Source organism: Humulus lupulus, chromosome 3 (genome assembly GCF_963169125.1).
Source record: "Humulus lupulus chromosome 3, drHumLupu1.1, whole genome shotgun sequence".
Classification (NCBI taxonomy): Eukaryota; Viridiplantae; Streptophyta; class Magnoliopsida; order Rosales; family Cannabaceae; genus Humulus; species Humulus lupulus.
Window position 1 is genome coordinate 64,310,098 of NC_084795.1, and position 72,089 is coordinate 64,382,186.

The 72,089-nt window shown below is 36.3% G+C and overlaps 1 protein-coding gene and 2 non-coding genes across 3 annotated transcripts; 1 reads left to right on the forward strand and 2 right to left on the reverse strand.

Annotated features, from left to right (window-relative positions):
• Window positions 1–4,503: 4,503 nt before the first annotated feature.
• Window positions 4,504–4,610, reverse strand: LOC133827856 (small nucleolar RNA R71). Its single transcript, XR_009890506.1, has one exon. It is a non-coding gene; the product is annotated as a small nucleolar RNA R71 (small nucleolar RNA).
• A 19,661-nt stretch (window positions 4,611–24,271) lies between these two features.
• LOC133824257 (uncharacterized) lies at window positions 24,272–24,640 on the reverse strand. Its single transcript, XM_062257126.1, has one exon. It carries the CDS (start codon window positions 24,638–24,640, stop codon window positions 24,272–24,274), a length of 369 nt encoding a protein of 122 aa, XP_062113110.1.
• A 10,999-nt stretch (window positions 24,641–35,639) lies between these two features.
• Window positions 35,640–35,747, forward strand: LOC133828354 (small nucleolar RNA R71). Its single transcript, XR_009890979.1, has one exon. It is a non-coding gene; the product is annotated as a small nucleolar RNA R71 (small nucleolar RNA).
• Window positions 35,748–72,089: the final 36,342 nt, after the last annotated feature.

Sequence of the window (72,089 nt, forward strand, 5' to 3'; positions counted from 1 at the left end):
TTGGGGCACTCCTGCCCTTGAAAGATTACTTAAGGGAGTTTACCGATTGGATCAGTATTGCTTCCTTTCAACTCTAATCGAGCTCTTACCGAGTTCTAGCGATGCTGAGGTCATTCTATAACGAGATGAAGTGCAAAGGGCCCTCGCCCTACGAGATTCTATATCTCTTTTTCTTGAAAATCAACCCTACACGGGCCAAAGGTGGGGACGAATTCTACAATCTTTCAAGCTGGCCTCGCGAGAAGCAGTTATTTGAGAACATCCTTAACCATCCTCCAAACTTCAAGACCCAGTTTTTCTGGAAAAATGGGCTTGAACTGTCCAAATTCTATTCATTCAAGCATATACGTAAGTCACAAATCCATAGTTTTCAAACTTAAACTTTAATTCTTTCCTTCAACTCGGATAGTTATATTTTGTGTTGTACAAACAATTTTGACCTCCCGAAGCCAACAAAGGAGATAATGGACTATCGAAATGAAATCTTGAAGCTTCCTTAGGGCCAGCGATCCCTCCATTATCTCATTCAGAATGATAGGCTCTGCCTATGTAGTCTTCTTGGTGAAGGCAAGTCTACGGATGATGTCGTGCCTCATTAATATGCTCGATGGGAAGACGTTCTACTTCCCCATCCTCTCGATCCTTCAAATAAAAAGAGGAAGAAGGGTTCAAGCTCAACCCAGGGGCAAACCCTCAGGGTTAGGCAATAAAACAATATTAGACATGTCTAATTGGTCTCCAACCCTCTTAGAACAGGATCCAAATGTTCTAGTCTCTTTTAATAACCCCCAGAACAACTTTATCACCTGGTCAGGGGTAGATTTTAAGGTTCATAGAGACGATAGTCAGTTGGCCAAATCTCAAACAATGTATAGCATTAATAATGTATGGGAAGGCTAAGAGTTTCAATATGGCTCGAATGATTGGCGAGACCTCTCTGAGTTATCCCCCACGTTACAAGATAAGGAATTAATCCCAACTGAGGTGCCCACTCAAGTTATCGAGATACCCTCAGATGACTTAGAAATTTCTTGGACTTCAAGTTCTTCCAGTTAGGTCACCCCACTTGCTAACTTTCAGTGATCAATTCTAACATGTTTATCCTTTTTTTTTTGTAGGCGACATGGATTCTAACTTGGACAACATCCTCGGGATGCACCCCAAGGCTCGTGGTATAAAGTGACACTGCGTGTCCTCGAAGAAGGATGTGCCTCTGATAACAAAATAGAGTTATTTTACCATATTTTATATGCTAATTGTTGATTAGTTCTTGTGTTTTTAATTGATTTGTTAAGTTTTTAAGTAATTTTGAATTTATTAGGTTTATTTTGATTTTACATATTTTTTGTGTGTTTTTATAGTTATTTTATTGTAAAATGTTGTAGTTAATTGTTTGAATTATTGTTGTTTAATTTTAGGTAAAAAAATGTTGTATTATTGAACTTAAATGTTAAATATAAATTAAATTATAATTAATATTTTCAAAGAATTAACTATATTTATTTTATAGTTGAAAATGTTTTATTATGATTTATTTTATGTTTATTTTGTAGGGAATTATGTTGTATCTTTTTTGTGTTTTAAAAATAAAGAGAAAGAAAGGAAAATGACATTTTTGAGAAAGGAAAACAATTACCTTCAAGCCTCCATCAGATGCCAGCAACCCAACGCTCTAGGCCCAACCCGAGGCCCACGAAGCAGCAGCTGCCCAGCCCATCTTCTCTTTCTTCAGCCGCTTGAGCCGCACCAGACCACGGGCCTGCCTTCCAGCTGCCCCATCCCAGGTCCACCTGGCCCCCTGTGCACTTCCTCGGCCCAGCTTCCTCTCCAGCCATCCTAGGCCCGCCTGGCGTCCTGCTTAGCTCCCCAGCCGTACACCACCCCAAGCCCAACCCGCCTGAACCACGACCTAGCTATTGCCACAGCCGCATGCCCAGCCACCAACAACCATCTTGAGCCCACAATGTACTTTTGTCCCCAATTTCCAAAAATGCCAACTTTTTACCCAATTTTTCCACATATTTCACAACAAAAATAATCATTACACCCTATAATTTACCTCTACATGCCATATTTACTTTGTTTAATTAATTTAAGTTGATTATTTTAATACTCCCATTTTGGCTATTAATATGGAATTTCAAGACTATTTTAGGGTGCTTAATTTTTGGTCACCATCTTCTTTTCTACCATTTTCTCTTCCATTTTGGGGTTTTTCAAGACCATTTTCAAGTATGTAGTTTGTTTATTTTGTAATTTCTATTCTAGTTATGTGCTTCTAATCTTTTTCATAAGATTATTAAGATCATGATGAAGTAACTTGTAACTAGATAATATTTATGTTGTATGTTGATTTCCCTTGTAATGCAACAAAATTTATGGATTTTTCTTCTTCATATATGTCTTTCATCTTTAATATCTCATATTTTTTATTGTTAGATAATATTGCACTTTCTTTTTTATTTTTGCAAAACATAATATTCTTTGTGTAAAATGTGTCATTAAATTGTACACATCCAATGCTTAGAACAAAATTATTATGTTTTGCCTTATAAATAATGTTATTTGAATTTTTGTTGTTTCATTAGGTTGATTCACATTAAATACTTTGAAATTATACTTTTTTGAAAAGTGAAGAAAAATCCTTTCTTTTAAAAATAATTTGTGCTTAAAATTATAAATCTATTTAGAAATGATAGTTTGACTTTTTTTAACTATCACTAAAATTTGGGAATCAATATACTAATAATTATTATTAAACTTACATTTTGTGGATTCTAGTATCTTAATAATCTTTCCTTTTAACACTTATTTTCAAAATTATTATTGGTTTATTTGTATTCTCTTAAATAGCTTTATTTTAAATCTTTTATTTTATGTACATGACATTAAATCTCATCAATCTTTGGAGCTAGGTTAGAATTTATTAATTTTGGTTTAAAATAGTTTTCTTTTTTATTTTAGACACCTTCTTTGGGTTCGATCTCGTGCTTACACGAGCACTATATTTCATGTACGATTCGTGCGCTTGCGAGTTATAAATTTTTAAAACATACCTGTTTTGGGTCCATCAAGTTTTTGGCGCCGTTGCCGGGGAGTTGCAAGAAAGGAAACAAAATTTATCTCAAGGTTAGTGAATTCTTCTACTAGTTATTTAATTTTTGTGCCTTAAGAAAAAAAAACTATATATACAAAAATATAAAAAATATATATATTTATATAAAAACTATAAAGAAAAAAGATAAAAAGAAAATTTGGGATGGTTCTACCACCCATATAAAAAAAAGCTTACTCATATATTTATATTTATTGTTTTTTTTAGTTGACGACACTTGTGCCTCCTATCAATCTATCTTTTTAATTTTTATAGGTTATGGCACTTGTGCCTCCTAATTTTGTTGTAATTTTTATTCCTTGTATTTCTTTGTTAGTTGACAGCACTTGTGCCTCCTAACCTTTGTTGTAACTTTCTTTATTTATCTTGTTGTAGTTTTTATTTTTGCAAGTTACTAGTTGATGACAATTTTGCCTCCTAGTCTTTTATCTTATGTTTTAGTTGATGGAACTTGTGACTCCTAATTTTTACCTTATTTTTGTTATAGTTGATGGCATGCTATGCCTCCCTATTCTTGCCTAATTTTTATAGTCTTATTTAATTTTACCTTATTTTTCTTTGTCTTTTATCATAATAGTGTGTAATTGTGAAAAAAAAATACTTGAAAAAAAAAGAGAAACCTAAATCTTGTCCTTTCACCATAAGGAATTTTTGCTTAAAGGAAATTTGAACAAAATTCCCAATCCGCCTCTACTAATTAACCTCGGGGAGTTGTTAATAGTGTGCGAGTAAGTGGAATCAAATAGGCCTGGGGACAAGTGAACCATAAAAATTATATTGTTGTGAAATCTCTAAAAAAATTCTAAGTATGCTCTGTGGTTGCGGTTTTTACTGATCTTCCACATCAGAAATTTTTTTATTTGAGATTATCTCTGTTGCTTTGTGAAAATTGTATGCATCATTGAGAATGTAACTCTAAAAATCGATTAGTAAAAAGACGTTTATCTTTGTTTCTAATTGAAAGTGTTAGTAAAAATTTGAGCATCATGGAACCAATTGCTAATCCTGTTGATGAAAATGTTGTGCCTAAAAAAACTTTGCTTGAATATTTTGCACCTATTTCATCTAATACTCCTTCATGTATTGTTCTTCCAACAACTTCTGCTACCCATTTTGAGCTTAAACCATCAATCATTCAATTGTTGCCATCTTTTTATGGGTTAGATAGAGAGGATCCTTACATGCATGTCAAAGATTTCTTAGAAATTTGCTCAACATTTAAATTTCAAAAAATTTCTGATGAGTCAGTCAAACTAAGATTGTTCCCTTTTTAATTAAAAGAAAAATCAAAAGCTTGGTTAAATTCCCTTCCCACGGGGTCTATAACTACATAGGATCAACTTTATAATAAAATTTTGCTGAAATTTTTTCCCATGTCTAAAACTGATAGTCTAAGGAGAGAAATCTCCGAGTTTTTTCAAAAAGATAATGAAGAGTTTTATGAATGTTTTGAAAGATTTAAAGATTTATTATTAAAATGTCCTCATCATTGTTTTGAAAAATGGAGACTTGTAAAATATTTTTATGATGGTTTGACTCCCTCTAATCATCAAATGATTCAATCTATGCATACCAGAAATTATTTAAAATTTCAAGGACAAGAGGCTTGGGATGCCCTTGAAGATTTATCTGTCAATTCACAACAATGGAATAATTTTAATCATAGGTATAGGTCAACTAATTCACCAAAAATAGGAGGAAGGTATGAAGTAAAAGATGAATTAGACTTAAGAACATCCTTAGACAAGTTAGCGTGAAAAGTAGAATCTTTAGCCATAAGCCAAACTATAAATTCTCCAATACAACCAAGAAAAGATGTTTGTTCTATATGTTCTAGTCCTTGCCATAATACCCAATCATGTCCTTCCTACCAAGAAGCCTTTTCTGAGGAGGCCAATGCTCTCCATGCTTATGGGAAACCAAATGATAGCCCATTTTCATCCACCTACAATCCAAATTGGAGAAACCATCCAAACTTTTCATGGAGACAAAACCAACCTCAAATGAATCAAGGGCACCAATACAACACGCAAAACCAAACTCATGCCCCACAAAATCAACCATATCCTCAACAAATGACACCTTCCTTAGAAGATACTTTACAACAATTTATGCAATCCACTCAAAAAATCTTACAAAATCAGTCTCAATCAATTACCAAACCCGAGACACAAGTAGGACAACTCGCCACTGCTTTAGCTGATAGAGAAAAAGGAACATTCCCTAGTCAACCTATCCCTAATCCAAAAGGTCAATATGACAAAGGAAAGTCTAGTCATAATGGAGAAGTAAAATTAATTTCAACTCTTAGGTTCGAAAAGAACATTGTCAAACTCGATTACATATCCGAGGTTGAAAAAGAAAAAGAAAAGGGTCAACCTTCTAGTTCTAATGGCAATGACTCTTCAAACAAGGAAACTCCAATCCATCCTTTCATTCCAAAAGCCCCATTCCCACAAAGATTACTTCCAATTAAAAAAGGCAGCCAATATAATGACATCTTAGAAGTTTTTAAACAAGTTAGTATCAATATCCCTTTCTTAGATGCCATTAAACAAATTCCGGCCTACTCTAAATTTTTAAAGGATCTTTGTACTATTAAAAGAAACACTATTGTTCCTAAAAAGACATTTTTAACTGAACAAGATAGTTCCATTATTCAATATAAGAGTCTCATTAAATATAAAGATCCTGGGTGTCCCACAATTTCATGCATTATTGGTGATCATTTTATTCACAAGCCTTTACTTGATTTGGGTGCTAGTGTGAATTTATTGCCTTATTCTATTTATAAGCAACTTGGTCTTGGTGAACTAAAACCTACTTCTATAACTCTTCAATTAGCCGATTGTTCTGTGAAAATTCGTAGAGGCATTATAAAGGATGTTTTGATCAAAGTTGATAAATTTTATTTTTCTGTTGATTTCATTGGTCTTGATACTCAACCTGTGGAAAATGTGCATGCTCAAATTCCTATCATTTTAGGTAGACCATTCTTAGCTACATCTAATGCAATCATTAACTGTCGTATTTGTATTTTGAAATTATCTTTTGGAAATATGACTGTTAAATTGAATGTTTTTAATATTGCTAAATTTGTTGAGTGTGAGGACGTGCATGAAGTTAACATGATAGATAGTATTTGTGAAAATGATGGAAATGACCTACTTGACTTTTGTGAAAAATACTTTGGTATGAACTTGCATGTTGATGATTCTAATGATGATGTGAATTCTTTGTTAGAGTCTATACCCTTAGATGAAACCAAAGTTGAACCTTTTTCACCCTTAGATCATGTTCAATCAATTTCCGAGTCTCCAAAGTTAGACCTTAAACCTTTGCCAGAAAATTTAAAATATGATTTTCTAGGAGAGTCTTAAACCTTACCTATTATCATAGCATCCGCCTTAGATAAAGAACAAGAAGATAAATTGTTAGATGTCCTTAGAAAACATAAAGAAGCTATAGGTTGGACCATTGGAGACATTAAAGGAATTAGCCCATCCATATGTATGCATAGAATCCATCTAGAAGAGAATGCTAAAACCTCTCGGGAATGTCAAAGAAGGCTAAATCCAAATATGAAAGAAATAGTTAGAAAAGAGGTCAAAAAATATCAGACATAGGTATTATTTACCCTATTTCTGATTGTCAATGGGTTAGTCCAGTTCAAGTTGTGCCTAAGAAGTCTGGGATCACAGTTGTTGAAAACGAGAAAAATGAATTAATCCCTACTAGAGTAGAAATGGGGTGGAGAGTATGCATAGACTATAGAAAGCTGAATAATGTTACCAGAAAAGACCATTTTCCATTACCCTTTATTGATCAAATGCTTGAACGTTTAGCTGACCATGCATATTATTGCTTTCTTGATGGGTATTCGGGATATAACCAAATCCCCATTGCCCCAGAAGATTAAGAAAAGACTACATTTACATGCCCTTTCGAGACTTTTGCCTATCGTCGCATGCCTTTTGGGTTATGCAATGCACCTGCGACTTTTCAAATGTGTATGATTTCAATTTCTTTTGACATGGTTGAAAGATTTCTTGAAGTGTTTATGGATGATTTTTTTGTATTTGGTTCTTGCTTTGATGAATGTTTGCACCATCTTTCACTTGTTTTAATTCGTTGCAAAGAGAAAAACCTTGTGCTTAACTGGGAAAAATGCCATTTTATGGTTAAAAAAGGAATTGTTTTAGGTCATGTAATCTCATCTGAGAGAATAGAAGTTGATAAAACTAAAATTGATCTTATTTCAAAACTTCCCCCACCTAAAATTGTGAAAGAAATTAGATCATTCCTAGGCCATTCCAGTTTCTATACACGATTTATAAAAGACTTTATCAAAATTTCTCGGCCTTTATGACATTTGCTTGGAAAAGAAAATGCTTTTGTCTTTAATAATGATTGCCATGTTGCCTTTGAAAAATTTGTTGACTACTGCACCTATTATTCGACCCCCTGATTGGAAAATACCTTTTGAAATAACGTGTGATGCTTCTGATTATGCTATAGGTGCTGTCTTAGGACAAAGACTTGAAAAAATACCTCATGTAATTTTAATGCTAGCAAAACTTTAAATAATGCTCAATTAAATTATTCTATAGCCGAAAAAGAATTGCTTGCTGTGTTTTTGCATTGGAGAAATTTAGATCTTATTTGTTAGAGTCTAAAATTATTGTTTATTATGATCATGCTGCATTAAAATATCTCTTATCGAAAAAAGATGCTAAGTCTCGTTTGATCCGTTGGATCTTGATTTTACAAGAATTCGACTTAGAAATACGTGATAAAAAGGGATCTGAAAATGTTGTTCGTGATCATTTATCTAGACTATTTGTTGAAACTATAAATGATTCCACTCCTATCACTGAAACTTTTCCTGATGAATAATTGATGCATGTTTCTTCCTTGCCTTGGTATGCTGATATAGTTAATTATTTGGTCACTACAGAAATACCATCTCATTGGTCTAAGCATGATAAATCTAAATTTTATTCTGAGGTGAAAATTTTTATTTGGGTTGATCCTTTCTTATTTGAATACTGCCCTAATCAAATAATTAGAACATGCATTCCAAATTGTGATCAATCTAAAATCATATCTTTTTGTCACGATCATGCATGTAGAGGGCATTTTAGTGGTAAGAAAACAACTGCTAAAGTTTTACAATGTGGTTTTTATTGGCCTACAATCTTTCATGATACATATGTTTATTGTAAAGCTTGTGAACGTTGCCAAAAATTAGGAAGTTTAACTAAAAGAAACATGATGCTTTTAAATCCTATTCTTATTATTCACATATTTGATGTTTGAGGCATTGATTTTATGGGACCATTTCCTAACTCTTTTGGTAATCTTTATATTCTGGTTGGAGTTGATTATATGTTTAAATGGGTTGAAGCTATTGCATGCCACACTAATGACCATAAAGTTGTGCTTCGGTTTTTGAAATAAAATATATTTTCCCGTTTTGGTTCACCACGCGTTATCATTAGTGATAACGGTACACACTTTTGTAATAAGTAATTTAAACATTTGATGAAACAATATGGCATTACGCATAAAGTCTCAACACCATATGACCCACAAACTAGTGGTCAAGTTGAAGTGTCTAATAGGGAAGTTAAGCACATTTTAGAAAAAACTGTGAATCCAACTAGGAAAGATTGGTCCTTAAGACTCACTGATGCATTATGGGCGTATTGTACCGCGTACAAAACGCCCATTGACATGTCACCGTACAAACTTGTGTATGGGAAGGCGTGCCACTTACCTGTTGAGTTAGAACATAGAGCCTTTTGGGCTATTAAGCAATTGAACTTTTCTTTAGACAAGGCAGGCGAGAAACAAAAACTTCAACTAAATGAACTAGACGAAATTAGGAATGATGCATAAAACTATTCAAAAAATTATAAGGATCGTATGAAATTTTACCAAGATAAAAATATTTTGAGAAAAGATTTTTCTCCATGTCAGAAAGTCCTTTTATACAACTCTCGTTTGCATTTATTCCCGGGAAAGTTATGCTCTAGGTGGTCCAGTCCTTATATTGTTCGAGTCGTTTTTCCACATGGGGCAATCGAAATTGAAAATCCTAACAATGGTAATATTTTTAAAGTTAATGGTAAAAAATTAAAACCATTTTTAGAATTAAAAACCAATAAAGTGGGTGAGATCCTCCTTGAGGACCCTGTTTACCATGCTCTTTGATTCCTATTTGATCTTGATAACTTGTGTTTTATTTGTTTTGTTTGTTTTATGTGTGATTTAATTTTTGTTTGTTGTATCTTCTACTCTCTTAGCGATGCACCATATCGAGGTACGACAATTCTAAACTCTAAACTCTTGTCAATTTTAATTTATATTTATATTTTGACACATTGAGGACAATGCTTAAATTAAGTTTGGGGGTAGTGAGTTTAATGGTTGTTTACCATTCATTATGTTAAATATGAGGGTCGAATTGTGTTAAGTTTATTTTTTAAAAAATATATATATTGTTGTCTTGTTATCTTGTTAAAAAAAATCAAAATTTTTCATTTTTCTTAAAATGCCAAAAATAAAAAATAAAAAATAAAAACAAAAAAAAAATTTGGTGATATTTTTCATTTTCAATGATAAAAATCTTGATTGAGTTTGAATTTAATTCTCTTCAAAATATGAATAATTTTTAAGCTTTGTTTTCAATTTTTGGGTCAATTTTGCTTGTAACCAAAATTACATTTTTCATAATAAGAACATTTTTACTTCTTATAAGTTTAAATGAAAAATAATTTTTGAAAACATCTTTAAGAAAAAAAAAAGCAAAATTGACAATTTAATTAATTACATAAGCTTAACTTTTATTCATAATAATTTTTCAGAATTATTTTCATTGTGCAATTTTTGAGAAAATCATTTTTATAGCACCAATAAAACAAAATTGTGTGTTTTACATTTTGGTTTGCTTGAGGACTAGCAAAACTTTAAGTTTGGGGGTGTGATAACTCTACAAAATAGAGTTATTTTACCATATTTTATGTGCTAATTGTTACTTAGTTCTTGAGTTTTTAATTGACTTGTTAAGTTCTTAAGTAATTTTGAATTTATTGAGTTTATTTTGATTTTACATAATTTTTTGTATGTTTTTATAGTTATTTTATTGTAAAATGTTGTAGCTAATTATTTGAATTATTGTTGTTTAATTTTAGGTAAAAAATGTTGTATTATTGAACTTAAATGTTAAATATAAATTAAGTTATAATTAATATTTTCAATGAATTAACTTGATTTATTTTATAGTTGAAAATATTTTATTATGATTTATTTTATGTTTATTTTGTAGGGAATTATGTTGTATCTTTTTTTGTGTTTGAAAAATAAAGAGAAAGAAAGGAAAATGACATTTTTGAGAAAGGAAAACAATTACCTTCAAGCCTCCCTTAGCTGCCAGCAAACCAACGCTCCATGCCCAACCCGAGGCCCACGAAGCAGCAGTTGCCCAGCCCAACTTCTCTTCCTTCAGCCGCTTGAGCCACACTAGACCAAGGGCCTGCCTTCCAGCTGCCCCATCCCAGGCCTGCCTGGCCCCCTATGCACTTCCTCAGCCCAACACGCCAGGCTCAACTTCCTTTCCAGCCATTCCAGGCCCGCCTGGCCTCCTGCTCATCTCCCCAGCCGTACACCACCCAAGGCCCAACCCGCCTGAACCACGGCCCAGCTACTTCCATAGCCGCTTGCCCAGCCACCAACAACCATCTTGAACCCACAATGTACTTTTGTCCCCTATGTCCAAAAATGCCAACTTTTTACCCAATTTTTCCACATACTTCACCACAAAAATCATTATTACATCCTATAATTTACCTTTACATGGCATATTTACTTTGTTTAATTAATTTAATCAATTTAATTAATTTAAGTTGATTATTTTAATGCTCTCATTTTGGCTATAAATATGGAATTTCAAGACCATTTTAGGGTGCTTAATTTTTGTTACCATATTCTTTTCTACCATTTTCTCTTCCATTTTGGGGTTTTCAAGCGTATTTTCAAGTATGTAGTTTATTTATTTTGTAATTTCTATTCTAGTTATGTGCTTCTAATATTTTTCATAAGATTATTAAGATCATGATGAAGCAACTTCTAACTAGATAATATTTATGTTGTATGTTGATTTCCCTTGTAATGCAACAAATTTTATGGATTTTTCTTCTTCATATATGTCTTTCATCTTTAATATCTCATATTTTGGATTGTTAGATAATATTGCACTTTGTTTTTCATTTTTGCAAAACATAATATTCTTTGTGTAAGATGTGTTATTAAATTGTACACATCCAATGCTTAGAACAAAAATATTATGTTTTGCCTTATAAATAATGTTATTTGATGTTTTGTTGTTTCATTATGTTGATTCACATTAAATACTTTGAAATTATACTATTTTGAAAAGTGAAGAAAAATCCTATCTTTTTAGAAATAATTTGTCCTTAAAATTATAAATCTATTCGGAAAATGATAGTTTGACTTATTTTATAACTATCACTAAACTTGGGAATCAATATACTAATATGTATTATTAAACTTACATTTTGTGGATTCTAGTATCTTAAGAATCTTTCCTTTTAACACTTATTTTCAAAATTATTATTGGTTTATTTGTATTATCTTAAATAGCTTTATTTTAAATCTTTTATTTTATGTTCATGACATTAAATCTCATAAATCTTTGGAGCTAGGTTAGAATGTATTAATTTTGGCTTAAAATAGTTTTCTTTTTTATTTTAGACAACTCCTTTGGGTTCGATCTCGTGCTTACACGAACACTATATTTCATATACGATTTGTGCGCTTGTGAGTTATAAATTTTAAAACATACCCGTTTTGGGTCCATTAGCCTAATTCCCCCAAGATCTCGAAAACAGTTCCTTCCTCGGAACTAGTTATTCCTCCAGCTCCAAAATCTAAGACCCTTTCCTTCAAAAGTTAAAGACTCCCCCACCTCCCCATCCTCCTCCCAGTAAGATCCCCTCTAAGGATAAAAGGAAGAAAGTTGCTGACCTTGGCACAACGAGGCCAACCGGTGCCCCCCAGGTGGTCTGCAAGTTTTTAGGCTCGACTCATGAGCGAGAATTCCTCATAGGTAATGAGGCTGGTGCCTTGGGAATCGACCTCTTTTCTGAGCTACTCTCCTATGCGGGTCAATCTTGCAGCATCCTTGACACTCCGGTATTGAGGTTTTTGAAGGGTGACAATGCCACGACCATTCCCGACCAGAGCCTCGAGCTCGAGTTCTCAGTGAGTGATCTTACCTCTTAACTATTTCATTAACTTGTCATGTTGTCTTTCTAACTCGTTGTTTTTATTTCAAGCCTTACTTGGTTTCTTGTACCAAGGGTCTCTCTTGTCACCCAAAGTGGTGATAAGTGAGAGGTTCACCTTCGAGCCTAAAGCAGCCCAAATCAGGGCCGAAGATGCTCTAAAGGAAGCCCACGACAAGCTAGCAGATTCCAAGGCTGAGGTTGGTCGTCTGAAGACCGACCTTAATGCCTGTAAAGCTTAACTTGACAACTGTTTATACAACTGTTTCGTCCCTTATTTCATATAAATAATTAAGGTAGTAGGGGCCAACACAATTTATAGCTTGTACGGCCAAGCTATTTTTTTTTATCTTAAGGTATAATTATTTTCCTAATCGTAGTTTTATGTTTTTAACATTCTGTCTTGAAATTTGTATGCACATTGTGTACTTCTTGATCGCAAAAATATAATATGCAAGTATACGTAATCGATTCAAGTAATATATGTAGTAAATAAAGTATCATTCCCACAAGGACTATCAACCAAATACCAATAAATGCTTTTAAGTTTCTATTTGGCTGTTGAAAATAAAGTGATTTTTAAACTAAGACTTAAAATTAAAATAAGCTTTGCAGAAATAAAAATTGATTCAATAATTAAAACCTAGGGTGTTAACTTCATTAACTTTTAATTCTATTAATTTTATTAATTAGTTCTAAATTTTTTTCTTCCTATTCTAATAGCAGGTTAACATAAATCGATTCCTATTCTTTTTCAAGATATAAGATCTCAACCTATATGCAAGTTTTCTACATCTTTGTGATGAACTTAAACATATAGCAGGCATTAAGCATAGAAACCTTATTAATATACAAGCCATACAGGTACTTACTCTTTGTTCGCCCTCAAACAAAGGACTCAAAACAAATCTAGACTCTAACAACAAAGACAACATCGGACAACAAACATAACATGAATTATACCAACAACACTTATGCCTCAAAATCATGAATGCTAATCATATAATTCTCAAAAAAAACTACTCAACAGTTTATGCAATCCAGAATTTCGATCAAAACACTCCATCAACACACTTTAGTCTACTAGCTTTTTGGATCACCAAGTCATGATCATCAAATAAACGTATTTGAAATCAATTATGCTAGCCAAATTCTTTCCAATCAATCCATTCAAACCAAATAATTCCATAAGCTCACTTGCTATTTTCCACAAATATAAATCATGATATGCATAAGAATTAATAGGACTTGTATAAACTTGTAATGATGTCTTAGGTACAGGTAGATGAGAAAGTAATTTTTGAGCTCACTCTACTATAAGCATATGACCAAAAATCACCGGCTTTACTCCCATAATAAATATAATCCCATAATCATAATCCTCTTTCTTGATTTTTTTAGAGAGATATAAAATATTTTTTTCATTTTTTTCTTTTCTTTTGCAAATGATAACTACACTCCCCAAAACTTAATTCTTTTATATATTCATATTGGGAGTGTAGTTTTTATTGAACTCTTTTTTTTCAATATATACTCTCTCTAATCTTTTACAGTTTTCATTTTCTAACCACACTATATTCACAAATAACCCTCAGTCGCACATCAATCCCCATAACTTTTTTCAATCATGTGCTTAGAGTATATTAGGGACGGATATATAACAAAGTTTCAAGTATTAGGCTTAAATGGTGGCTTAGAACAAAAAGATACAATGTTAGGCTCAACAGGGTTATCAATTAATTTCAGGTCGGCAAGAAAAGCTCAAATGGTCCAAATGATAGCCTAAATCATATTTGTAAGCATATATGATATATTATTTCACCTCGAATAACAAGTAAGCAAGTTCTAGAATTGCAGAAAATAATTTCCACTTTCCATTCATCAATCCACCAACCAATTCCAGCAAGCATAATCAATATCAAAAACATCAATTTAAACATGATGACAAGATATTCATCAAATGTTGCCTAAATTAAAATGGACTAAGGGAGTGTTCAATCAAGCACACATATTTTTTTCTTGAGATTTCAATTTTGTTGGATTATACGCATAACATTCACTTTGTTCTCATTGACACTTTTTTTCAACCATCGTTTATGTTGGTACTAGACACACACTAAAACAAAACTCTACACCAAAAACTAACACCAACTAGAAAAACAAACACATCAAAACAACACAAACAAAACCAACGAAAAAAATAAGCTCCCTCCCCCAAACTTAAGCTAAACATGGTCCCCAATGTTTAAAAATAAGTAAAGAAAGGAAACTTACCTGGTACGAATCATTTCAAAAAGGTGGCAGATCTGGGAAAGGATGCCAAGGGGGTGGATAAGGAAAATAATGTCTGTCCTCCTCCTGATTTGACCACCAGTAAACCAACTCATTTTGTCTGTCTGCCTGAGCTCGATGATAATCATGAAGCTCCCCCAAATAATTATGAGTGTGTTGGTTTTTCTAGATGATGTAATACAATTTGGCCAATTGCGGATTCGGTGGAGTCTCATGTGCCAAAAATTGAGGATGTGCTCCTTTCCTCTCCTCTTCAGCTGCCCTTGACTCTTCTGGTTGAGCATTGGCATGGACGGGTGCATCTCCTTCTTCTTCAACTCTCATAGGGCAGGGTTGTGGTGCAGGTAGCTCCAAAGATGGGTCATTGAATTTAAACACAGAAGCTCGAGAAATGGGCCCCATTGCTTTCCTATAAATATAACTAGGATACTTAGGCACCTCCCACACCTCACATAAATCAATAATCATCGATCCATGCCCCAAACTGGTAGTGGTAGTCATTCAGAATAAATCACGGATACTAGTTCGGATAACTCGTCCAATATCTATAGAGAATCCTGTCATGATAGCATAGACAAGATGTAAAACGCCCTTAACTAGTACATAATAAAACATTCACATTTTCAATGGTTTATAATAGAAAGCCACTTATTATAAAGGTTTCAGTGGGGTCTCGCTTAAAACATGCAAATTGGGCCCAAAAGTTAAAAAATTAAAATATCAGTTTTACGCAAAGTTCTAAAACAAACAAAAGTTTAAGTCCCACTGACAATTTTAAGAAAATCCCAATAAACATAACATTATTAAAAATTGGCGTTTAAAGTTGATCGTTTCTCCTCCATAGGATGCCCCACGCCATACACACCTGGACGAAAGAACTCCCCACATCACCACGCGTGCCACAGAGAAACCTATTTGCTACTTGGAAGGGAAAGTAATAGGGTGAGCTAAAAGCCCAGTAAGGAAGTACAAACAGCAATCAAGTAAGATACAACAAATTACAAACACTATCATTCATCTTTATACATCATAGCATCATCATAAAATTGGCATCAATATCATATACATAAACATATTCACGTCAACTTAATGCCACCATCATATCATAAACATCATAACAAAATCATAATCATCACCAAACATCATAGCATAATCATAATCATTACCAAACATCATAACATAATCATAAACAATTCCTTGTGAACATGGCCCGCTAACTTGTCCATGCCACCCTTTGAGGTAAACAGGAATCTCTGGTCCTTGAATAACCTCGGCGCATCCGCCCTTGGAGTTACGACTTTATATCCTTAGTAACTCGGGTTACGTCTTCATATTCTTAGCAACCCACTTTGATGTGCCGCGTTCATCACGCCAACATCCATTACATAAAACTCGGTTACGTCTTCATATCCTTAGTAACCTCTTTATTTGACGTGTCGCGTTCATCACGCTAACATTCATTCATATCATAAGACATTCATACAAGCCAACATATCATCACATTATAGCATTCATAATTCATAACATTTTCATTCACACAACAGTCTTACCATTCATAGCATAAACAATCATAAATTCTATCTAACTTCCTTACCTCAGGTCCAAGCTAAGTAAAACCATAACTTCTCAACGAGCCTATACCATAATCAAAACGACATTCCTTAGCTTCACATAATTACTATTTTGCCCTCCCATATAACTCATGTGTGCATGGGCCATGCACACATGGTAGGAGTTACACACAACATACAAATATGCTTAATTACACATAAAGTCATAAAAGAATAATGCTCATTCTACCTATATTGCATGCATGATCTTTCTATAAATGTGGTGTTTAAAACGATAATTCCATACGTCTTACTTCCATTGTTTTAAAAATAATAGACTTGTAGCATGTTTTGTTTACTATTGTTTATCTTCTTAAAGTTACTAGGTTGATTAAATCTCCCAAGACATTCTTTTTATTTCATAAAAACAATTTTATTTAGCCATTAAAAATATATAAAAGACCTATTTATTATTTTTAAATTAAAAAGAAAAGCAAATGTTTGGAAATTATTTATAAAAAAAAAAAAAAAATACCTATGATTATCATGTCTCCTTAGAAAATAACAATTTATTTTAAGTTAATATAATTACATAATTTGATGTGAAAAATAATAATAATTTTAAGTGTGGGAAAAATATATTTTGCTTGAATTATTTTTAATACTTAATTTTATGTAACATAAATTCATATGTGAAAAGTAAATAACTATTTTAAACTAAAGTTTCAGCCATTATTTAAAAATCACAAGTGAATTAAATCCAACATTTTTCTTAATCAAATTAAAAAAAATCATAACTTGTAAAATAACCACTCATATTATATAAAAAAAAAATACCACTTTTAAATTTTACCATAGTTTAGGATATTAATTTATTTCAAAATACCAATCAAATTCCTTTTATTGAAACACACTTTATATTTTTAAACAAAATTCCAACAATCAAATTTATCATTAAAATCACCATCCTTATTTTTAAAAAAAAACTCATATTTTCTCAAAAATATAAAAAAAAAAATCTGAAGGTTTTTATTTACACAAGACATCATTTGAAGGCATAATTAAATTTCCCATTAAATTTCTTAAAACATCAAAACACTTGCAAAAAAATTTTAAGCACTCAAAACATTATTCTCACCATAAATAACATCATTTTTGCACAAAAAAAACAGCAAGCACATTTAATCATAAAATTCATTCTTTTCATTATATTCATTCTTTTCAAGCACATGATCATGCTTATTTATGTACAATATTCCAACACAAACCCTAGCATGCTTCTAACCTCTTTAACCATTTTAATCACACCATGAGCATACAATAATTCATCAATCACCTTGAAACTTATTCATAAGTCATGAACAAATAACCGCCCTTGATCTTGTGTTAAATATACTCTCAATATATTATTACCATGCAATTATTCCAAAAAACAAAACCATCATAACTTCATACAAGATCTTGCCACAACCTATCATGATATCTAAGAATAAATTGACATTAAACATAAAAAATAACCATCATGCTTTTGAATATCACCTTTAGGCTGAAATCCCCATAACCAAAACAATCAAATCCTTTCATGTTATTTTTAAAAGAGATATTCATCATCATTTTTTATAGCTCACAATTTAAAACCTTTGTATATTTTCACATAGAGTCTTTAAGCCAAAACATACCCATCATCAAATCATAGAAGATCTTTAAACAATATATCATCAACACCACATTTCAATAAGATTAATCATCTAATATATCAAAGGAGAACAAAACAATGAATCACCATTCTCAAACAATATTCTCCAAACCACAAGAAACCAAAGATAAAAACAATAACCATAAGAAAAAAAGGTTCCCATTACCTCTCTTTCTAGAACTCAAGGACAATAGTCACAATCACCCAAACTATGGCCACCACTTGTTCAAGCCTAGGGTTTCGAAACCCACATGAAGAAAAGAAAAAAAATGATCTTAGATTCAAGAAGAGGTTGAAATTAACATCACTATGAACCCAAATACTTACCCTAGGGATTTCGAACACTAGCCTCCAATCCTTGCAACAAAATCCAAACCTATCATCACCATCATTTTGCCTTGCTTAGAATCAAGATGTAGAGGAGACAAAATATAATGCTATGAACCTTAACCCATACCTTAGGATCCCTAGCCTTGGCCTCTTCTTTCTTCTCCTTCTCTTCTCCTTCACGTTCTTCTTCTCCACCTCTCTCTCTAGAACTCATGAGCTCTCCCTCTCCCTTCTCTCTAAGCACACGGCAGCCACCATGCCAAATGAGCCTTCAATCCCTTTCTTATTTTCTATTTAAATGCCTCAATCATCAAAACCTAGCTAAGGAAAATGTAATTATCATTTTCCTTTATTTTCCCTAAACCAAAATATAATTCAATTAAAAACTATACTCAGCCAATCAATCCATTTTATAATTGACAGCACACTAATTCCTCTCTTGTCTTCCTTGGCTGTCCATGGCTAATAAAGGAAATAATGCTATTCTCGTAACTCTAGGGTGCTGAGGCTTGGGACTAGTTTTGACCCGTTTCTGTTACGTTTTAGGAAAAATGATATTCATAGAAAATGTAGATAATTTCATTAGCTTTCTAACGGTACCAGTTGTGTCTAAATTTGATATCCACATCCCATATTATACTCGTTTTACTGAGGCTGGGTCTAAGGTTACGGGAATTCAAAAAATGACAACTCTATCCTTTCTCACCATTTGTTTCCCAATATTTTTCTTGTGTGAACACAAGCCTCTTTATTTCCCTTTCTTTTTATTTTCTTTTTAAATCCCTTAATTAAATAAAAATAAATAAACCAATAAAAGGAAATTAATGTGTAGAAAACTATTGCATGCACACCATGCAACCATGCACATGCACATACTCAATCACCGGGGTGTATCACTACCTACCATGCACATTAGTGCATTCAACCAAATCTCACATAATCACACAAAAATGCTACCAACAATTCTAACAATTAAATAAAATAACAAATCATTAAATACAACAAACAAAAATTAAATAAAAATAAACAATATTTAAATAAAACAATTCACCACACTTAACACTTAAATAAAATAAAACACGAAAATTTTAATAACTGAAAAAAAATTGGCGCACTACACAAACAGACACCGATCAATTCCCACTTAAGATAAATGAGTGTTAGGCATAAGCCTCGCACTCACAAAGAGTTTCCAAGCCTTCGCCACCTTATTCATTCGAAGCCATGTGAAATGCTTCGGTTGGCCATCTTGCAATACGAAACTAGCACCTGGAATTCCTAATGTTTCAGCCACTTCAACCCAATCAATCTCAGTATGATAAGCTAGTTGATAATATTCATCGTCCTCTTCTGACAACATCGGTAATCGATATAACGTATCAATATTATCAATATGACATTGCACCAAAACCCATCGCACAAAGATCTTTCTATTCGCCGCGCCTAGGAAATTAGCATAAAATTCATAGACCATGGAACAATTGGCCTTGGGCATTTTATGGTCTACAAAACTTTGCCAATTGTGACGTTGAATTTCAGCCTGAATAATGTCATAAGTTTCTTGAGGATAAGGTTCATCTTGATAAGGTTCTTGACTTACTTGACGTTGAGACAACCTTTGATAATGATCAAAGGCATCCTTACTAATGAAATGAGTCGGGTTAAATTCTTGAGGAGGGGGTGGTGGGGCTGGCTATGTTTGTGGTGGTTGGGTGCGGAAAGTGGAAGGGTGATTGGAACTTTTAGAAGATGCAGCCCTAGCAGGTTGTTTTCGTGGTCCCATAATCACACAATGCACAAAATACTAGAACAAAAATTCTGCGGCACTTTCGCTAATTTATCTTACTTCCTCAACGTAATAACACCCCAATAATCCCAACTCAAAGACACAATATATACTAAAAATGTATTCCACAATTCCAATTCAATCTCTTGTCACATAATTATTTCAATAAAAAACTTCAAGAACATTAAAAAGGAAAAACTTATGTGCCTTTGAGTAGTTGAGATTGCCCACTCTTCAAATACTCTTCCAATCTTCAATGTCACAAATATAACAATTTAGGGTTTGATTAAAAGAAAAAAGGAAGGAAATATGGTTCTAGGAAGTGGTGGGTTCGGTTTTATGGCTGTGTTAAGAAGAAGAAGAAGAAGAATGTAAAAATTAGAGAGATTCTGGAAAAAAATTGTGTTGGAAGGAAGAAAAAATTCGAAATGTGAGATGTGGGTTGAAATTTTTTCTTAACTAGTTTTCCCTTTTCTTACTAAGGTGCGCCACGACCTAGCACTAGCAAGTCGCGACCCACCTTTTTTTTCAATTTCTAGTTCGCAAGCACCACGACCAAGCAAAATCAAGTCGCGGCTCGCCTCTACTACAAGACCCAGTATGCTCTCTTACTTGTCTTTGGGCAGCGACTTATATGCTCAAGTCGCAGCCTGCCTCCTCCTTAATTTTTCCTTCCTCTCAGACTTAGTTTAAAGCCGCGACTTACAAGCTCACTTCGCGACTTTACCTCTAGACTAATTTGAAAATTACCTTTTCACGATTTTTAGGGTATTTACATATATTTTACTAAAAAAAAATAAAATAAAAAATAATAAATAAATCTTCACAAATTCAAAACGAAATTAAATAAAATTGTTCAACTAATTAAGAATTAAAACAAAAAAAAACTAAAATAAATTATAGGAATGTCTCCTATAGCACTGTCGTTAACATCATTTAGTCGGACGTTGAATACCTAATTCAAAGGGATTCCAAAAGCAACACAGACTTGCATTTTTCCACCATTCCTTCCAAATAGTTCTTTAGTCTCTCACCATTCACCTTAAAGTGTCATGTCTTCTCACTATGAATTTGCACCGCTCCATACGACAATGAGACAACAACTATGAATAGTCCCGACCATCTCGACTTTAATTTTCCTGGAAAAATCTTCAATCAAGAATTAAATAATAGCACACTATCTCCCGGTTGGAAGTTCTTCCTAATTATCCTTTTATCATGAAATGCTTTAGACTTTTCTTTATAATTCTTCGCAGTCTTATAGGCTTCATTTCGAAATTCATCAAGCTCATTCAACTCCAGAAGTCTCTTCTGTCCCGCTATAAAGAGATCAACATTCAACTTTTTTACTGCCCAATAAGCTCGGTGCTCAAGCTCTACCAGTAAATGACATGCCTTTCGAAACACCAATCGATATGGTGACATACTAATCGGAGTCTTGAAGGTTGTGCGATATGCCCACAATGAATCATCAAGCTTTTTCGACCAATCCTTCCTTGATGTGTTTACAGTCTTCTCCAAAATGATTTTAATCTCCTAGTTTGACATTTTTGCTTGACCATTAGCAAGAGGATGATAGAACAAGGCTTTTCGATGATGAACTCCATAACAAGCGCATAGAGCTGTGAATGACTTGTTGCAGAAATGACTTCCTCTGTCACTAATAGTTGCTCTTAGAGTATCGAATCGAGAAAAAATATTTGTATGAAGGAGTTTAAGTACCTCCTTACCATTGCAAGTAGGAGTTGCTACAACTTCCACCCATTTAGAAACATAATCTACTACCAGCAAAATGTACTTGTTATTATAAGATGACGGGAAAGGTCCCATAAAATCTATTCCCCATACATCAAACAACTGAACTTCCAGAATTCCAATCATCGACATTTGATCTCTTCTTGATATGTTACTTGTCTGTTGGCAATGATCACAACTCTTAATAAAGGCACTAGCATCTTTAAATAACATAGGCCAATAAAACCCACATTGCAAAACTTTTGTTGATATCCTTGTTCCTCCAAAGTGACCGCTACAATGTAAAGTATGGCAATGAGTAAGAATGGAAATCATCTCCTCTTCCGGGACATATCTTCTAATTACTTGATCAGCACAATGACGAAAAACAATGGGCTTATCCCAATAATAATGCTTGACTTCCGAATAGAACTTTTTGAGTTGTTGCCTTGACATGTCCATAGGCAAAACTTTAGCTACCAAATAATTGACATAATCTGCAAACCAATGTAGCTTTTCTTCATTTTCAATGGAAAATAATTGTTCACCTGGAAAGTTTTCATCAATTTGTTCCTCTTTCTCATTATGCTATTCTCTTTTTTCCAATCTAGACAAATGTTCTGCAACTAGATTTTCTGTCACATTTTTAACACGAATTCTCATATCAAACTCTTGCAATAGTAGGACCCATCGAATCAAGTGGGGTTTAGCGTCCTTCTTGGTAATAAGGTACTTGATAGTGGAATGATCTATATAAACAATTACCTTATTACCAATTAAATATGGCCTAATTTTGTCGAATGCAAAGACAATTGCAAGTAATTCCTTCTCAGAAGTTGCATAATTTAATTGAGCATCATTCAAGGTTCGACTAGCATAATAACTCGTTCAGAATATTTTCAACTCGCTGTCCCAGAACTACTCATACTGCATAATCACTCGCATCGCACACTAATTCAGAAGAAAGTTCCTAATTCGGTGATACAATAATCGGAGCAGACACCAATTTCTCCTTCAACCTGTTAAATGTCCTTAAACATTCAGAATCAAAATCAAACACCACACCATTCATAAGTAAAGTATACAAGGGCTTTGAAATCTTTGAAAAGTCCTTTATAAACCTCCTGTAAAATCCAGCATGGCCCAAAAACTATGAACCCCCTTAACAGATACCGGTGGAGGTAAGTTTCTATTGTAGATATCTTGGCCCTGTCTACCTCAATACCATGGCGTGAAATCTTATGGCCCAAAACTATTCCTTTTGTCACCATAAAGTGACATTTCTCTAAGTTTAATATTAAATTCGACTCTTCACATCTTTTCAAAACCCTCTCCAAATTAGCTAAAAATCCATAAAAAAAGGTCCCAAAGATTGAAAAATCATCAATAAAGATCTCTATACCTTTTCCACCCAAGACATCATACATCTCTGAAAGGATGCTGGAGCATTACATAACCCAAATGGCATTCTCTAAAATGCAAATGTTCCATAAGGGCACGTGAAGGTAGTCTTTTCTTGATCCTCCGGCGCTATGGGAATTTGATGGGATCCCGAATACCCATCCAAAAAATAGTAATAAGGATGGCCTGCCAATTTGTCCAACATTTGATCTACAAAGGGCAAGGGGAAATGGTCTTTCTTGGTTGCCTTATTTAGTTTTTGGTAGTCTATACAAATTCTCCACCTCGTCACCGTACGAGTTGGAATCAGTTCATTATTATCATTCTTAACCACCGTCATGCCTCCCTTCTTCAGGACTACCTAAACAGGACTAACCCATGCACTGTCAGATATTGGGTAAATTACCCCTACATCCAACCATTTAAGAATTTCATTCCCTACCACCTCTTTCATTGAAGGATTGAGCCTCCTTTGAGCATCGATACTAGGCTTACTATCATCATCCATTAATATACGGTGCATCACCGTTGAAGGGCTTATAACCTTGATGTCTGCTAGAGTTCACCCAATTGCTAGCTTGTGAGCCCTAAACACCCTAAGTAGCTTCTCTTCTTCAACCAGAGATAATGAAGCTGAAATAATAACTAGGAGAGTGTCATTCTTACCCAAATAAGCATACTTAAGATGATCCGGTAAAGTCTTTAACTCAAGAGCTGGTGGCTTCTCTATAGATGGGAGAGGTCTCTCATGCACTTCCCCAATTCCTCATATGTCTTTTTATAAATTTGCCCCGATGATTTCAACCACTTAACATATTCACTGGCTTCAGTACCATCACACTCTTCAGGACTTGTGACCACACTCAACTCAAGTGGATCCTTAATAGACTTGACCCATTTACCTTGTTCCTCCAATACGCTAACACTAAAACATCTGTCACTAACTGAAGGATATTTCAAGGCTTTAAAAACATTAAAATCTACCTCATCACCTTGTACTATGAGCCTTAACTCACCCATCTAGACATCTATCAAAGCTTGCCCCGTAGCTAAAAATGGTCATCCCAATATAATAGGCACGTCCTCATCTTCCTCCATATCTAATACAATGAAATCCACTGGGAAAATGAACTTATCTACCTTTACAAGAACGTCCTCTATAATACCTCGAGGATGTGTTAATGAACGGTCAACCAGTTGAAGAGTAACAGTAGTAGGTTTAGCTTCCCCTAAACCAAGTCCTTTTAATATGGGTAGCGACATTAAATTAATGCTTGAACCCAGATCACATAAAGCCCTCTCACAATAAAAGTTCCCAATGGTGTAAGGTATAGTGAAACTACCCGAATCTCTTAACTTTTGAAGAAGTTTCTTTTGAATAATTGCACTACACTCTTCTGTTAATGCCACAGTTTCATAATCCTCCATTTTTCTCTTATTAGACAATATCTTTTTCATAACCATCACATAACTAGGCATTTGTTCTAGAGCCTTTGCGAAAGGAATGTTAATGTGAAGTTTCTTTAATACCTCAAGAAATTTAGAGAATTTTTTGTCAAGATTGGCCTTTCGGAACCGTTGAGGTTAATGAATCCTTGGTGTAGGTGTTGGGAATTATGCCCTGAAAGCATATGTAGTACACAATGTTTTAAGAAATAAATAAATAAATTGAATTTGTTATGCATATATTTTATGGAATATATTATTTTGTGATAATATTATGTAAATATCATAAAAACTCCTAAGTTCATATATGTGATCTCACACACGTATTGGTACGGGAGGATTGTGCTTAAGATAAATGAACTTGAATAGTTCGAAGTAAAATAAAGTTATGGAATCTTTAGATTAATTACACCAAGTACAGTCCACTAGTATTATGAATACATGTGATCTAGATCCAGATTACTAGTGTAGTAGGACACTTTAGAGGAGGTACTTTATATATTAGATAATATATAGAACTGGACCAGATATGTTTATTAATACTTAGTTAAATACTGTTTCGAAGTATTAATATATCAACTGATGATCATATACAAATAGATCTTAATCATGAAGTTACTATGAACTCCTGTTTATGTTATATGAGTTCTTTGATTCACTCGTTAGGGTATGTCAGAATGATCAGGCTATAAACTTTTGTTTTGGGAACTCATTAATGTAAATGGCTGGAGACATAGTATACAAATATGGAATCTATACCTTCTTGTAAGAGATTGAATAATGGTTCTCTTAAGGGTTGACTTTTGGGACTGAAAGGTTATTGAGCTCAAATTCATAATTTAGTTGTGGATTAACATTCACTAGTAAAGTCGATGGTACTTAAGAAAACAATATATAATTAAAAGGGTAAAACGATAATTTTATTCCCGATTAATTATGAACCATTATTAGAGGGTTAATTTGTATGTAATGGTTATATCAATAAACACTTTATTTTATAAAGTACTCAGTAAATGAAATGTCTATAATTACAAGAGTGCAGTCTCATATTTATAGTGGAGTAATCATGAGATTAATTAATTAAAGAGTATAATTAATAATTTCAAATTTATTGGAGCTTGGAATTATAGGTCCATAGGTCCCCATAGTGACTCTATCAACACTATTGAAGACAAGAGTTGATATAAAGGGAAAAATGGCTGAAAGACATATTTACGAAGAAATTTGTTACTCGAGCCAAATATGCAATTATGTGATAATATTGATTAATTAATTAATTAATTAATTACAAATTAGTTGTAATTAACAACATTAATTAATATTTAATTATTATGTATTTTTTTAAATTATATTAAATAATTGATTTTATTTTTGAAATTATATTAAATAATTAATTAATTATAATATTTGAAATTATAATAAATTAAATATTTAATTTTGAAATTATTATTTAATTTAAATTGGTTTTAATTAATTGGTAGAATTAAGTAAATATCTTTTTTTGAGTGGGAGATAATAATTTGATAAGTTCAAATTACATTTAAATTTAAAAGATTGATATTTATTCAAATAATTAATATTATTTGATAATTATTTAAAAAGATAATTAATTCAAATTTGAATTAATTATCAGGTTGTTGGATTTTATCTGATAAGGTAGTTTAAATAAATAACTATGGAAAAATCAAATATCCCTAAAATATAAGGTGGTACACGAGTACTTCACATTTTTCAAGGATAAATTTTCAATTTTATTTATTTAATTAATGAAAAATTCAAAAGTTAGTATTTGGATATTTTCATTAATGAGATAATTAATTAATTAAAAGATAAATTGTAAATTGGTTACATATTTTTTTTTTAATTTGAATATTTTCTTTTTAAGTTGGACTTATCAGAAAATAAACAATATACTCAAGAAAAACTATTATTCGCTCCAAAGAAAAGAACGATACTTATCTATCTCTCCCTGAAAAAGATAAAGAGCCAATCTCAGGCCTATTCTCTTGATCTCATGTGTTGAGTACATCAAGTAGAATCAGAAATTAACCATCCTTTATTCTCTAAGTGCCCACGCACGTCTTGAGGTGTAGAGAATGTTGTGGAAGATCTTGGTGTGAGTACTTGGGAGCAGCTTGGATAGGAATTCGTTCAAATTACGAAAAGATAGCAAAGACACTTGATAGGCATCAAGAGGTATGTTTTCTATTATTTTCTTGCTTATGATTAATCTATGTATATTAATGGATCCACATATTTAAAGGTAGTTTAAATATGTTACAAAATTTTTGTGTATATTAATGGATCCACATATTTAAAGGTAGTTTAAATATGTTACAAAATTTTTGTTGTACATTGGGCCAACCCACCACCATTCCACTGCATGTCAAGAAACTCGTTCCTAACAATTGGTATCAGAGTGATCATTAATCTTTGCATACATTAATTACTGTGTGGGCATAATATGCATTCTTATGTTATCATAATATATGTGAATGGATGGATGTATGTATGATTAAAGATTATTCTTAAGAGTCGTTAATTATATGGTGTTTTGGGTTTAGGAATTGTTCTTAAATGTATAGATGAAAAATGTAAGCCATTTTGGGGCATAGGAATTTTTTTGTAATTTAAGTTTCTACATTAAATTATTTGAAAAAATTATGTAAGGACCGAGCCCTGGGTTTTGTGCCCTGAAGCCCGAGCCTTCGCCTAGTCGCACGGCCCTGCGCACCTCTCCCAACCGCGCACCCCTGTGCACCTCGCCCAGTCGCGTGCCTCGCGCCTGCGTCACCTGAGCCATGCGCACCCGAGCCCCCTGCGCCTGCTGTCATGCCTCGCTGAGCCACCACATGCAGCTGCCCCTAGGGTTTCTAAACCCTAGGGCATGCATCTAAGTTATCCATTTAAATTATGGGCCTAATTTATTTTATCCCATAATTGAAAATTGTTTTATTTTGAATTAATTCTTTGAGCCCAAATTCAAAACTGGGCCTAATAACTTATCAGGCATTAAAGCCCAAGTTAATTATTCTTAAAATTTGTTTAAGATAATTAAAAGTTATTTTAATTCAAAATTAAATGGAAAAATGACTTAATGGATCAAGACTACTTGTGAAGACCCAAAGTTGAAGATAGAGATCTCTTTAGGTTTTATTTAGTCTTTTACATTTTTGTGTATATTTTGCAAGTGTTGTAATTTTTCTAGAAATACCCAAGACACCCAGCCTGCATTTATTTATTTATTTAAATGTTTGAATGTGATTAAATTGTTTAATAATTTATCATGCATTCTTGACATGCCATACATAATACCCACACAATATTTAAAATTATGCATGCATCGCATATGAGTAGAAACATGCCTTAGGATTGTCCTATATGATTATATGCTTTATGTGATGGACCATATAATAATAAATCTAGTTTTAACTAGTTCAAGAGGGGAAATAGATTTTAAAAAGTTGTTTAATTTCTACTATTTAATAAAATTGTTTTATTAAATAATAAATTATATTCCTAGTAATTATAGCAAATTAAAATTGAATTAATTAGGGCATAGTTCTATAATTTTAATTTTTCTTAATTTGATTAGTAATTATTAGAATATCATTTGGTAAAAATAGATCACTTTATTTTTACAAACCAATTAAAAAGCATAGAATGTTTTGAGAAAACACATATTTGAAAATAGTGAGTGGGAGAGGAAGTTATGACAATAAGTCACATGATCTTCGTTATTAGTTGGCACCGAGGTAGCATGGAGAGGGCCTCGCGACACCATTGCTTGTGTCCCCCTAAGGAAGGCTTCCAACTGTGTTATTCTCAAGAAAAACTTCTTTTTCAAGAATAGGATTTAATGATGTATTTCAAGTTTGACTGACCCTAAGGCACACTCTTGAGTTAAGTCATTGATCTAAAATAATGGGTTTTACTCACAAGGTACATTAGGCTTTCGAGCGGACTAGTGTATTCTTGACCAAACAAACGGTTGTTCATAAGTCAAAAGAGAAATGTTGATTTAAGTTTTCACTTATAAATTTGAGAACTTGTCTCAAAATTAATTTGGAATTAGTTTGACCTACCCTAAGGCTGGTCCATTAATGTTCAAATTAATTAATCGCAGAATTAGTAAATATTTTTATGTGTTCTTTAATTGTTGCATTCATGCATCATGTTTACTATTTCGAAAGTTACTGATATTTATTATATGCATAAATTCATTTTTGTATATTTATTTATTCCCAGCAAAAATTTCTATTGGTGAATTACACACCGGTGTCTTTCTCAATTTTTTGGTTTTTAAACCTGAAAACATGTGACACTGGTTTCGAGGCATTTTGACCATTTTTTCTTATAAGAAATGGATGTCAACTGTTTGAAACAAACCTCCAACAGAACCATCTTTGGCTACTAGCTATGAAGCAGAAGAAAAATATGCAAATTGGATGAAATACGATCGGTTGACACATTATTGCATGCTTTCAACCACGCTTGACGAAACAAAGGAAAAATATATACACTATAACTCAGCTCATGAGATGTGGCAAGCAATGACAAAGGAAGCCTTTGCTGAGTGTCATCATTTGTATCAAACGTAAAAGGTAAATGAGATTTACATATATTTTTTCAACTTTGAATAGTAGATTCAAATGCTATGAATAGCATATTCAAATTTTTGGATAGTAGATTCAAAAATATATGCCACTGATCTATTTTTCTTTGTTTTTCCTTTTGCAGAGTCAAAACCCTGAAAAGGCGGAAGAGACTGATGAGGATTTTGGTTTCAAGTAAACCTGGAGGAGTTGGAGGGTAGTTTTATTTAGAAATTTCATTTTTAGTTGAAAAATTAAAATTTCTATTTTGTTTTAGAAATTCTAGATTTCTTTGAATAAATAAAGATATAGTCTAGAAATTTAGTTTATTATTAGTAATTTTGATTGTTAATGTTTGGAAACTTATTTCTATTTTTGCATGAAATTTATTTCTTTTATTAATAAAATAGTTATTATTTAAAGAAGTTATCTATTTTCTTGTTATGCAAATGCTTTGGGATAAACAAAATTTACATAATTATAATGAATGACAATTTTTTACATAATTCTGAATTATTTAAAACAGCTAATCCTATATCTATTAAATGACAAAAGACTGATTCCAATAGTGAAACATATCTGTGGCACTTGAGATTGGGTCATATTGGTCTAGACAGAATTAATAGGCTTGTAAAGGATGGTCTTTTAAGAGAACTATCTATTGGATCTCTCCTTGTTTGTGAATCCTATCTAGAAGGCAAGATGACTAAGAGACATTTCTCTGCTAAAGGTTCAAGAGCTACAGAACCACTTCAGCTGGTACATATGGATGTTTGCGGTCCAATTAATGTACAAGCAAGAGGAGGTTATGAATACTTCTTCACTTTCATTGACGATTATTCAAGATATGATTACCTATACTTAATGCAAAGAAAATCTGAAACTTTTGGAAAGTTCAAAGAATTTCAAGCAGAGTTTGAAAAGCAATTAGGTAAATCACTAAAAGTTCTTCGATCTAATCGAGGAGGAGTGTACTTCAATTTTGAATTCGAGGACCATCTGCGTGGGCATGGTATTCAATCCAAACTCACAATACCTGGAACGCCACAGCAAATTGGTGTTTCAGAAAGACGGAATAGAACGTTACTAGATATAGTTAGATCAATGATGAGTTTCTCATCATTACCACTGTCATTCTGGGGCTATTTGATTCAATGTGCTATATACATATTGAATGCTGTTCCATCTAAGTCTATCCAAAAGACACCCATGGAATTATGGCATGGTTGTAAACTTAGTTTACACCATTTTTGAATTTGGGTGTGTCCTGCACATGTGCTTAAAGGAAAGACCGGGAAGTTGGAATCACGCTCTGAAGTGTGCATGTTTGTGGGATATTCCAAAGTGACTAAAGGTGGAATTTTCTATAGTCCAAAAGAAAATAAAACATTTGTATCGACAAATGCAACTTTTCTTGAACATGACTATGTCAATAACCACAAAACTCGTAGTAAGGTTGTACTAGTGGAGATGGTCTCGAATGAAGTTGCAAAGTCACCAGCAACAACCAATGAAAAATGGAAAGAGGAAACTGCTAGTTCTAGTTAAAATAGTAAAAAGCATCGTCGTAATGGGAGGGTCAGTAAGCAACCCACACGCTATGATCACGAAGTTCAAATGCTTGTGTCTGGTACAAACAAAGACGATCCATTGACATTTAAAGATGCAATGAATGATTCTGACAAGGACAAATGACAAGAAGCCATGAACCAAGAAATGGAATCGATGTATTCCAATTCTGTCTGGGTTCTTGAAGATCCACCTAAGAATATCAAGCCCATTGGTTGCAAATGGATATTCAAGAAGAAAAGAGGAGCGGATGGGAAACTAGAGACTTTCAAAGCAAGGCTTGTAGCCAAAGGCTACACACAGAAAGAAGGGGTTGGTTATGAAGAAACCTTTTCTCCTGTAGCTGTGCTATAATACATTCATATACTCTTGTCCATTGCTGTGTGCATGGATTATGAGATTTGGCAAATGGATGTCAAAACAACCTTTTTGAATGGCTACCTTGACGAAACCATTCACATGTCTCAACCAGAAGGGTTCAAAGTAAAAGGTCAAGAGAAAAAAGTTTGCAAACTTCTTAGGTCCATCTATGGACTCAAACAAGCTTCTAGATCTTGGAATCTTAGATTTGATGTCGCAATTAAAACATTTGGTTTTGAACAAAATGTTGACGAACCTTGTGTCTATAAACAAATCAAAGATGGTGTAGTAGTATTCCTTGTTCTTTACGTTGATGATATATTATTGATTGGCAATGACGTAACATCATTATCAAAGGTAAAGAATTGGTTAGCTGAACAATTCCAAATGAAAGATTTGGGAGAGGCCAAGTATGTTCTAGGCATTAAAATTCTTAGATATAGACAGAGAAAAAACTTTGGCACTGTCTCAAGAAACTTATATTGATAAGGTGTTAGAACGCTTTAATATGGAAAACTCCAAAAAGGGTGATATGCCAACTCGTTCTGGAGTATTCCTTTCCAAGGAGCAGTGTCCCAAAACACCTCAGAAAGAGGAAGATATGAGACAGTATCCCTATGCCTCAGCCGTAGGCAGTCTAATGTATGTCATATTATGTATAAGACCTGACATTTGTTATGCAGTAGGGATAGTCAGTCGTTATCAATCCAATCCTGGATTGAGTCATTGGATTGTAGTGAAGAATATTCTCAAGTATCTTAGAAATACTAGAGATTATATGCTTGTATATTCAGGTGGAGACTTGAACCCCATTGGTTACATTGATAGTCAGAAATCGACTTTTGGATCAGTGTTTACTCTTGGAGGAGGAGCAGTAGTATGGCGAAGTATTAAACAAACCAGCATTGCAGACTCCACCATGGAAGTCGAGTATATAGCAGCTTGTGAAGCAGCTAAGGAGGCTGTGTGGCTCAAAAAGTTCTATTTCAATCTGGAAGTAGTGCAGATGTGGATAAGCCACTAGTCCTATACTGTGATAACAGTGGAACAGTAACTAACTCAAAGGAACCACAGAGTCACAAGAGGGGAAAACACATCGAGATGAAGTACCACGTGGTAAGAGAGATAGCTCATCGAGGATAAATTGCAGTTATGAACATAACTTCAGAGCATAATCTTGCAGATCCTTTCTCAAAGACTTTATCCATGAAATCTTTTAAGGAGCATGTAAGAAACATGGGAATGAGAGAGATGCCTCATTTGCTTTAGGGCAAGTGGGAGATTGTTGGGAATTGTGCCCTGAAAGCATATGTAGTAGACATTGTTTTAAGAAATAAATAAATAAATTGAATTTGTTATGCATATATTTTATGGACTATATTATTCTCTGATAATATTATGTAAATATCAGAAAAATTTCTAAGTTCATCTATGTGTTCTCAAACAGGTATAGGTATGGGAGGATTGTGTTTAAGATAAATGAACTTGAATAGTTCGCAGTAAAATAAAGTTATGGAATCTTTAGATTAATTACTGCAAGTAAGGTCCACTAGTATTATGAATACATGTGATCTAGATCCGGATTACTAGTGTAGTAGGACACTTTAGTGGAGGTACTTTATATATTAGAGAATACATAGAACTGGACCGGATATGTGTTGTTAATACTTAGTTAAATATCGTTTTGAAGTATTAATTAAATATATCAACTCATGATCACATACAAATAGATCTTAATCCTGAAGTTACTATGAACTCTTGTTTATGTTATATGAGTTCTTTGATTCACTCGTTAGGGTCTGTCAGAATGATCAGGCTAGAAGCTTTTGTTTTGGGAACTCATTAATGTAAATGGCTGGGGACATAGTATACAAATATGGAATCTATACTTTCTCGTAAGAGATTGAATAATGGTTCTCTTAAGGGTTGACTTTTGGGACTGAAAGGTTATTGAGCTCAAATTCATAATTTAGTTGTGAATTAACAGTCACTAGTAAAGTCAATGGTACTTAAGGAAAAGAGATATAATTAAAAGGGTAAAATGGTAATTTTATTCCCAATTAATTATGAACCATTATTAGAGGGTTAATTTGTATGTAATGATTATATCAATGTACACTTTATTTTATAAAGTACTCAGTAAATGAAATGTCTATAATTACAAGAGTGCAGTCTCATATTTGTAGTGGAGTAATGATGAGATTAATAAAGTGTGATTATTTAATCAAAGAGTTTAATTAATAATCTCAAATTTATTAGAGCTTGGAATTATAAGTCCATAGGTCCTCACAGCGACTCTATCAACACTATTCAAGCAAGAGTTGATATAAAGGGAAAAATGGTTGAAAGACATATTTAAGAACAAATTTGTTCTTCGGGCCAAATATGAAATTATGTGATAATAATGATTAATTAATTAATTACAAATTAGTTATAATTAACAAAATTAATCAATATTTAATTATTATGTAATTTTTGAAATTATATTAAATAATTAAATTTATTTTCGAAAGTATATTAAATACTTAATTATAATTTTTGAAATTATAATAAATTAAATATCTAATTTTGAAATTATTATTTAATTTAAATTGGTTTTAATTAATTGTTAGAATTAATTAAATATCTTTATTTGAGTGGGAGATAATAATGTGATAAGTTCAAATTAGATTTGAATTTAAAAGATTGATATTTATTCAAATAATTAATTATATTTGATAATTTGTTAAAAAGATAATTAATTCAAATTTCAATTAATTATCATGTTGTTGGATTTTATATGATAAGATTGTTTGAATCAATAATTAAATAATTATGGAAAAATCAAATATCCCTAAAATATAGGGTGGTACATGACCACACGCAGTCCAACTGTGTGTGGCGTGTATTGCACATTTTTCATGGATAGATTTTTCAATTTTATTTATTTAATTAATTAATTAATGGAAAATTTAAAAGTTAATTTTTGGATATTTTCATTAATGAGATAATTAATTAATTATAAGATAAATTGTAAATTGGTTACAAATTTATTTTTTAAAATTTGAATATTTTCTTTTTAAGTTAGACTTATCATAAAATAAACAATATACTAGTGAAAAACTATTATTCGCTCTCAAGAAAAGAACGATATTTTTCTATCTCTCCCTGAAAAAGATAAAGAACCAATCTCAAGCCTATTCTCTTGATCTCATATGTTGAGTACATCAAATAGAATAAGAAATTAACCATCATTTATTCTCTAAGTGCCCACACACTTCTTGAGGTGTCGAGAACGTTGTGGAAGATCTTGGTATGAGTACTTGGGAGCAGCTTGGATAGGAAGTTCGTTCAAATTACGAAAAGATAGCAAGGACACTTGATAGGCATCAAGAGGTATGTTTTCTATTATTTTCTTGCTTATGATTAATGTATGTATATTAAAGGATCAACATATTTAAAGGTAGTTTAATTATGTTACAAAATTTTTGTTGTACACTGGGCCAACCCACCACCATTCCGTTACGTATTAGGAAACTCGTTCGTAACAGTAGGCTCAGTGTATTTCGACTTCCCTGTCTTTGGAAGGTCTTCAGTATCCTCCTCTTATGCTGGACTAATGACATGTTGACCCTCTGTGTTCTTTCCCTTGTCATCCATTGTAGGTCCATCATACTTAGTCCCACTCCTCAAAGTGATAGCTTGACATTGCTCTTTTGGATTTACCTCTGTGGAACTAGGCAAATTCCCTTGCTGTCTGCTTGAAAGTAGTTTAGCCAACTGACCCATTTGTGTCTTCAAATTATTCATTAAAGACCTTATCTCTGTCATAAATTGATTTAATTGGTCTGGTTGAGTTGTTGGTGAGTTCATTGGTGGATGTGGTGGTGGATGAGATGGGCGTGGGTTTGGGTCATAATAGGGCCTAGAGTGTAGTCCATAAGTGGGTTGATGAGGTGGTTATTGAGGTGGATACTATGGCTGTAACCCTTGGTTTCCAAGACAGGTTAGGGTGATTTTTCCATGCAAGAGTATATGAATTTGAGTAAGTGTTGGGTGACGGTCTTGGAAAGTTACCAATAACCTGTGCCTGTTCCAAAGGCATACTGTTTACGTTTTTCGAGCAACTAGCTATGCTCGGTCATTATTCATAAGAATGTGATCCCCCACAAATCTCACAACTCATGACATTTTGTACTTGCATTGCTTGTGTGGCGAGGTTATTCTGATGCAATTGCTTGGTTAAAGATGCCACTTGAACGGTCGCTAAAGCAATACGATCAACCTCCAAGACTCCTGCCACCTTATTCTCACGCTCTATAGGGCAATTGTAGTTATTCATGGCCATCTCTTCTAGTAATTCATAAGCTCCATTAGCGCTTTTTCTCATAAATGCTCCTCCCAATGCTACATCAATAATTGTCCTTGTATTTCCCCCCAAACCATTGTAAAATGTATGCACCAGCAGCCATTTCTGTATTCCCATGATGTGGGCACTTTCTTTGCAACTCTTTAAAATGTTCCCATGCATCATATAACGACTCCCCATCCAGATGATGCAAGTTATTGATCTCTCCTCTATATCTCACAGGAGGAAAATATTTACCAAGGAATTTCTGAACCAAGTCTTCCCAAGTAACTATAAAGTTGGCTTATAATGAATTCAACCAACTCTTAGCTCTGTCTCTTAACGAAAATGGGAATAATCTTAATCAAGCAGCATAGTTACTTACCCCGTTCATTTTGAATGTAGCACACAACTCTAAAAACTTGGTAATATGGAGATCTGGATACTCGTTTAGCAATCGCCCCGAATTGTACAAAATTTTATACCATCTGAATAATCGAGGGTTTTATCTCAAAATTATTCACCTCAATAGTAGGAGGACGTATACTTGAATGTATCCCTATAACAGTAGGGAGTACATAGTTTCTAAGTGGCAGATCGACCTCAGTTGCATTACCCAGATTTGCATTATTGTTCACACCATTATTAGCGTTCTTAGCCATGGCAAAATGTAGCCTTTTCTTTATCTTTCGGTTTTGTCTGCACAATCTCTCAATTTCAAGATCTATCGGTATGAGTTCCTTTTGTCTACTTCCCAGCATATACCAATAATTCCTGAAACACAATACAGCTTCGATCCGAATTAGTGTAAAATATAAAAACTAAATTAGAACAAAAATAATTAATTTTGATATTCGATATTAAGTCCTCAGCAATGGCGCAAAAAACTTGATCGCGGAAATATGATATGCAAGTATACGTAATCGATTCAAGTAATATAGATAGTATATAAAGTATCATTCCCACAAGGACGATGAACTAATTAGCAATAAAGACTTTTAAAATTCTATTTGGCTGTCGAAAATAGAGTGATTTTTAAACTAAGACTTAAATTAAAATAAACTTTGCAAAAATAAAGATTGATTCAATAATTAAAAACCTAGGGTGTTAACTGTTGGGGTTTTATGCCCTAATTAAAACCCAAATTCTTTGTAATCTCATTTTATTATCAATAAAAGAATAGAAATCATTTTTTGACTTGGTCAATCACTTTGCTCCAATGTTTTATTTTCATGATTATTTGTTTAATATAAACTTCTATTAAATCCCGAGCATATAGCTAATCTTATTTATAGTGACGTAATCACAGTGGAATATAAATATGATTATATGTTCAAAATAAGTTAGTCCTAAGATTAGTCAGTGCACCGGATTTACACTGACTTTCCAATCTACGATATGATCTACTTACACATTACAGTGTTATGTTCTTTCCAGAACATTAGCAAAGTAGATAAGATCGGATGTATTTGTTACATCGGACATGACCGATATTGACAGTTGATAAGATAAGTAAACATACCGTTATTATCTATTCTAGTCATATCATATAGTTGACCATAGGTCAATTCAATCTCAATTCTGAGTAGTTAGTATTCTAACTGATTGTATTATTTGAGTTCTTTGACTTGTTCGTTACCAGCTTACCCTACGGACTAGCCCATACTTACATCTTGGGAACTCGGTAGTATAATTGAGTGGGAGTGTTAATCATAGATATGAACATCTATAGCTTCTGATGAAGAAGTGAAACGATGGTTTCCTTTTAGTTTGTTTCAAGGTGATAAATGATAGAGATCTCATTTCAGTAATTAAATTAGTTTACTGAAATATCATTTACAAGGAACTAAGTGTTTTAAGGATAAAATACAATGAGGGGTAAAACGGTATTTTAGTCCTATCTCATTGTAGACCGTCTATAGAGGATTGAGTGACAATTATGGTTGTAACAATGGATAATTAATAGCGTATCTATATTTGTTATAGAGCGTTCTATGAATTCAAGAGTGCAATTCCAAGTCTATAGTGGAGTCACGAGGAATTAATAAGTTAGTAAATTTATTTGTTAGATTTATGATAACTTATTAGAGATTGATTTCATAGGCCCATGGTCCCCATTGTACCTTAGATAAAATCATCTAGATAGTATCAATTAATTGATTTAATCATCAATTAGAATTATCAAAGTTGACCAGGTCAATTTTGGATAGTTTCACAGAGTTGTGTAATTTTGAGAAGAAAAGAGAAATTATGGCAGATTTATTAATTAAGATAAATTGGTATCTAAATTAATAAATAAGTTTAAATCAAGGTTCAAATTATAAATAATTAATTTGATAAAGGATTTAAATAATTATTTAATTAATTAAATCAATAGAAAATAATACATGCCTTGATTTTAAGTCCAATGGGCTTATAATCAAATGGGAAATTTCATGGGCCTATAGCCCATGATAATTTCGACCTAGGGCTTCAAAATGGCTGTTATTTTATTAATTTTTTAATTAAATTAAATGGCCTAATTGAGTCTATAAAAGGAGTGCTTAGAGAGAAGATTTGAGAGACGACAGATAAGTCACAAGTCAGATTTTCTGATAGTTTTATATTCTCTCTAAACACAAGTCCTTTTCTAAGCCACTTTGTTATTTTCTCTTCTTCTCTCTATATCTATCTCATGTGTTGAGAATTTCCCACACTAGTCTAGGTGGTTCTAAGGATACATTGGAAGATCGTGAAGAAAATAGAAGATCGGTTCAGTTTCTTGATAATACTCTGCGACAGAAAGGATACAAGAGTCAGAGAAACTGAAGGAAGGACTCTTAATTCCGCTGCGTATACTGTAAGTATTATATTATTTGTTTCTCTTTGAATTCAATTTTAGAAACATGTTTTATGCTATCTCGTATTAATTTTTTTAATATTAGATATACATGAAAATAAATAAAGATCCTGTATAAGCTTTTTCCAACATTAACTTCATCAACTTTTCATTCTATTAATTTTATTAATCAATTCTAAATTTCTTTCTTCCTATTCTAATTGCAGGTTAACATAAATGGATTCCTGTTCTTTTTCAAGATATAAGATCTCAACCTATATACAAGTTTTCTACATCTCTGTGATAAACTTATACATATAGTAGGCATTAAGAATAGAAACCTAATCACTACATAAGTCATACAGGTACTTTTGTCCAATATGTAACCTATGTCTATATAACGATAGCATATTCAATTCTCATTTTTCGAATTTTGAATCAAAATCATAAATCAAGCAAATATTGATCAGGTATTTACTAGCATTATGCAAACATTATATAGATTAGAATAAAGAAGAAGAATCAATAGAACATCATAATAAGATTACATAGAAATCCAAGTGACTACATTAAGCCCTAGATAGAAGTATTTAGTTCATATCAAACATGACTAAAACAAACAAATAATTATTCAGAAACATAAAATTCAAAGACTTGAATAAGAATTAAAAAAATATGAAAGTGCAAAACAACTAGTCTCAGAATCAAATTTATTCTCTAAACTCATAATTAAAATCTAACCTTCAACCTAATTAAACCCTAAAGTTTGAATTTATACTAAAAAACACGAATTCCTCTTTTTTTCATAGGCGAGCCGCGACTTGGCCTTTCCTAGATACGCGACTCTAATCCCATTATTTTCAAAGTTTTAACCTTTCAACGTCCTTCCTTCATCAAACTCTCATTATAACTCATCCTTAGCACCATTTTGAGTCAAGCAACCACCGAAAGGTCATTTTTTTCACTATTTCCTCTCCTTTTCACATTTATCTCATGATGCAACGCATCAACCTACAACAAAGACAAAAACAAGCGTAATCTTGTGCAAAACAAACATAAACACTCAAAATTACCACAAAAACACATCCTAAAACGACACTAAAATGGAGTTATCACTTCTAATATTGATTTTTATACTCGTTTATCCATACAAATATGCTTCGAGATTATTTCAAATTTCCATATAATCATACATGATTTATTCGTTTGCTCTCTGTTCGATCTCATTTTAATCAAGGTCAAATTCTACTTCTACCATATATCTTTTCTCTGAAAAATACTTAACGATACGTAGCGTTATTTTGTTAGTTGTAACTTGCTTAGTAAACCTTCCTCGTCCTCATCCATGATGATGGTTTCGAGGTTGAAATCCTATGAAAAAAATTTCCAACTTAAAGATTTTGAAATGAATGTTGGTTATTCTAGGATCGTGTATAATTAGCTTCGTGTTTGGTTTATAATCCAAGAACTTAATAATTTTTTTTATTTTTGATGTATTTTTTCGAGCTTATGGTATCATTTTATACCACTTATGCCCCCTTAAAATCCTATGATTGTGAAATCTTAGGTTATTAATATTGAGAGCAAGAAAAATATTTAAAAATAACAATAATAAAAATAAGGAGTATTTCAATGATAATACTTTAAAAAATACAAGGTTAAAACTAAATAAACATCTTTCCAAAATCTACTGATAATATGGTTGTATATGTTCACCGTTCCAAGCTTGTGGAACCAATTCTCCATTGAGTTGAGCTAGTTTATAGACTCTAGGTTGAATGATGGATTCAATTTGGTATGGTCCTTCCCAATTAGGCCCAAGCACGCTTGCTAAAGTGTCTCATGTGGCCAAGAACACGCATTTGAGCACTAAGTCTCCCAATCCAAAATGCATGTCTCGAACCCTCTTATTAAAGTACCTCGTTTCCCGTTGCTCGTATGTAACACTCCTAAGTTGAGCTTCATCTTGCTTTTTCTACAATTAGGTCTGGGGATTCTTCGTGCTGGGATTGGTTTGTGTCTTTCATGTATAGCCTTGCAGCCATAGGCTAATGAGAAAGGTGTGTGTCCAGTTGAGGTTCGAGTTGTCGTTCTGTAAGCCCATAGGACTTGTGGTAATTCTTTTGGCCATCTACCTTTATCCTCCTCAAGCCTTGTCTTCATAGAGCTTTTTATGGGTCTTATTTATGGCTATGACCTGACCATTTTCCTGCAGATGGGCCACCAATGAGAAGCTTTTAATAATCCCATTTTCTCACAAATCTGTGTGAACAGTTCGCTATCGAACTGGGTTCCATTATTTGAAACAATTTTCCTTGGTATCCCATATCGACATATTATATTTTTAACCACGAAGTCCAAGACTTTTTTCAAAGTGATAGTATCCATTGGTTCAGCCTTGGTCCATTTTGTGAAATAATCCACCGCCACTACTGCATACTTAACTTCTCCTTTTCCCATGGGTAGTGATCCTATGAGGTCGATGCCCCATACTGCGAATGAACAAGGGGAGCTCATCATGGTGAGTTTAGTTGGTGGAGCTCAATGTATTGAAGTGAATCGTTGACACTTGTGGCAACGTTTTACGTATTCGAACGCATCTGCCTTTAGTGTAGGATAGAAATAGCCTTGCCTCATCACCTTTTAAAGAGAGGCTATGCCCCCCAGGGTGGTCTCCACAAAACCCTTCATGGATTCCTTCTAGAATTTTCTTAGCTTCGGGTGGAGTTACACATCATAATAAAGGCATAAAGTATCCCCTTCTGTACAATTTCCCTTCCAAGATATTGTATCATGTACCTTGTACATCAACTTTCAAGCCTCATTCCAGTCTACAGGTAGGTTCCTAGTTTTGAGATAATCAATTATGGGTGTTATCTAGGTAGGTTGCGAGTCTATCATATCAACATTGACTACGTCAGGCTCGGTTATGCTTGGTGTCGACTTCCCTGATTGCTGTTAGTCAAGCTAAGACATCATCATTCTAGTTTTGTTCCCGTAGAACCTGTTCGATTGCATAAAATTTGAATTGTTCTAATGTTAACCTGCTCTTTTCCAAGTATGCCGCCATTTTAGTTCCTCAAGCCTGGTGTTCTCCTAATACATGGTTGATCACCAACTGGGAAACATTATAGCAGTGAATGGCCTTGGCTCTCATCACGAAAGCGATTTGTAGCCCTTTTTATAGTGCCTCATATTCAGCCTCGTTATTTGATGCTTCAAAGCCAAATCTTAGTGTCGAATGAAACTTTTTTCCTGACGGGGTTATAAGTATTATATATGCCCACGATCCATTCTCATTAGAAGAACCAATGACATAAAGTCTCCACAACTCGCGGACTGGGGTTATGACTTCTTCGTCGGTTATTCTAATACACTCGACTATAAAGTCAGCCAATGCTTGGCCCTCTATCGTTGTTCTCGAGTGATAGGTGATCTCAAACTGCCTGAGTTCAACGATCTATTTTAATAGTCGTCCGAAAGCCTCAGGTTTCACTATTATTTGTCTTAATGGTTGATTAGTCAGCACATGTATAGGGTGTGCTTGAATGTAAGGTCAAAACTTTTGAGACACATATACTAGGCACAGTGCGAGCTTTTCCATTAGTGGATATCTCGACTCGAGTTGTTTGCTAAAGTAGTATACTGGTCTCTGTACTTTTTTGTCTTGCCAAACTAATACCGTACTGATTGCATGCTTGGTTGTAGCGAGGTATAAGTATAGCATTTCTCATGTTACCAGTTTGGATAAGATCGGGGGTCCGACTAGGTGCTTTTTGAGAACCTGAAAAGTGAGCTCGCACTCTTCTGACCATTCGAATATTTTGCCACCTCTGAAAAGATTAAAGAACGGTAGGCACATATCAGTGGATTTTGAGATGAACCTGTCTAGGGCCGCCATTCGTCCAGTTACACTTAGGGCATCTTTATGCTTTCAAGGTTAAGGCATATAAATTAAGGACTTGATCTTGTCCGGGTTTGCCTCTATACCTCGGGCATTCACTTTAAATCCCATAAAAATTCTCGAAGATACACTAAAGGAGCACTTTTGTGGGTTAAGGTGCATGTTAAACTTTCAAAGTATAGTGAAGCACTCTGCCAGGTCGTCTGCATTATTATTATTGTGCTTGGACTTTACTAGCATGTTGTAACGCCCTGAATAGTTAGAACCATTACACCGTGTGTTAAAAATTGTGCTTAACTCGTTAAGCGAGTCATTTGGGATTAAAAGTGTAATTAGGGTTAAACCACAATTTAAGTATCAAAAGTTTTTGGTGACAAGTTAGAATTTTCATTTAAAAGGTTAAGTAATTACAGGGGATCTCAAAAGTTTCTAATAAAATATAAGTTTATCAAAGACTTGGCCGACCTGAGCGGCAAATTTTCAACTAAAGACTCATGTTCCCCAAAATATCTCGACCGTGGCATCGAGCAGGCTGAGTATGTACATGTCGCCCCTTTAGCTTTCCCACTCATGGCTGGTCCAGCATCCCTTTACCCTTACCTGCACCACGAAGCACCAGTGAGCCAAGGACCAGCAAGAAAACCCAAACAAATCATACAGATTATCATTAACATGTATTGCATATTGTATAATCACAATTGATTCACATATATTTTCCAAAAAAATACGACTCATGCCGAGTAGATGGACATTCCATCTTCATAATGGCCTCGCCACTGTGGCGGATACCGTATCCGCGTTATGGCCTCGCCACTACGACCTACATTACACATGTAATGTCGTTAACATTCTCTCGACCAAGCAATTGGTACCAAAAAGTATATCAACATAAATTCAAACACAACAGACATTGGGGCGCACACCCTACACTTGGTGCAAGAGAAGGTTTTCTTACCTCGAGTCCTCTGCGATAGGGTGAGGTGACAATGAGCACGATACTGTCATTCCCAAGCCTTGCGGTACCCCTTGTCACGACACAATAATTGATATCCATAAAGAATTAAACCAATTAAAAGCTTCAAGATTGATTCCTATCCTCTGGGACCTCGAATTCTACTAAACTGGGAAGTGGAATTTGTAATGCCCCAAAATCCCTAATAAGGTTTATGACCTTGATTAGGAGGCCAGGAGGGCCATAATTGATTTATTATATTATTAAATGATTATATGCATGTTTATGTGAATTATATTATAATATGATGATAAATGCATGCATATGGGTCCATTTTTAATTATAAGGGCATTTTGGTAATTTGGCCCATTGAAGGCATAATTGTGTATTTTCATGCATGTGGGTGAATTATGATTAATACCACATTATATGTGGATTTGTTCGATCCATTCGACATGAGACGATCTCAGAATGCAAGTTATCAGTCTGGTCATAATGGGGTTGGTTTCGGGGCTCGGGGTGAGTGTAACACCACAATTTGCTAATAAGGTTTAGGACCTGGATTAGTGTGCCTGGAGGGAAATAAGTGAATTAACATGATAATATATGAATTTAAATGAATATGTGATTAGAATGCATGTTTAGGTGGAATAAATATGCATGTGGGCCCCGTTTGTTTGTTAGGGTAAATTGGTAATTTTAGCCCGCTGAGGGCATAAATGTGATAATTGTGTTATATAATTGGTACCACATGTGAGTGGTGATATTATTTTTATGCACGTGCCGAGACGGTCCTAGGGAGCTAATTAATATAAAAGTCACAACGGGATTAAATACCCGGCTCGGGAGGAGCCTAGGGGTATTTTGGGAATTTTGTAAGTTGAGTTGAGAATTAGTGGTTAATGGTTATTGGTGATTGAGTAACTTGAGTAACCATTGGTCATTAGTAGGGGTACAAGTTTAGATGAGAGAAATGGTAGAATTGTAAGAAAGGAGAAATGACAGAAAGGGCCTTGGGGTTTGGTTAGGAGAGGATTTCTATGAGGGGTAAAGTGGTCATTAGGCAAGGGTTAGATAACTTTCAGCTGAGGGAAAAGGGTCATTCACGTTCAACACTTAGCCAAACTGAGTTCTTGTTGAAATTTGTTGGGAGCCTAGAGGAGAAAGAGGGAAAAACTAAGAGCAAATCTCTTGGGATCAAGAAGGAAATTAAAGCTAAGAAACTTGGAGGATTATTTAGTGAATTGAGGTTCAGCAGGAGGTTGTGATTTGAGCTTGGAACTTGATTGGGAAGAGCAGCTCAAAGTTGAATTCTTGACTAAGGTTTTCGAAGAGGCTCGGGTTAGAGGACCGTGCTCGTGACTTTGTTGCATTGTGAAGCTCGGGATACAGGTAAGAAAACTGTAGCACCCGTAGAGCAGGGCAAGGGCCCATAGTGTTGTTGCAGGGCACGGGCCCAGATTTTATTATTGTTAGGATGTAGCCTTGATTGAATTATTATATGCTTGAATGCTGTTTAGGTATGCTATATGTGGTTATAGTGGAATGAACGGCAAAGGGGACGGGAACAGCAAGGAGCCGAGAACGGCGAGGGGCTGAGAACGGCGAAGGCCGAGAACGGCAGTGGGGCCGGGAATAACACTTAGCACATGGAGTGCTTATAGTTAGGGTGAGACCCCAACGGATAAATGGGATATCCTTACTGTGAGAACCGAGATCCCAGGCATTGGTAACACTTCTGGGACGGCATGGCCGTATTTGTTTAGTCTAATGGACTATCTGTTTTATCTGTGGATTGTCTAAAATGCTCATTATATGACATGCATATGTTATGTGCTGTGTGAGTTTTCTTGTTGGGCTTCGGCTCACGGGTGCTCTGTGTTGCAGGTAAGGGCAAGGAAAAAGTCAACCAGCCATGAGTACGGAGAGCGTAGGGCGGCGCGTACATGTTTGGCCTACCCGACTGCTTTGGTTGGGGGCATTTTGAGAAATGGCTGTAGTAAACTATGTTTTTGACAATTAGTCATCTGTGAACCTATTTCGAGTTGTAAATATTCTATAAACTTTTTTTTGGGATTCTAAATGTTAGACTCTTGGATTTTTCAATGAAATAGAGTACTTTTAAAGATTACAGCCTTGACTTTTGTTTAATCACACTTTTTTTCTAAAAACCTCGTTTAGCGAGTTAATTGCACATTTTATACTCACTTAGTAACGGCTCTAAGGTAGTAGGGCGTTACAGTGAGTCTCTGGGTAATTTGGTGATTAGAACATTGTCGAGAATTAAAGGGTAATGGGGTGTGATTTATTAGAATTTGAGAATATTGAGAATAATGGGAGGAGGACGTTAATTATGATTAACGAGATAGGCAGGAAAGGACTATTTTTCCCTTGGGGGCAGTTTAGGAAAGAAGATAAGCCTAGGGGCATTTGGGTCTTTTCACCAAAGGATAGATATAAATTAAGAGGGCTCTATCTAAACAGAGAATCTCCTTCACCTTCTTCCTCTTCATCCGTTCAACATTTTCCTCTTCTTTCCCTTTGAGATGTTGAAGCAAAGTTTAAGGATTCAAGTGTGGGAATCAAGGCTTGAGATTCTAGGCTTGTGTTCAGCCATTGAAGAAGGTTTAATCTTGAGCTTGAGGTAAGATTCAGCTATGAAATTTCTGGTTTTTACTCTGTTTTGAAGTTAGTTTTGAGTTAGAATTTTTTATTATAGAATTGAGTAATTGATGTGGTTTTTTGGTGGTTAAAAGTTTGGGTTTTGTTGTGGGAATGTTGATTGTGTTGTGGGAAAGCTTGGTTTAGATTTGGAGATGTTTGAGTAAGTTTTGGAAGGTTTAAAAGAGGGAAAAAACAAGGTTTTGATGGGAGAAAACAGGGGTTTTTGGCTGATGGGGAGGCTTTGCCGCGGCATAGGGTTCAGGAGGTTGAGGCTGGCTCCTCTATTTGGGAGGTGGGCCACGACATGGTGAATGTAGGGCCACGGCCTTTAAGAAATTTTTTTGCCAGAAAGATGTTTTCAGCATGGGAACTTAAACCTTAGGCCTCCGGATCGTTCCTACTACCAGGTTTAGTGGGATTTGATGTCCCAGAGGCTAGGTCTTGGTCCGGAAACCTTTATTATTGATTTTATTGATGGAATCCCATATTTTGTTACGACTAGGGGATCGCTAAGGGATCAAAGGATTGATCATTCTCAAGGGTTGTTCAATTGCTATTTCTCGCTCGAACTAGAGGTAAGAAAAATGTGCCCAGTATGTGATGCACGAGAAACATGTGATTAGGGCATGCCATGAATGTTGAATATGAGATTGATCAGAGCTTGAGTCTTTGTGTTTGTGCATGATCATAATTATGCTAGCAACTGTTAAGTACGCATGCTGAATGCCCTACATTTGGATATTTGACATATGATATATGCCTGGTAGAATTGCTTACTTGTGCGTGGCACTGACTAACTAGTCAGAATTGGCAATGGTGTCAGTAATAACCGTGAAGCTGTGACCTACTTGTCAAGTTTGGCAGTAATACTGAGCACTGGTCACATGGCATTGACTAAAAAGTCAAGAACGGTCTCAGCGTGTTTAACGCAAGCCGATAAAGATTAGATCTACTCGACTCCTACATTGAATGACTCAAATGAGCATTAATGCCCGACCGACCTCAAGTTCGACGAAAACTAAAAGCGCTTGTCTAGCCTAAGGCTAGTTACTAGAGCCAAGGCTAGAGAGTCCCAGTGACTGTTTAGTCACATGGCTATGGGTGCTGAGCGTAGGTGACTACTTTGTCACATGACTGTGGGTGCCGAGCCCCGTAGTGACTTGTTCGTCAGTCACTCATCTGATTAGAGCCATTGCTAGAAATCCCAGGTGACTATTTTGTCACATGGCTATGGGTATTGAGCCCCATAGTGACTTGCTTGTCAGTCACTCATTATGGTAAAACAGAACCTCAAAAGTGATATTCACTCATCTGTTCAGGGCTATAAGCTCTGTATGATTATAATGATCATCATTCGCATGGCTGTGGGTGCTAATCCCCGTGGTGACTTGCTTGTCAGTCACTCCTTATGGTTAACGAAACCACCAGTGTTAAATCATTCATCTTATTAGGATTGACTTGATAGTCATCCAATCAGGAGGGCAGGATTTCTTATCGTAGATTCCCAAGCATTGTTTGAACTTATTTGCATGCTTGAATAGGCTATAAATTGCTAGGCATGCCAGATATGATTTTATGACATGATATTATTATTCATGAGCATATTGAGTTTTCTTGCTAGGCTTTGGCTCACAGATGCAATGTGTTGAAGGTAAAGGGAAAAGAAAGATGGACCATCCTTGAGTTGGAGAGCTTAGGTGAAGATGTGTACATATGCGGCTTCTCGTCTGCCACGAGTGAGGGTTGAAAGAGGAACTAGGGTTAAACCCTGTTTTTCCGCTTAGATCGGCTGGTTGTAAATATTTTCTTTTAAGGAACCTTTAAATTATAGTTTTGGGATCCCAATGTATACAGTAAACATTTTAGTGGAACGTTATATGTTAACCAAATTTTTTAATCCTAAACTGCTAATCATACTTAGTTACACGATTATGGCCAAATGACTCTTTTAACGAGTTTAGCATTGTTCAATTTGCACACCATAATAGTCCCTAGAGTTTAGGGCGTTACAACTTGGTATCAGAGCGAGCAAAGGTTAAGGGTTCCTGAAGACAAGCTGGGCATGTATACTTGTTATTGAGGATAGCTTCACTCAGGGAATGGTAACTATTTCTGTAGTTATGTGCTTAACTGCTTAAATAGAATGTAAATGCTTTACCTGCACATTGTATTAGGGAGCATGAGATTCTGATAGAGCCTGGCTCTTGACTATATGATTACCTGATCTATGAATATATATAATTATGATATTTGCATGCTGGAGTTGGAGGCATGGTGTGAATATTGGAAGAGCAGGGTTAATGATTGATGTATGAATGCCATGGGCATGTGTTTTAGCACTGCAATGGTTTATGATTGTAGTGTGGTAAGATTGTTCCCGTGGGAAAAGCTCTTGATATGCTCATCATGTTTAATGGGTCAAGTTATTGACTGCAGATTCAATCAGCAGGTTTGTATCCAAGATGAATAATGAGGCCTGATGGTGGTTATACAAAGGCTGGGAGTTTCAGCCAGGAGTTGAGTTCTTCACCTGCCCCTCAGATGAAGAATCACAATTAGAATTTCCAACAAATGTTTACAAATTTGCAATCAAGATTGTAGAGGCATGAAGAAGAGATTAGGTGTTTGAAGCAACAGCGGAACCTGTCGGGAAACATCTCTTCCTTTGTTTTGCCAGAAGTGGCACCAGCGTTGGCTCAGCCTAAGGTTGAGAGCAGGTGGGAATTTCTCTGTGGAAGATTCCAGGAGTATTACCCTCCAGTCTTTGAGGGAGGCCTAGATCCATTCAGAGCTGAGCAATGGATGGTCATGATTAGTTCCATTCTTGACAACATGGGGTTGGTAGGTCACGATAGAGTGATCTGTGCGACATATGTATTGCGAGATGATGCCCGTATCCCAAACTCGAGATGCAGCTGTGATGGATTGGAAAGAATTTAGGCAGTTGTTCAATGAAAGATATTACTGTGATGCAACCAAGACTGCTAAGATGAATGAGTTTCTGAATCTCGTTCAGGGAAATGCAACAGTAACCTAGTATGTTAATAGATTTGATGGGTTGGTCAAGTTCGCTTTTGACATGGTACCCACATATGCAGCTCGAAACAAAAAGTTTATTCAGGGATTGAATCCCGTAATAGTTCGGGGCATTAGAGTTGCCCCAGTGCATGAAATCTCTACCTATGCTCAGTTGGTAGGGAAGGCTCTTGCTGTTGAGAGCGCATGAAATCAGATTGGACAATAGAGTGCTGGAGAGCATGGAGCTCAAGCAGTGATGCCTCCATTTATTGGACCAGGCAAGAAGAAGGAGTGGAGGACCCGTCCAGTATGTGCTCGGTGCACGAGGCGTCATTTGGGAGAATGCCGAGCAAAGGCATGTTTCTTATGTGACATGGTTGGGCATTTCAAGAAGGATTGCCCAAGGCTAAGAAAGGATGAGAAAAAGGGGATGGACAGCTCGACTCCAGCTCGAGTGTTCGTTTCGATGGAGTCAGAGACTGAGACTGAGACTAGTTCCTCAGGGGTGGCAAGTCAGCTTTTTAGTTCTGATTTATGTATTGTGCTGACTGGTTTTGGTATCATGCTGTTTCTTTTTTTGATGCTTCTTGAGAGGGATAGAGTTGTTATGCAGATTACATGGTCATGTTATGATGGGAATGCGATACTGTATTGGTGATCTAAGAGATGAGTTGGGTTATGATAAAAAAGACTCATCAGTGATTTTGATAAAGTTGGTTATGACTGGCTTTGGTATGATTCAGGATATGGATTGGTTAAGTAAGTATGGGGCAATGCTAAATTGCAAGGAAAGGATAGTAACTCTTGGGCTTGAGAGTGGGAAGCCTTGTGACAGTTGGCAATGTGCATGGATTTTGTATGCTGATGACATCTGTATTTAGAGCCAAAGATCTATTGCACGGGGATGCATGGAACTCTTAGCTAGTATGGTGGATGCCACTTAGATTATGCCAGAGTGATTAGGACAGACTGGAATAGTCTGTGAGTTCTTGGATGTGTTTCTAAGGGATTGGTCAGGATTACGTTTACACAAAGAGATGGAATGGTGATTAGATTGGTGCCAGGAATGGAATCAGGTCTAGGGCAAGATATTGAACGGCTTCAGCAAAGTCGTAAGAACTTAAGGTTCAGTTGTTGGATAAGGTGGTATTCTCTAAAGTGGATCTTTGATTTGGTTAGTACCAGTTAGAGATCAGGGAGAAGGATAAACAGAAGACTGTTTGTATACTAGATAAGAGCACTAGGAGTGCTGAGTATGTTTTGAGAATTTGGTTAATGCTAAGTTATGTCTGGATGAATCAGATGAATAGAGTATGTAAGGATTATTTAAATGGGACTTGTGATCATCTTGATCGATGGTATCGTGATGTATTTTCTGTGGAGATTGGCCAAGGTCAAGGAACGCCTTAGGGGCAGGAGTTTCCTTGGACTGGCAGGATATTATATGTGCCTTGGGAAAGAGTTCCGAGTCTTCATGCAAATCAGGATCAATTTGCAGATTGTTATGACATCACAGTGATAGGGAGAAGTGATTGCTTATGCAACATGTTGGTTAAAGGATCTGACCAGAACTAGAGTAGAGTTTCTGGTGGGCTAGGTGGCCAGTTTTATGCTTGAGATTATCATTTCGGAAAGGATCAAAAGGAAAACGATTAAGTGAACCACAAATAGGAAAGATTGAGTGGAAAGTCTTAGTTGGATTAGCTAATGATTAAACAGTGTCAAGTATGAATTTATTGAGGTATAAGGGTCCGATTTGGAATTCGATGGACACTTAGATTAATTGGGAGATTCTGGATGAATCTCATGCTGCTCTTTTATTCTCTTCATTCAGGCATCATGACAGTGTATCAGAGTTTGAAAGCTTTCTAGTGGTGGCCTGGGATAGAGAGGGACATAATGGAATACTTGGTAAACTTCTTAACCTGTTAGCAGGTCAAATCAGAGCATCAGAAACCAGTAAGGCCATTGCAGCCTTTGAGTATTTTATAGTGGAAATAAGGAAACATCGCGATGGGTTTCGCGATGGGGATACCCAGGATAGTGGGCCAGTATGAGTTGGCATTGGGTCATTATGGACTAGTATTCCAAGTGAGTTTATTTCTACCAGTGAGAGCGAATAATACAACTGATCTGCATTCAGATCTCGATGTGAGAAAGATAGTATGCCTTCTTGAGAATTCAAGGTCTATCTTATCAGATGAGGACTCAGTTTTTATTTCCAGGTCTTGGAAGGATTAAGGAAGGCGATGAGTATATAGATGGAATTCAATACAGTTCATTATCCTCAAACTGATGGTAAATCAGAGAGAGAGAGAGAGTTATCCAATATTGGAAAGGTATCTTACGAGATGAGGTATGTTCGAGAATGTTTATCACCCGTTTATTGGAATGAGATGGGTGAGGTGATGATTTTGGATCCTAAGGTAGTTCAGGGGACCATTGAGATTATTAGAGGTTAGATCTTGGATGCTCACTTCTCAGAGTAAATGGAAAAGTCTTACTAAATTGAAAAGTAGGAACATGGAGTTCCAAGTAGAAAATTGTATCTTCCTTAAAGTATCACCATGGAAAAAGGGTGAGGAGTTAAGGGAAAGTTGAGCCCTAGATTATTATGACCGTTTGAATCCTGGATAGGATCGGTCAGGTTGCCTTTAGATTGGCTTTATCTTTGGCACTGTCAGCAGTATACAATGTATTTTAGATTTCCATGGTGAGGACATGGGTTAAAGAAAACTCATGTGTTGAGTTATGAGAATCCGGAGATTGAGGCTAAGTTATCTTGAAAAGAATAGCTAGCTCAGATATAAGACTAAAAGAATAAGGTTCTGAGGAACAAAGTTATATCTTGAGTCAAGATAATGTTACAGAAATAGTGAGGTCGAGGGAACGACCTGGGAACTGGAATCATTTGTGCGGAACTCTTACTCCAGGCGGTTTAGATAAATTTCGAGGACGAAATTTATGTAAGGAGGGGATAGTTGTAATGCCCCAAAATCCTTAATAAGGTTTAGGACCTTGATTAGGAGGCCAGGAGGGCCATAATTGATTTATTATATTATTAAATGATTATATGCATGTTTATGTGAATGATATTATAATATGATGATAAATGCATGGATTCGTTCGAGCCAGTAGGCATGAGACGATCTCAGAATGCAAGTTATCAGTCTGGTCATAACGGGGTTGGTTTCGGGGCTCGGGGTGAGTCTCCGGGTAATTTGGTGATTAGAACATTACCAGGAATTAAAGGGTAATGGGATGTGATTTATTAGCATTTGAGAATATTGAGAATAATGGGAATTGGAGGACGTTAATTATGATTAACGAGATAGGCGGGAAAGGACTATTTTTCCCTTGGGGGCTGTTAGGAAAGAAGATAAGCCTAGGGGCATTTAGGTCTTTTCACCCAAAGGATAGATATAAACTAAGAGGGCTGTTGCAAAACAGAGCATCTCCTTCACCTTCTTCCTCTTCATGCGTTCAACATTTTCCTCTTCTTTCCCTTTAAGATTTTGAAGCTAAGTTTGAGGATTCAAGTGTGGAAATCAAGGTTTGAGGTTCTAGGCTTGTGTTCAGCCATGGAAGAGGGTCTAATCTTGAGCTTGAGGTAAGATTCAGCCATGAAATTTATGGTTTTTACTATGTTTCAAATTTAGTTTTGAGTTAGAATTTTTTATTATAGAATTGAGTAATTGGTGTGGTTTTTGGTGGTTCAAAGTTTGGGTTTTGTTGAGGGAATGTTGATTGTGTTGTGGGGAAGCTTGGTTTAGATTTGGAGATGTTTGAGTAAGTTTTGGAAGGTTTAAAAGAGGGAAAAAAATGAGGTTTTGATGGGAGAAAACAAGGGTATTTGGCTGAAGGGGAGGCAATGCCGCGACGCTTGGGAGGCAATGCCTGGTAGCATTGCTTACTTGTGCATGGCACTGACTAACTAGTCAGAATTGGCAATAGTGTCAGTATTAACTGTGAAGCCGTGACCTACTTGTCAAGTTTGGCAGTAATACTGAGCACTGGTCACATGGCATTGACTAAAAAGTCAAGAACGGTCATAGCGTGTTTAACGCAAGCCGATAAAGATTAGATCTACTCGACTTCTACATTGAATGACTCAAATGAGCATTAATGCCCGACCGACCTCAAGTTCGATGAAAACTAAAAGCGCTTGTCTAGCCTAAGGCTAGTTACTTAGAGCCAAGGCTAGAGAGTCCTAGTGACTGTTTAGTCACATGGCTATGGGTGCTGAGCCTAGGTGACTACTTTGGCACATGACTGTGGGTGCCGAGCCCCGTGGTGACTTGTTCGTCAGTCACTCATCTGATTAGAGCCATTGCCAGAAAGCCCAGGTGACTGTTTTGTCACATGGCTATGGGTATTGAGCCCCATAGTGACTTACTTGCCAATCACTCATTATGGTTAAACAGAACCTAAAAAGTGATATTCACTCATCTGCTCAAGGCTATAAGCTCTGTATGATTATAATGATCATCATTCGCATGGCTGTGGGTGCTGAGCCCCGTGGTGACTTGCTTGTCAGTCACTCCTTATGGTTAACGAAACCACCAGTGTTAAATCACTCATCTGATTAGGATTAACTTGATAGTCATCCAATCAGGAGGGCAGGATTTCTTATCCTAGATTCCCCAGCATTGTCTGAACTTATTTGCATGCTTGAATAGGCTATAAATTGCTAGGCATGCCAGATATGATTTTATGACATGATATTATTGTTCGGGAGCATATTGAGTTTTCTTGCTGGGATTCGACTTAGAGGTTCTATGTGGTGCAGGTAAAGGCAAAAGAAAGCTGGACCATCCTTGAGTTGGAGAGCTTAAGTGACGATGTGTACATATGCAGCTGCTCGTCTGCCATGGCCGAGGGTTGAAAGAAGAACTAGGGTTAAACCCTGTTTTGTCGCTTAGATCGGCTAGTTGTAAATATTTTCTTTTAATGTACCTTTTAATTATATTTTTTGGATCCCAATGTATACAGTAAACATTTTAGTGAAACGTTATATCTTAACAAAAAAATTTAATCCTAAACTGCTAATCATACTTGGTTACACGATTATGGCCAAATGATTCAATTAGCGAGTTTAGCATTGTTCAAATTGCACATCGTAACGGCCCTTGGAGTTTAGGGCGTTACAGAATCCATCCCAAGCCTTTAGGTTTGGGTTCCCTTACTCAAAATCCCCTTTTTGTCTAACTTTCCAATTAGAGTCGCGACCCGCCTTGCAGGGCCTCGGCGCGCCTCTAGATAGAAAGCCCCCCCATGCTAACTCCCTGGACACACGCTGCGGCGCAGCCCACCTAGCACTGCGACACTAAGGCGATTCAGAAAACCGCCCTAGCCTCTGAGTTCATGCAGGCTGCAGCGCACCAAGAACAGTGTTGTGGCGAAACCCCATGAACCTAGAATTTCCAGTATTTCCTCGAAACCAAATCTCCCAGAATTCACCCCAAATCACAACTAAACCCAAAATTGAACCCTGAAACATCACTAATGCACTCTAAGTATCAAAATGAACCCATAAATTTCATCAAAACCCCAATAAAAAGTTTAATCCCACTATTGAGTTCAAACTCAACCAAATCTTAAACCATAACAGAATTTCACCTAAAATAGAGTACGAATCCTAACCTCAACTTTGAATTCACGACCCTGAGCTGCTCCTAATCGTGTTCCTAGCTCCAACCTTCAATTCTCTTCAAAATTTAGAAAAACCTCCACCAATCTTCAAGAGAGAGAGAAAGTAGAGAAAGATAGAGAGAGAGAGAATGAGTTGAGCTACTGAGTTTTGTTTCCCTTAGCTTCTGAGGGTTTCCAAGGCTAAGTCTACCTCCATTGACACAAAAAGACTAAAATGCCCCTAACATTGACTTAGTTCTTTAATGCCCCAAGGGCAATATTATCATTTTCCACATTTTCCCACTAAACCTCAAATTCCACTTAAGATTCGAAATTAATCCCACAAATATTCCAAACATTAATATTTTTCCCCCAATAACAATTCATACTCTAATATCCCCGGTAACTTACCAAATTACTAAAATACCCATAGGCTCACCCTGAGCCAGGAATTAATCCTTGATGTGACTTTTCCGCCGAATTGCTCATTAGGATCGCCTCGGGCCACACATCTCAAAATATCCACATAATAATGTGTTCTTACTCACAAAGCACATATATACACAAATATACCCTCAGCGGGTAAAAATTACAAAAATGCCCTTCTTAACAAAAATGATCCTATAAGCACATTTAATACACTTAAACATGCATAAATAGTCATATCATCATACAACTCATATATTTCACATAATCACACATATTGTTAATTAAATTCACATATATAATCATAATTAAATCATATTAACACATAAAATCCGACTTTGCTCTCCTGGTACAATAATCAGGGCACTAAGCCTTATTAGCAAATTTTTGATGTTACACATGTCGTCCATTTACAGTTCCATGTTATTTCCAATTTTCTCAGAAAACATTCTATTAACCAGTCTTTGGTATGTAGCTCATGTATTTTTGAGCTATAATGGCATCATATTGTAACAGTACAACCCCTTGTGTATCATGAAGCTCGTATACTCTTGGTCAGGTGCATGCATTGCTATCTGGTTATATCTAAAATATGCATCCGTGAATGACATAATGTCGTGACACGAGGTGGCATATACGAGCTAATAAATTCAAGGTAGTGGGAAAAAATCTTTCGGGCATGCCTTATTGAGGTTCGAGTAATCGATGTAGGTTCGCCACTTGCAATTTCTTTTTGGAACCAATACTGGATTAGCTATCCACTCTGTGCGAAATTGTAATGCCCCAAATTCTCCGATGTGGTTTAGTGGCGGTTTAGTAGGTCGGGAGAGCCGTAATTGCTTAATTATGCCATTAAATGAATATATGCATGTTTATGTGAATTATATTATAATATGATGTTATATGCATGCATGTGGGTCCACATTTGAAATATTATTATGTTTTGATAATTTGGCCCATTGAGGGTAAATTTGTGTATTTGGGTGCATGATGTGATTTGTGAATGAGATTCCATTATTATGGAGATATATTCGAGTTATTCGGCATGAGACGGTCCTATTTAGTGGATTAGCGGTTTTATCATAACGGGGTCAATTTTGGGGTAATAGAAATGATTATTTGATGATAAATTGGGAGTTATTGAAATCAGGGTGAAATTCTAGAAGTTTTGACTATAATGTCCCCGGGGGTGTTTTCGGGACCCCGATCACTAGGTTTTATTTGAGGTTACTTAAGCAGGAAGTAGCTTGTCAGATATAACGTACAATTAGAAAACCTCTCGTTCTCCCTCGTTAGTTCATTTTTGCCACCCAAAGCATATTCGAAGAAATCTTGAGTTCTAGGTGTCAGAATCGAGCGAGGATCGAGGCATAGCGATCCTAGGAAAGATTAGAAGCTTCTTGACCGAAGGATTTGACGGAAAACAACCCAATCAAAGGTAATCGATGTTTAAAGTTTTGATTTTTTAGAGTTTCTAAGCTTTGAATTGGACTTTGTGAATTGTTGAGTTTTCGAATCGTTTGAACCTTGGGTTTTGAGGGTTTTGGAGCATTGGGAAGCTTGGGAACCTTGTTTTGATGATTGGGGAATGTTTAGGTATGATTTTGGAGGTTTTGAGAAGTTGAAAACACGTTTGGGAATGGCCGAGGGTTGGGGGCTGCGACCCTGTTCTTGGGCACCGCGGCCCTAGCTCAATGAAGAAGAAGGTGGTTCTGTTTTCACTGGGTGCCGCGGCCCTTGGTGTTGGGCGCCGCAGTGCTTGCCTCTGGAATTTGCTGGGGGCCGCGGCTCTTGAGCAGGGTTGAGCCTGTTTGCATGTTTTGATCCAGGGAACATGGTTTTAGGCCTCGGGATCACTCCTACTACTTGGATTAGTGGGGATTGATGTCTTGGAGGCTAGATATTGGTTTGGGAACCCTTGATTATCATGTTATTGATGGTATCCTCTAATGTGTTATGATTAGGTAACCGCTAAAGGACTAAAAGCTAAACCGTTCTCAAGGGTCGTTCTTTTATTCATTCTAGCTCGAATCAAAGGTAAGAAAACTGCACCCCATATGTCACATGCATGGTTATTCATGAGGCATGTTGGTTGTGTAAATGTGGACATGGATTGACTATTGAATGCTTAGCAAATGTTGCTCACTTGTGCATGCAACTGACTCATCAGTCAGATTTGGCAAAGGTGCTAGTATCAACTGTGAAGCTGTGACTTATTAGTCAGGTTCGGCAGTGGTACTGGGCACTGGTCACATAGTGCTGACTCATTAGTCAGGACGGCCTTAGCGTGTTCCACGCAAGCCAATAAAGATTAGATCTAATCGACTTTCTGCATTGGATGACTCAAAGAGCATTAATGCCGGACTAACCTCAAGTTTGATGAATATTATAAGCGCTTGTATGGCTTACCCATCAGTCACTCATTTGTTAAGTTAGAGACTTACCCATCAGTTTCTCATTTGTTAAGTTAGAGACTTACCCATCAGTCTCTCATCTGTTGAGTTAGAGACTTACCCATCAGTCTCTCATTTGTTTAAGGCTAGTGGCTTACTCAGCAGCCACTCTTCTGTTTAAGTTAGTGACTTGTTTGTCAGTCACTCAGTATGGTTTACCAGAACCTCAACTGATATTTACTCATCTATTTAAGAGCTATATACTCTGTGTGATTATAATGGTAATCATTTGATAATGTTTACATATAATGCTATGTTTTCTTGCTGGGCTTTGGCTCATGGGTGCTATGTGGTGCAGGTAAAGGGAAAGAAAAGCTCACCCAACCTTGAGTGGAGAGCTTAGGTGGTGATGTGTACATATGCGGTCGCTTGACCACCACGGCCAAGGAGTTCTCAGAGGAACTAGGGGGTTTACCCTATTTTTGCCGCTTAGGTCGGTGGGTTTGTAATTTTGGAACAGTAATGACCTTTTTGAGTTGTAAATAACTTGTAAATGTTCTTGTGGGACCATGAACAGTTTTATGTATCAAATAAAACATATCCTTTCCTTTTTATTGGTTTTCACCTTAACCCGTTAATAACACTTAGAGCACGTTTTTAACCAAAGGACTCAGGTAGCGGGTCAAATTTCCGGTTCACCGTTCACCGTAACTGTTCTGGGGTGACCAGGGTTTTACAACTTGGTATCAGAGCAATGCCAAGGTTAAGGTTCCTGTAGACTGGCTGGGCATGTACACACATCACTGAAGTCAAGCTCGACTCACGGTTTGGTAACTATTTATGTAGTTATATGCATAACTGCTTAAATGTGGTATATGTGCTTTACCTGTATGCATGAGACACTGTGTTGAACCTGTGCCCTGAAATGTTATATCCTCAGCAACTGTGTGCTAATTAGTACTGAAATTGCTGGAACATACTCATTAGTATTGTTGATTACGAATTGTTATGCGATACATGCTGAGTGCTGAATGATGAATGCTATAAACATGTATCTGCCTGTGTATATTGAATGACTGTGGAATATGATAATTGTTTGCTTGTTCTTGGAATGTGAGGTGGCAAGAGGTTTAGTTATTACTACCTGACTGGCCGTATTGATCAATGTTTCAGCAAGGTATCAAATAAGAATGAACTCAGGGCACACAGACACTTCAGCTGGCCAGAGTGATCAGGGCCAGAATAACAATAACAGCCAGGGTAAGGAAAATGACCAGTCTCAGATTCCACAGCTAGCTCCTGCATACTGGCAGCAGTTGTTTAATGACTTGCAGGCAACAGTGTTGAAACAGGGAGAGAAGCTTCGTCTCCTGAGACAGCAGCAAGTGCCTGTAGTGGTTAGTGTATCAGAGGCACCTCCTGTGTCGGTGCCAGCAGCAGAGCAGCTGCCTGAGGTAGGAAATAAATGGGAACCTTTTTATGAATGGTTTAGAAAGCAACAACCTCCTGTTTTTTAGGGCAGTGCAAATCCAGCCAAGGCAGAATAATGGATGAGCATGATTACCACTATCCTTGTTTCATGAGGGTAACTGGTAATGAGAGGGTGGCCTGTGCTACCTATATGATTTGGGAGGATGCCCGGGTTTGGTGGGAAGTGATTACCCAGACCAAGAATGTGAATGCCCTGAGCTGGGAGGAGTTTCAGACCTTGTTTAATGAAAAGTATTACAATGATGCTATCAGGGCAGCTAAAGTTGAGGAATTCATCAGGCTACTTCAGGGAAGTTTACCAGTCACTAAGTATGCCTTAAAATTTGATCGTTTGGCAAAGTTTGCAAAGGAACTCGTGCCCACTGATGGGACCAGGAGAGAGAGATTTCTGTAGGGGCTACAGCCCAGATTAGCCCGAGATGTACGTATCACCACTGTGGCAGGGGTTACTACCTATACACAGGTGGTTGAGAAGGCACTCACAACTAAGAGTGTAGAGATCAAGATCTGGCGTGATAGTGCAGCCAGAAAGGATTTCAGGAGGACAGTTCCTCCATTTGTGGGTTCAGGTAGGGGTGTTGGCCCTAGTGATCAAAAGAGGAAGGTTCCTGATACCTTTCCAGTACCAGGTCCTGACAAGAGGCCTCGTGGTATTACAATAGGTCATCCAGGGAGTAGTGAAGCCTGGAAGACTCGTCCTGAATGTCCTAGATGCAAGAGGTGCCATTTGGGAGAGTGTAGGGCAAAGGCCTGCTACTTGTGTGGAGCAGTGGGTCATCTTAAGAAAGATTTCCCTCGGGTAAGAAAAGAAGAACCCAGGAAGGTGGATAGCTCGGCCCCAACTCGAGTGTTCACGTTGACACAAGCAGAAGCTGAGGCTTCTCCCTCAGTTGTTACAGGTCAGCTTCTTAGTGCTGGAACCCCTTATAATGTGTTGATTGATTATGGTGCTACACATTCCTTTGTTGCTAGTAGTATTATTGATGGACTGTGTAGACCTTGTGATTTCTATGTTGTGGGGTTTGGTACTTTGTTACCCACTGGAGAGTTAGTGGTATCCAGGAGATGGGTCAGATCTTTGCCAGTGACAGTAGAGGGCAGAGAGTTGTCAGTGGACTTGATAGAGTTGGTTATGACTGACTTTGATATGATATTGGGTATAAATTGGTTGGCAAAGTATGGGGCAACTATTGATTGCAGAAGGAAGATGGTCACCTTTGAGCCTGAAGGTGAGGATCCTTTTCTGTTTGTTGGTACTGTGCATGGACCTCACATTCCTATGATTTCTGTGTTGAGGGCCAGGGATCTATTGCAAAGAGGTTGCATTGGATTCTTAGCCAGTCTGGTTGATACCACTCAGGTCATGCCAGTGAGACCAGAGGATACTAGACTTGTATGTGAATTCCTGGATGTGTTTCTAGAAGATTTGCCAGGGTTGCCACCACAAAGAGAAATTGAGTTCGTTATAGAACTGGCACCAGGGACGGAGCCAGTGTCTAGAGCACCATATAGAATGGCCCCAGCTGAGTTGAAAGAATTAAAGGTACAGTTGCAAGAGCTGTTAGATTTGGTTTTTATCAGACCTAGTTTCTCACCATGGGGTGCGCCAGTTTTGTTTGTAAAGAAGAAGGATGGTTCTCTGAGAATGTGTATTGATTACAGAGAACTAAATAAGCTAACAATTAAGAATAAGTATCTTTTGCCAAGGATAGATGATATGTTCGATCAGTTGCAAGGTAAGAAGGTATTCTCAAAGATTGACCTTCGTTCTGGTTATCATCAGTTGAGGGTCAAAAAGGGAGACATACCGAAGACTGCCTTTCATACCAAGTATGGGCATTATGAGTTTCTAGTTATGTCATTTGGATTGACTAATGCCCCTGCTGTGTTTATGGATCCGATGAACAGAGTATTCAAGGATTATCTGGACCAGTTTGTGATCGTCTTCATCGATGATATTCTGGTGTATTCTCAAAGTTGTTGCGCAAGCTTTCAAGTCTCAAACATACAACCCCATTATCACTAGGGTTGTTTTGTAAAGGATATTGACCAAGCTCCCGTTATCAATCAGGACTCGGCGGGCCCTCTTGTTTGTTAGCTGGATGGTGATGACTAATGGGTCATTGTGAGGAAATTGAACATGTGATTCATCTTCTTCTCTAAAAGTGATAAGATGTGACTCAACCCTTTGTTGCTTTGGAGCTCGAGGCTCGGGAACATAGGGAGATCCATGTCCCATTTTCAACTCCTGAATATACCTCTTTTGAGCATTTTTGCTCACCCCAGCGATATGAGGTCCCCTAGCGATGGTTACTACGTTTTCTCCATCAATTGGGGGATGTCGATTATCCTTTCTCGTGAGGGGTGCGAGAACTTAAGGTTGCTGCGTAGGATGAGATGGAGTTGCCCTCTGGTTAGGTGGGACTTGCGCCTGATTGTTATTTTTGTTTTTGACATAATTTCTGAGGTAGACTCTCAAGATTAATCATTCTGTTTCATCTTTACGTTGTCTACATTCCTCAAACGTGTGACCGGTGTCCCTGTGGAACCAACAATATTTATTTTGATCTCGTTTAGCACGCTGGTTGCACATTACATTAGGGCCCTGAATGGAACTTGGTTCTCATTTGCTACGTATATATTTTCTTGAGTTTCTATGAGCTCGGTGTATATAGTATAAATGGAGATATACTTATATTTTTCCTTTTGTTCCCATCTTCCTCGAGGTTATTTCCTTCATTCTTCTTCCACTTGGAAGGATTGTCACTAGAAGGTTGGGTTATGGATGGTGTCGTCGAGCTCAAGGCTGAGTTAATGTACACCATTGTAGTTATTGGGGCCAGAGGCGCTAGTTGTAGTGCTGACCTAGCCTCTTCTACATTGATAAACCTTTGGACCTGAAGGGTGAACTCTGTGATTATTCACACTGGCTTCCGATGTATGTCAACCCATAGAGGGCTACACGGAAAAATTCTTGCTCGAATTGCATCAGGTGGCTACTATCATAAACATCACGAGCCCGAGCTACCCCAATGTTGAATCTAGCCAAATATTTCTTTAGCGACTCTATGGGTTGTTGCCGGATATGTCCCAAAGATGAAGCTTCGGGCTTGATACTCTTTGCAGCCCAAAATTGCTTTTTGAACTCTTTCGACAATTGTTCCCATGACGAGATTGAATGTCTTTGGAACTTTTCAAACCAACTTTTTGCAGCTCCCGTTAGTATTGTTGAGAAGAGCATGCACCTGAGCTCGAGGTCAACGTTGCTGGCTCTCATCACTGTGTTGAATGTGCTCAAGTGGCTACCAGGATCGGTGTTCCCATCGTATGTTGCCACGTGTGGTATCTTAAATCCATTCGGGAAAGGCGTGCTCAAGATATGAGGAGCAAAAGGCTTAAGGTCGTCATCTGAATCGTAGGCCATTTCTTTGTCCTTTCCCTCTCAAAGGTGCCTGAACTGTTCCTCGAGCTGATTTATCCTTTCCTGGAATGTATCTACCAGGGGTGGAGCCTGCACTATTGTGGGCTGGTTATTATTCCAATTCCAAGGAACTCCACCCTTGTTGTAGTACCGAGTTATGCCTGTATGTAAGAGCTCCCTTTGGGCATTTAGATGTGCCCTTAAGTATGAATTTTGTTGATCATATTTCCTTTGCTCTTGTTAAAGTGGTCTTGAAGATCAGAACACTTGTTAGGGTAATTCTCATGATACCTCGGGTCAGTGTTATAGACACTCACCAACCTACTATAATCTTGACTATTGTCGAGAAAACTAAGAGTCATTTGCTTTGTTGTTGGGAAGAGTCTTGAGGTGGATTTTCCACATGCACTCTATTCCCAGTTTCCTGTGACCTCGACAGATAACTCCCAAACGACTGGGGTTGTCTCGCCTATCTATGCCCTTGGTCAGCCCCTCCTAGGGCCTTGTGGTTACTCTGTTCAGGCCAAGCCTGATGGTTCCTGTCTCGACTTGCACTCCTTACACTTCGGGCAGGCCTCTGAGGTGCCCCTTCTCCAGCTCGAGGTCCACTTGGAGCTTGTTGCACATCTCGTGCTGGTGGTGGATACCTTATTGGAGAGTACAGATTCCTTATTGGAGATGGTGGTGGCATTTCACTGTTCCCAGTTGGCCTTGCAGGGCTCTGGGTCATTATTCCAAGCTACTTGTGGGGGAGCTCAGTTATTCCAATGTCAACAGGAGCTTCTCTGGTTTGGTTGGTTGGTGTCGTGTTTCGAGATGAAGCTCTTGACTAGTTAACCCCAACATTTACCCTAGCCCTTGCTTGATCTTGTCGGGCTCTTTGCTCGGCCATTCTAGCCAATGTACTTCCTCGAGGTTGTCCCCTAGTCCTCCGTGAGGGTGCCTGGGCTTCAGACGCCCATCTAGTCGTCTCCTCATTTAATTGTGTAGCCTAGACTAATATTTTTTGCAGCCTTTGATTTTCCAATTCCACCATTGGAACATACCTATCATGATTGTAATAATCTTGATTTTGTGGCCTGGAACTTTAACCAGGATCTCCCGATTGACCTTGATCCTATGGTGTGGTTGATGCACTCCCTTCATCAGGAGTTTGACCATTGACCAACTGTTTTCCATGCCTTTAAGAATGCTCTTCAGTGTGGGGAGTGTTTTCCTCAGGGCTTCCTGGGAGTGGCCGTGCACTTCCTGATCAGGGGATGTTTACAGCAACCATTTTTATAAATTGAGACGTTTGAAAGAATGCATAATGTGCTCAATGAAAGCGCCAAACAGTTGACGAAATTTTTCGTCAACTAAAAACAAGAGCAATTAAGTAGATGAATAATTAAGGAAGAAAAGAAGAAGAAAGATTTTTAACTTGCTTCAATAGTTAATTCTACCTAGTCCACGAGTCACTTTTATTTATCTATCTGCTCTAAAGCTTTGAAAGTAATTTCACATAGTTTTTGTCTATCAGAATTGAGCGTCTTTTATCAATGACTAAATCCAAGGGTTTATAGACTTGGTTTAGAGATATTGCATCTCATATTTTTAGAGAAGCAACAACCTAATTTATTTGAATTCAAAATACAAATAAATATTGATAAATACAAATTAAATGCATTATTTAAATAAATATTCCTTAAATATAGGCTTGTTCATAAAGGTATTAACCAAACCCACATAAATAGAAATTTACAACTACATCCTCGTGTGTTGCTTCAACGCACTTTCAAGCTTGCCTTTTTCTTCAAACTAGCATTCTAGTAACTCCATCTCCTTATCTGATCAATCTTTCGAAACTACTTTTCAGAGAAAACCTCTCCTTTCGAGCTCACAATTCATGATCGAGTGCCAATGACGTGGCACCTTAGAACTTTGTTGATTACTTGTACAAGTATTCATGTCGTATACTTTTACTACTTTCGATCTCTACATTTGCGAGCCTATATTTCGAAGCTGCTAATTCATTCTCAAAATTTGGGTGTAACATAATTTATTTAATAGATAGTTATATAAGTTTTAGATGCATGCTAAATGTTTATTCAATAATTGTGACCAGCTTGAAAAATATTTATTTTATCATATGACTACAAAAACAAAAATATTGTCAATATAAATTTTATATATTTTATATTTTAAACATATATATTTTTATGTACTTATTATACGTTTTTCTTTTTCTCCTTTGGTAACACGTTCCTAAATATATATTTTCTCTGTTGCTTTTCGCTTTGGAGGTATGGATCCTTTGACTTTGTTTTGTCTTAGAAATCATACATCCTTATCCTACAATTTACTAAGGCCAACTCCAGTGAGGCTGCAAAACATCAATTTGGTGTTGATCCTACATCATATATCACTCCAGTAGAACTCTAAATTGTACAGCAAAATAGTGAAGATGAATAGTGCCACTGCATTATTGATGAATATATATATTAATATTATATATATATATATAAATATATGTATATTATTTAATTTGTAAGATAAAATAATATAATTTGTACTTTGTGGAGAATATAATAATGTTGAATATATATTTTGGTGTAATTTTTAGTGTTATGATTGGATTGTAAAAAAAATATAGTGTTAAAATTACCTCATTTTGATGTTGGTTTAACACCCTTTTAGTGTTCATGGTTAGGGTTGGGTTATAAGTCCTTTATGGAAATCTGAATGATATTTTACATTAATTCTTTTTTAATCCCTTTTGTAATTTTTTTAAATGTCGTTGACTTATTGACTTAAATTTAACAAATGTGATATACCTTTTGCAACAATAACAAAAAAAACTTGAAATTTAATTGAGTCATATATATTTATAATATTTATGTGTTCTTATCGGGATATTTTTCCTCAAAACCAATTATATGGTTTTAATATTTCAATTATACTTAATACATGACTTTTATATACTTATAAATTTTTCTATATAAGTTGGCATGCTTACTTGTAAAGTAATGGTGATTACTAAAATTCTTTTTGAAAAATAGATGTGATTTAATTTATATATTTTTAAATAAGTTTTATAATTTAAAATTCTATTTTTAATTAATTTTGTAATTGTCATTTGGTTCAACTTTATTAGTTGGACCAAATGTTAAAATATGATAAGTGGTGGAGTATTTTTTCCAAATTAATTTTGATTGCTTAATTAAATATGTGAGGTTAGTCATAATAATAATTGTAAATACTCATATGGTATCTTGTATTTTATCAAAATACAGCCTTGTGCTTGATTGAACTATAGACTTGGTACCTTATGTTTTCAATAATTCTCATTTAGTACCCTATAATTTAAAATTATACATACTTTGTTATTCCGTGCCCAAATTTGGTTAACAAATTTTATCAATATGACCAAATTTCCTTTAGTTATATGTAATTAAGTAATTAAATTTGAATTTCAAACCAATATAATTGAGCGTAATTTGGTCATATTGTAGAGCAATTAAACAATGAAGCGAATGAATAATGAAGAGAAACAAGAGAATTTTTACGTGGTTCAGCAGTTAATTCTGCCTAGTCCACGAGTCTATGTTATTAAGACTTGGAGTTTTCTGGAAATTCTTCAGAGATGAATTACCCAGAGCTTTCTCTCAAGAAATCAGAAATCAAAAAATCTGTCCTCTACAAGTGGTGATTCCTTCTCAATTTATATAGAAGGTTACAGAATTCATTCCCACATATTTCGGGAAGATATTCTGTATATCAATTGAAATAATAATATTAAATGCATTATTTCCTATGTATACGAAGACGTCCCATGAAGATCGGGAACGGATAACAGATTAAATGACATCCCTTAAATATTGGGATTATACAACAATAAATAAGTTCACACGTAATGGGCTATCTCAGGTAATATATCAGGTCTTTGAGATCAACAATCGGCATTGAGTCTGTCAAGACTTATGGGTCATTCATGAACTTGTCACATAACTTGCTCGGGATAGGTAGGTACTGTCGAGGCTGTCACACCCGAGCTTGAATTTCCCAAGCTCGAACTACCTCGCCTGAGGACAATCGGTAAAAGATATATTCAAGTGTCCTGCCATTGCCCATCGCAAGCTAAGAGAATATTCAAGGTCACACATCCTCGAGGTCGTTGTTTTACTTCAGAGGTTTTGCGGCTGGACCATATGATGTTTTCATACATTTTGAGCTCACACCTGATGAGCCCAGTTTTTGGGGTCATAACCTCTTATCTCGAAATCTAGGTGTAACATTTTTCCCCTTCAAAAGTATCAGTTCGAATCCTATGAGAAGGAAATTTTTGAACTACCCTTCTTGGAAACTGTACCACCAATTGCACTCGAGTGTGGACACGTGTCAGCCACGGGTTGCTCAATTAGAGTACTTGAGTGCTTTTGTACCATGCCCACGTCTATTCGCTTGCCAAATTTATGCCGCCATTACCACGTTTGCACCTGACCGTCAGACCAGATACCGAATCAGGCCAATGCTCAGATCAACTCGACCTTTTACATTCCCTGGGGCTTATACATTATCCCGAGTCATCTTCTTCATTCATTTTTGCATCTTTTAGTTTCAGAAAGAAAAAGAAAAACCAGAGCCAAAAAAACCCCTTTTTTCTTTCTCTTTGCATGTTCTCTAAACCAAGAAAACAAAACACCCTTGGCTTGTTCAACTCTGTGAGGTCGTTCTTGCTACCACTCCTCCGGTCATCAATCTCGTTGTATACACAAGCCACCGTGTGTAAGTTTCTGTTCTTGATCCCATATGCTTATATACTATTTTTTTCTCATGTGTGTTTACGTTATAGTAGGATTTTTGGACATAAGTTTAACACTAGGATATTTTAGTCAATGTCATGTAATTTTTAAGTTGTTCTGAGATTACGGATTTCCAAACCCAGAATTTGCAAGATTGTTGCAAATATGGCTCTTTCAATGGGTTGTCCTGATTTTGAACATCATATCATGTAGACCATAAGATTAGGGTTTATAAATTGCACATTTCTCAAAAATATCACTTTTTGAGTAACTGCCAAATTTTTTCCCTGAAAATTTGGGATCTTCGAAAATAAATCTATCTTCCCCCCTTTCCGTGGAATACACACTCTGAGCCTGATCTCGTTCTTTGGATTGAGCTCGCTCCATAGTCTCGATCATTCGAGTTTAGGCTGTCTTGATTTTTATTCATAATTTCTTTTTCGTCTGGCCCTCACCCTTTTGCTCTCTTGCTAGATGCCGCAGAACTCAGAAAAGCGGGGGGGTCAAAGCTCGAAATTCCTTACTCACCGAAAACTCCGAGCCCAGAGTCACCTTTTACCTGGAATCAGCGTTTGATTCGGGAGCACCAACTAAAGCGCGAGCAAGAAAACACCCGAGCTCACTTTCGATGTCAAATCGACGATGTTGAGGAGAGGAAAAGGAAGAAACTTAGGGTCGCCATCTACCAAGATTCATATCCCAAGCCTAGACCAATCCCCATCGATTCCACTCTTAAAGTGACAATCGCCTTCAAGCCAGGTGATCTCCAATTTTGACTTATGGGAGAACCATCAAATCCCCCTTCTACTTCACAACCAACCTCCATTCTCACCTCGAAGAGAGAATTTTTCGAGGCCGAGCACTACTGGAGCTTGATTTTTTCACTAGGGCAGATCTCTGACATCTTGGCCCTCCACAATATTGGACTATCAGGCTCGCTGAGATGTCAAGCTCCGACCTCCCATGAGCATAGTTGCCGTGCCCCGGGAGATGGTAATCCCGAGAATAAGTAAAAATATGCAGCTTGGAGCCAGGAGCACATGAAGGCAGGGGCCTTATTGCCCCTAAAGTCCTTTTTCAAGGACTTCTTGGATTTTGTCAGGCTAACTCATTTCCAGCTCAACACCAACTCTTACAGGGTTTTGTCAGCCCTTAGGTCGCTTTACCATGAGCTAAAGTGGGAAGGACCTTCTCCAAAGGAGATTCTGTATCTCTTTTGCTTGAAAAACAATCCCTCCCGAGCTCGGGGAGGGGACGGCTTCTACTACCTTTCAAACTATCCCAAGGAGAAGAAAATCTTTGAGGATTTACCCAACCATCCCTCCGATTGCAAGAAGGCTTTCTTTTGGACAGATGGTCTGGCTCCTTCTAGATATTATTCGTTCAAACGAATCCGTAAGTATAAAAAATCTCTTCTTTTTGTGCTCGAATTTTTTGCTTAGGCTTGAATCACTCATGATGTGTTTATTTCTCCAGCCAATTATCATCGACTTACTCCCATCGATAAGATGAAGGAGCACAAGGAGGCCTTGCTCCAATTCCCTTACGGTTGCGTTCCCTTTCATATCTACTTCATGAAGATAGGCTTCGAGCTTGCGATCTCCTGGAAAAGGATCAGTCCACAAATGACTGGTCCAATAAGAAATACACCAAGTGGGAGTTTGTGCCTCTCCCAACCGGCAGGCTTCTTTCGAGGCGCAACTCTAAGCCACAATCCCTAGCTCGACATCGCGGGAGTCCGCAATCAGGGAACGAGGCCAATGACGAGGCCTCGAGCTTGAGCGACAAAGGTACGGTCATCCTTAGCTCAGACTTATGGTCTCCCTTGATACTTAAACATAAGCTCGACATATTAGTCTTATGTGAAGATGATAGGGACCACTTTTATGTATGGTCCTGGGTAGATGAGAGGGTTCATAGGTTTAATAGTTGGCTAAGGAAATACGATACTATGTTTAGTCTGAGCGAGGTATGGGACGGAATAGCCGTTCCATATGGGACAAATGAGTATAGGGACCTTTTGAGGTTGACTTCGACATATAGGGAAGGGACTCCCCCTACCTCTTCTGAAGATGGGGGAATTACGTGGTCACCGAGCACGAGCTCGGGGGAGTGTTCAAGTTAGGTTCCTATTTCGTTGCCCTTTATTCCTTGCTTGTCTGCATTGTGCTAATTTTTTGTGTCTTGGAATTTCTTATAATGTGGGGGTTTTCTTATAATGTGGCGCAATTGTGCAGGTGCTATGGAATCTGATCTCGACATCGTGCTCGGCAGTGGCGAGGGAGCTCAGAGGAGCAAGCACCCGAGAGGCTCACAAAAGTCAGATCGGCTCGCCAAGATCCTTAAGAGGAGTAAGAATACTCCTCCTCCTCAAGCTCCCATTGTTACGAGCCCGGCCATGGTTTCTACTTCCCAGGTCGAAGCTTCCACCACAGATGTCCCTCCTGTGCCTCCTAGTATCACAGTCCACCCAATGCTCGACCCTCCTCCGAAGAAGCCAGAGTCCAAAGGGCGCCTGTTGTCGATTTCTACTCATGTTGATGAGTATGTCATCGATAACGCTGCCGGGAGTCATGGAGCTACACTTGGCTCGGACATCCTGTTTCGAGTAGGCCAAAGCATCAGTAGCTTCGAGGCTCCCCAGTGGTAGTTTTTGAACAATGCTTGGGACTGCAACACCCTTTATGACAAGAATGTCAAGGTCCACTCAAGCATGTCCTATGTTTTTGAACAATGTTGTCATTATGCTTAGCATGTGTTCTAATTGGATTTGTTTGTGTTTCAGTCTCTTTTTTCCATTGCTCAGCTTAACTATAAGTTGAACAACGAGGTCCACTCGAGCATGTCCTATGCCCAAGAGTCGAAGAATCTTCAACTTAAGCTTACTGAAAAGCTCAAGGCCGCAAAGGAAAAGATGGAGGCTGAAGCCGAGTAGATTAAGGACAAGACAGCCGAGCTCGAGAAGGTGAACGCCAGGCTCACGGAGCTTGAAAAGATCAATGCCAAGCTTGAGGAGGATAAAAATGCCACCTTCGAGATAATGGAGGGCGAAAAGGCTCGTCTTCTCGCGGAGTTCAAGGAGAAGAAGGATCGGGCGGTCGACCTGGCCATGTACAGGATCTGGGCCAGTAATGCCGATCTCGATACCAGCTTCCTAGCCTCTTTCGAGGAAGAGCTCGTGGCCAAATGGCAGGCTCGGCTCGACGCTGAGGAGGCTTCTCTGGAGGAGGTAGAGAGGGTCAAGGAGGATGCTGAGAAGGCTAAGGAGGATGCTCCTTCCTCCTAAATCTCGACCCAGGGCTGCGTCCCTTTGAACCTCTTGTAATAGTTTTTTTTATCTTCTATTTTTTATGCCCCTGGGGCCAAGACAATTTATAGCTCGTGAAAGAGCTATTTTCTTATGATATTTATAATATTGTATTTGACTTTACTTTAATATTTTTGCTTTAGATTTCTTAAGTTGAAATATTTCAAGCAATTTATATAAAGTGTCCTTATGTCTGTTTATTCAAACAAACACGTGGTGGATTTTAAGCTCGAGCTTCAATGCATTCATGCACAGTTTACTCAACGTATCTGTGTCTGATCCCGTTACTTATCAAGGCCAAAACTTACTTTTACCATGCACTCAAAAGTACATATATGGCGTGTAATAAAGGTGGTTTAGTTATATCCTGCTTTTCTAGTTACTTTTCCTCGTCCTTGGGTAGCTCCCCATAGTTATGAGGTCGAAACTATCTTTTTGCAAGATACTCCAGCATCGATCTCGACTTAACTTGGAGTAGGTTTATTTATTCTCCAACTTTGTCGATTAATTTTAGCTGGTTTGGTTCCAAACCTATTTAGGTTGTGCTTTTGGTTCGTAACCCACACACAAATATTTTTGATCTAATTAAGTCTAGATCGTGCATTTGGTTTTATCCAAATTATTTTTCCTCGCGCATTTGGTTATATCCAAACACTTTTATTCTTAATAACTTGGTTATGTCCAAACTATCTTAGCTCGCATATTTGGTTATTTCCAAACACTTTTATTTTTAATAACTTGGTTATGTCCAAACTATCTGAGCCTGCGTATTTGGTTATTTCCAAACACTTTTATTTCTTAATAATTTGGTTATATCCAAACTATCTTAGCTTGCGTATTTGGTTATATCCAAACACTTTTAATCTTTTCGTATATGCTATTTTATTTTTTCAAGCTGACGGTATATATACCACTAATGCCCCCTTAATATCCTATGAGTGTGACCATAGGTTATTAAATCAAAAGAGTTTGCAAAAAACACAGCATATTGAAACGAAAACAAACTTTATTCGGAATTGAACAATTTATTAACAGAAGCATGGTAAAGATAAACAGGCATGGTTCCAGGTGACATCGTTCCTACACTATTGATAGTAAGGTCGTAGGTGTTCGCCATACCATGCTCATGGTACTAAATCCCCGTTCAATCTCACCAATTTGTAGACGCTAGATCGGATAACCGATTCGATCTGGTAAGGTCCTTCCCAATAAGGCCCGAGAACACCAGCAGCCGGGTCCCGTGTAGCCAAGAACACACGCCTTAGCATCAAATCTCTCAAACTGAATTTTCTGCCTCGAACTTTTTTATTGAAATACCAGGTAGCTCGCTGTTGGTATGTAACATTCTTTAGCTGGGCCTTATCCCATCTTTCTTCAATCAGGTCCAGACTTACTTCGAGCTAGGATTGGTTCGAGGCTTGATCATAAGTGTGGGTACGAATGGTAGGTATTTCGACCTCTATTGGTAGCATAGCCTCGCATCCATATGCCAGAGAAAAAGGGCTATGTCTTGTTGAAGTACGAGTTGTGGTTCGATATGCCCACAAAACTTAGGGCAATTCTTCGTGCCATTTCCCTTTAGCTTCTTCCAATGTTTTCTTCATAGAACTCTTCAGGGTTTTATTTATAGCCTCGGCTTGGCCATTCACTTGGGGATGGGCCACAGAGGAGAAGCTTTTTATCATCACATTTTTCTCACAAAAGTTGGTAAATAAGTCGCTATTGAATTGAGTACCGTTATCGGACACTATCTTCCTTGGCATCCCATATCGGC

Bases quoted from the DNA above. Each gene is read 5' to 3' on its own strand.
- LOC133824257 (XM_062257126.1), bottom strand. From the start codon at position 24,640: ATGGAGGATTATGAAACTGTGGCATTAACAGAAGAGTGTAGTGCAATT.